Source organism: Etheostoma spectabile, unplaced genomic scaffold, assembly GCF_008692095.1.
Source record: "Etheostoma spectabile isolate EspeVRDwgs_2016 unplaced genomic scaffold, UIUC_Espe_1.0 scaffold00018480, whole genome shotgun sequence".
NCBI classification, from domain to species: Eukaryota; Metazoa; Chordata; class Actinopteri; order Perciformes; family Percidae; genus Etheostoma; species Etheostoma spectabile.
Window position 1 is genome coordinate 109,032 of NW_022604277.1, and position 72,089 is coordinate 181,120.

The 72,089-nt window shown below is 41.5% G+C and overlaps 4 non-coding genes across 4 annotated transcripts; all 4 read left to right on the forward strand.

The window, feature by feature from the left end:
• Positions 1-620: 620 nt before the first annotated feature.
• Positions 621-692, forward strand: trnag-ucc (transfer RNA glycine (anticodon UCC)). Its single transcript has one exon. It is a non-coding gene; the product is annotated as a tRNA-Gly (tRNA).
• A 3,446-nt stretch (positions 693-4,138) lies between these two features.
• Positions 4,139-4,211, forward strand: trnaa-agc (transfer RNA alanine (anticodon AGC)). The gene has a single exon. It is a non-coding gene; the product is annotated as a tRNA-Ala (tRNA).
• Positions 4,212-44,168: 39,957 nt separating this feature from the next.
• Positions 44,169-44,240, forward strand: trnae-uuc (transfer RNA glutamic acid (anticodon UUC)). Its single transcript has one exon. It is a non-coding gene; the product is annotated as a tRNA-Glu (tRNA).
• A 1,829-nt stretch (positions 44,241-46,069) lies between these two features.
• trnam-cau (transfer RNA methionine (anticodon CAU)) lies at positions 46,070-46,142 on the forward strand. The gene has a single exon. It is a non-coding gene; the product is annotated as a tRNA-Met (tRNA).
• Positions 46,143-72,089: the final 25,947 nt, after the last annotated feature.

The following is a 72,089-nucleotide window of genomic DNA, read 5'->3' on the forward strand; positions in this document are numbered from 1 at the left end:
TTGTAGTACAGCACGTTGGCAATTTCATATCTTAATTCAACTGCACGCAATAGAAAAACACTGGAAAAAGATATAAGGAACAAACGAGCAGGACGTGGCTTTCCTTGTTCATTGGTCTAGGTTTATGATTCTCACTTAGGGTGCTTTAGGTCCTGAATGAGACTACTTTGCATATAAGTAGAGGAATGGATTGATTAATCTGGTTTATTTATTGAATATGATGGAAAAGAGTGTCACACGCGAGGCAAATTCATCACAATACTACTATCACTTCTTAGTGGCAAAATAAAGTTGCTTTCCAGTTGCTGCATTTATCAATGTCCGATCATTCTTACGCTCTGATTGGCGTGATACAAACGTTTCATGAATATCACGTAAAGCCTGTCGTAAGAGGATTTCTGCGCTCATATCTAGCCCACCTCTTTTTTTTTGTTTCATGTTATGTCTTGGCAAGAAGTATTATGCTTTTGGGTTGTCCGTCCATCTCTACATCTGAATCAGAAATTCTTTATTGATCCCTGAAGGGAAACTCTGGAAAAGACTGCACCTTCAAGCAGGGTTTGAACCAGTCTCAATGCCCAAATGTATTACAAGATTTGAAGTGAACATCACATTGTCCAGCGATGGTGGTATAGTGGTGAGCATAGCTGCCTTCCAAGCAGTTGACCTGGGTTCGATTCCCAGCCATCGCAGTAACTGTTTTTGGGTTGTTGTACTTTCTTTTTTTACAAGAAGTCAGCAGAAAGGTTACTTGCCCAACCTGGTTTGATAAAATCTCTTTGAGCTGCATGATTATGGCCGAAATGATAACGACAATTACTTTGATCAATATGGAGATCACGATTAATTATCACAATTATTTGTTGATGTTCTAGTCCAAAGTGCTGGAAAGGAAGGTTTCACCTCGTTGAACCTCAGGTTAACAAGGAACAATCTCAGCAAAGTTATTGATGGATGATTCTAGTTACTTCACCAAGTTCAGGCCAAATGCCACAGCTGTAAGACATCACATTGGTTGCCCTCCAGCTATGTAATATATGCAAATGGCAGTGGTGGGATTTGAACCCACGCCTCCAGAGAGACTGAAGCCTTAATCCAGCGCCTTAGACCACTTGGCCACACTAACTGCAACTATCAACTTTTCACATCATGAGAAACACAGGCACCGTAATCAATGTTATGCTTGTTAATGTTATTGGAAAACTTGATGTAATACAAGCAAATACCTAAGGCCCCACGCAACAGTTTTGTGATATGTGGAGATTGTGATTTTGGGATTGTGATATGTACCCCTTTCTGACTCTAGATTTTATATCTCGATTTTATAACTCGCAATGCCCTGTTTTTAACGACCACCCAATTGTAAGTGTTCAATGTGAAATACTCATTCATTAACAAAATTGTTGGTAACTGTGACGGGGCGCATGTCGGCCGTCACGGTAGCGATACGCTACCTATACCATCCAAAGACTGAGACTGTAGGTATATATTATATGCCCGTATATGTTTAACGTGTTCATATGTTTCATACATTTTTTACAATGTTTAAAATCTTAAGTTAACCTAGCCAGTCTCCTTTTCCCCACAGTAACCTCTTATCTTTCTTGTGCGCACATTTAAACATCTAAAACTACGGTGATTTACCTGCTTATTTGAACCTGTGGCCTTGTCCAGCAGAGCAGAGTGGCGCAGCGGAAGCGTGCTGGGCCCATAACCCAGAGGTCGATGGATCAAAACCATCCTCTGATATTTGCTATGCTTTGTCTCCATATAAAGTCCACTCCCAAGCTGTTGAAAATTAAAAATGCATCTGTTTGTGAAATGTTTCGTCCTGCTGAAGGGTACAGTCTTTATGTTATGTTTATTTCATCCATTAAAATGGAAATTAGAGTGCTCATACCCGCTGTAACACCCATTAAAACCGGAGCATTAATATTGTATAGATAAAGTACAATAAAAACTGTAAAATGTGTATGTTTGAAGTGGTTGTTGTGCTGTCTACAATAGCCTGAGGTATAAAAGGGAGAGCATACTGCTTAGTTTGTGTCACAGGAGGTCTTAGTCTAACACTACGCTCCAAAACCCTTCAAGTCAGATTACCACAGGAGGCCTTGGTCTACCACTATGTTCCATAACCCTATCAGTCAGATTAACACAAGAGGTCTTAGGCTGAATCTCATTTCTCTATCTTACCCCTACCCCTTTCCCTACGTCTTGAGCGTTCACGTGAGTGCTGTCCCAATAATGTTTTTGATCGAGGGGTAAGGGGTGTATGGCCCTAGGAACCATAGACAATGAATGAAGAAAATCAAGGGAGAACGCCATCTTATTTGAAACCGATGGGTAGCGATATACAATGTGCAACAGGCAACAATGGCTGCCGCATCGACCAGAGAGACGCATTTCTGGTATTTTCGGCTTAAATAATTGATTTAAAAATTACGACAGTCTTGTTTTGTGGTCTATACAGTCCTGTCCATACATGCTTGCAACCATGTTCCTAACTGAAACTTTTTTTTAAATCGCTAGCTTGCTATGCTAACGCCAATTGCTAACCACTAACGTTAACGTTGATTTTTGAACGAAATCTATTGGATATTTTAAACTTTTTTAGCAAATAAAAAACTGAAAAGTGGTGCGTGCTAAATTATTTGGCCCCCTTGCGTTAATACTTTGTAGAGCCACCTTTTGCTGCGATTACAGCTGCAAGTCGCTTGGGGTATGTCTCTATCAGTTTTGCACATCGAGAGACTGAAGTTCTTGCCCATTCTTCCTTGCAAAACAGCTCGAGCTCAGTGAGGTTGGATGGAGAGCGTTTGTGAACAGCAGTTTTCAGTTCTTTCCACAGATTCTCGATTGGATTCAGGTCTGGACTTTGACTTGGCCATTCTAACACCTGGATACGTTTATTTGGGAACCATTCCTTTGTAGATTTTGCTGTGTGTTTGGTATCATTGTCTTGTTGGAAGATACATCTCCGTCCCAGTTTCAGGTCTTTTGCAGACTCCAACAGGTTTTCATCCAGAATGGTCCTGTATTTGGCTGCATCCATCTTCCCCTCAATTTTAACCATCTTCCCTGTCCCTGCTGAAGAAAAGCAGGCCCAAACCATGGTGCTGCCACCACCATGTTTGACAGTGGGGATGGTGTGTTGAGGGTGATGAGCTGTGTTGCTTTTACGCCAAACATATCGTTTTGCATTGTGGCCAAAAAGTTCAATTTTGGTTTCATCTGACCAGAGCACCTTCTTCCACTTGTTTGGTGTGTCGTAAGAGGATTTCTGCGCTCATATCTAGCCCACCTCTTTTTTTTTGTTTCATGTTATGTCTTGGCAAGAAGTATTATGCTTTTGGGTTTTCCGTCCATCTCTACATCTGAATCAGAAATTCTTGATTGATCCCTGAAGGGAAACTCTGGAAAAAAATCTTCTCCTTCGAGCCAGATTTGAACCAGCGACCTAAGGATTTCAACTTTAAGCCTCTACAGTCCTCCGCTCTAATAAAAGAGCTATCGAAGGGACCTAGAACATATACACACACTTCCTATTCTTGTGAATGTTATAACATAGGACCCCCTGGAGGGACTTTCAGTGATAGAGAGCGTTTTCAGTCTCAATGCCCAGATGTATTACAAGATTTGAAGTAAACATTGTATTGCCAAGTGATGGTGGTATAGTGGTGAGCATAGCTGCCTTCCAAGCAGTTGACCTGGGTTTCATTCCCAGCCATCGCAGTAGCTTTATTTGAGTTGAGTTATTTTTTTTACAAGAAGTCAGCTGAAAGGTTACTTGCCCAACCTGGTTTGATAAAATCTATTTTAGTAGCATGGTTATGGCCAAAATGATAAATTGATCAATATGGAGATCACAATTACTAGTGGATTTTCTTCTCCAAAGTGCTGGAAAGGAAATTTTCACCAATTGTTGAACCTCAGGTTAAAAAGGAATAATCCCAGCAAGGTGATTGATGGATGATTCTATTTACTTCACCAAGTTCAGGCCAAATGACACAGCTGTAATTTTTTGTCATACTAAACTATGATTGTCATGATTTTTTGTCATACAATACTATAACTTGTATGAATTTTTTTACATGCTATACTATGACTTTTTTCAACATACTACGATTTTCTTTGAGAAGGGGAATTAGCTCAAATGGTAGAGCGCTTGCTTAGCATGCGAGAGGTAGCGGGATCAATGCCCGCATTCTCCAGAGGACTTTAGATTCTTCTTGTTTTACAACAACAACTACAAATTTGGACTTTACGACATACTACACTTTACGACATACTACACTACGACTTTTTAGGAATATTTTGACATACTATACAATGACTTTTTATGACTTTCTATGAATTTTTTGACAACTATACTATACATTTAAAAACAATATTTTGACATACTACAGTATGATATTTTATGTTTTTTTCGACATACTAAACAATGACTTTATGAATATTTCAACATACTATGACTTTTTAAGACTTTTTAAGAATTCTTTGACATAGTATGACTTTTTATGAATTTTTGACAAAGTATACTATGACTTTTATGATTTTTTGACATATTATACTATGACTTTTTATGAACTTTCATGAATTTTTGTCATACTATACTATGACTTTTATGAATTTTTGACATACCATACTAAGAATTTTTTTGACATGCTATACCATGACTTTTCAAGAATTTTGACATACTATACCATGACTCTTTCTGAAAAGGGGAATCAGCTCAAATGGTAGAGCGCTTGCTTAGCATGCGAGAGGTAGCATGTATGAGCGAGTACAGCATTATCTGTATCTGTATCTGTATCTGTTTACCACATGAATTATCTGTATCAGTATACGTACTCGGACTGGGCGGGGCCTAACCCGGAAGTGGTCAGATTTAACCCGGAAGTGGGTCGGGTTGGCTTTAACTAGTTATTTTAAGCATGCAATTGATATGGGTTGATCACAAATTGTTATATTTATTGCTGATTAGAAAACTATTTCCATGACAGCATCAGCATTGAGCTTAAGATCAGTGGTGTTGTCATGGTAACAAACAAACTATATAGGCCTACAGTATATAACAAGTTTTGCAACAATAAATACAACAATGTGGTTGCAATTATTAAGTAAAATGTAATGAACAAGAGTTTTCATACTCAAAAATATAACTTTCTTTTTCTAACTTTTAATCTTTTTTTTTTCACACCAGGTTTGTGTGAGTGTGTGTGTGTCTGTGAGTGAGTAAGAGATACAGAGAGAGAGAGAGACAGGGGGACGGGGGGGGGGGGGGGGGTTGGAATGTGTTTGAGTGTGTATCTTAATTTGTAATATTATTTATTTATACCGCAACTGCCTTTTATTTTTTTTATAAAACACAGTAAGAAAGTTTCAGACACTCAAAAACACTGGTTAGAGCCAGCAGGCGGTATAAAAAAATAAATAAAAAAAAGACTGCAGAGATGCAACGCGAGTCCCATTCTACCAAGCACTATGTCTGAACAATCCCCACGGTTACCAGAAATCTCCTGGTTACTAGGTACTAGTTTGAACCGAAGTATAAAACAAACCTGAAGCTAAAGAAACCCTAAATGTTAACAGAAAAAGCCCCGCGGACCAGGAGGGGAGAGACGTTCACTTCTCCGTGTCCTGAGCGTGTGTGAGCAGGGCCGGGGGAACACAACAACAGGAGGAATCTTTGTGTGTAGGGAGGGGTGCTGGGACTAGCCTATCACAGAATAGTGTAGGGGAGGGGCGCTGGGACTAGCCTATCACAGAATAGTGTAGGGGAGGGACGCTGGGACTAGCCTATCACAGAATAGTGTAGGGGAGGGACGCTGGGACTAGCCTATCACAGAATAGTGTAGGGGAGAGGCGCTGTGACTAGCACTTTGACTAGCCTATCACAGAACGGAGACACAGTCAGTGGAGACTTATTCAATCCAAGTACGGATATTGACTCGTATTACTCGTATTATACTTGTACTCGGCAAAAGTGCTTTATCCGTACCGGATACTCGTTTCAGCCGAGTATTCGGCTCATCCCTACCCAACAGTAGCACTTACTGAATTCAACAGTCAAGTCAATACTAAAGTTAGGGTAATAGTACTAACTAGGGATGAGCGAGTACAGCATTATCTGTATCTGTATCTGTTTACCACATGTATTATCTGTATCCGTATACGTACTCGGACTGGGCGGGCCTAACCCGGAAGTGGTCAGATTTAACCCGGAAGTGGGTCGGGTTGTCTTGAAATGGGGGGTTATCAGATATTAAAATAGTTATGGGTTGATCAGAAATTGTTATATTTATTGCTGATTAGAAAACTATTTCCATGACAGCATCAGCATTGAGTGTCATTGGATTTGTCATGGTAACAAACAAACTATATAGGCCTACAATATATAACAAGTTTTGCAACAATAAATACAACAATGTGCTTGCAATTATTATGTAAAATGTAATGAACAAGAGTTTTCATACTCAATAATATAACTTTATTTTTTAACTTTTAATTTTTCTATGATCAGTTTGATCATTTATTTATTTTTGGTTCTTTTTTATTTTCAAACTGTTTTTTTCACACTCACAGACACACACAGTAAAAGATACAGAGAGAGAGAGAGAGAGAGAGAGAGAAACAAAGAGAGAGAGAGAGAGAGACAGAGAAACAAAAAGAGAAGGGGGGGTTTCAGACACTCAAAAAAACTGGTTGGAGCCAGCAGGCGGTATAAAAAAAAAAACTTTGACGGCAGAGATGCAACACGAGTCCCATTCTGCCGAGCACTATGTCTAAACAAACCCCGTTACCAGAAGTCTCCTGGTTGCTAGGTACTAGTTCAAACCGAAGTATAAAACAAACCTGAAGCTTGAAGAAACCCTAAATGTTAACAGAAAAAGCCTGCGGACCTGAGAAGAGACGGAGTGAGCTGTTCACTTCTCCGTGTCCTGAGTGTGTGTGAGCGGAGTTGCACACAGCAACACGAGAAAACTTTGTTAGTAGGGAGGGGCGCTGGGACTAGCCTATCACAGAATAGTGTAGGGGAGGGGTGCTGGGACTAGCCTATCACAGAATAGTGTAGGGGAGGGGTGCTGGGACTAGCCTATCACAGAATAGTGTAAGGCAGAGGCGCTGTGTCTGGCACTGTGACTAGCCTATCACAGAACGGAGACACAGTCAGTGGAGACTTTCACTAAATCCGATTACGGATATTGACTCACATTACTCGGATAATACTTGTACTTGGCAAAAGTGCTTTATCCATAACGGATACTCGTTTCAGCCGAGTATTCGGCTCATCCCTAGTACTAACATTTTAGCATTGTTCAACCAGTAACCAGGAAGAATATCCTTTTAAACATTTCTTCATGAAGGAAATCCTGGACTTCAGAGGTCAGCAAAACTACCCCAACAAGTAGCACTTACTGCATACATAACTCAAGTCAGTGCTTGTGTTTGGGTAGTTCTGGTGGCAGATGAATGCATTTTACTAGTGTTGGGAAGAATTGTGAAATAGCCTGTCTCTGCATTTGTTCAGAGATATGTCTGATGATGAACTCACAACCAAGACAACCCCAAAGAGAAGCACTTATGAACACAATAATCATCAGTGTCTCCATTTGAGGTGATCTGAATGTGATTACAATGACATCCATCTAAAGTTAGTATTTAGCATTGTCATATTCAACTGCCCCAACAAGTAGCACTTACTGAATTCAACAGTCAAGTCAATACTAAATTTAGGGTAATAGTACTAACATTTTAGCATTGTTCAACCAGTAACCAGGAAGAATATCCTTTTACAACTTTCTTCTTGGAGGCAATCCTAGAATTCAGAGGTCAGCAAAACTACCCCAACAAGTAGCACTTAGTGCATACATGACTCAAGTCAGTGCTTGTGTTTGGGTAGTTTTGCTGTCAGATGATTTCATTTTACTAGTGTTTGGAAGAATTGTGAAATAGACTGTCTCTGCATTTGTTCAGTGATATGTCTGATGATGAACTCACAACCAAGACAACCCCAAAGAGTAGCACTTATGAACACAACAATCATCAGTGTCTCCATTTGAGGTGATCTGAATGTAATTACAATGACATCCATCTTCAGTTAGTCTGTAGCATTGTCATGTTCAACTACCCCAACAAGTAGCACTTACTGAATTAAACAGTCAAGTCAATGCTAAAGTTAGAGTAATAGGAATGACTTAGAAAAAATGTCAGCATTGTTTAACCAGTAACCAGGGAGAATATCCCTTTTAAACATTTCTTTGTGGAGGAAATCCTGGACTTTAGAGGTCAGCAAAACTACCCCAACAAGTAGCACTTACTGCATACATAACTCAAGTCAGTGCTTGGGTTTGGGTAGTTCTGGTGCCAGATGAATGCATTTTACTAGTGTTGGGAAGAATTGTGAATTGGCCTGTCCCTGCATTTGTTCAGAGATATGTCTGATGATAAACTCACTACAAAGACAACCCCAAAGAGAAGCACTTATAAACACAATAATCATCAGTGTCTCCATTTGAGGTGATTTGAATGTGATTACAATGACATCCATCTTCATTTACAGTCTGTAGCATTGTCATGTTCAACTGCCCCAACAAGTAGCACTTACTGAATTCAACAGTCAAGTCAATGCTAAAGTTAGGGTAATAGGAATGACTTAGAAAACATTTCAGCATTGTTCAACCAGTAACCAAGGAGAATATCCCTTTTAAACATTTCTTTATGGAGGAAATCCTGGACTTTAGAGGTCAGCAAAACTACCCCAACAAGTAGCACTTACTGCATACACAACTCAAGTCAATGCTTGGGTTTGGGTAGTTCTGGTGCCAGATGAATGCATTTTACTAGTGTTGGGAAGAATTGTGAAATAGCCTGTCTCTGCATTTGTTCACTTCTCCGGGAACCATCAACTTATCGTGGTGGAGAGGTTTGTGTGTCCCTATGAACCTGAGGGCTGTGTTGTCTGGAGCTTTGTGCTCCTGGTAGGGTCTCCCATGGCAAAGAGGTCTCAGGGGAGGGGCCAGACAAAGAATGGTTCAAAGACTTCGATGGTTGAGCACGGAAGGGATAGAGAGACCCCGCCCGGAGGAAGCCCGGGGCCCCCGTCTGGAGCCAGTCCCAGACGGTGGGCTCGTGAGCGAGTGTCTGGTGGCCGGGTTTGCCACGGAGCCCGGTCGGGCACAGCCCGAAAAAGCAACGTGGCACCTCTCCCTCCAGCCCATGGGCCCACCACCTGTGGGAGGATCCAAAGGGGTCGGGTGCGCTGCTATATGGGTGGCAGCGAAGGTCAGGGGCTTCGGCGGACCAGAACCGGGCGGCAGAGGCTGGCTCTGGGGACGTGGAATGTCACCTCTCTGTGGGGGAAGGAGCCGGAACTTGTGCGGGAGGTGGAGCGCTACCGGTTAGATCTGGTGGGGCTTACCTCTATGCACAGTCTCGGTTCTGGAACCGTTCTCCTGGATAGGGGTTGGACTCTGTCCTACTCCGGAGTTGCCCATGGTGTGAGGCGCCGGGCGGGTGTGGGGATACTTACAAGCCCCCGGCTGAGCGCCGCTGCGTTGGAGTTTACCCCGGTGGACGAGAGGGTCGCCTCCCTACGCCTGCGGGTGATGGGGGGTATTATATATCGGAGTATTCGGCCTTCTTGGAGACCTTGAATGGAGTCCTGTATGGGGCTCCAGTAGGGGACTCCATAGTTCTGCTGGGGGACTTCAATGCACACATGGGCAATGATGGAGATACTTGGAGAGGCGTGATTGGGAGGAACGGCCTCCCTGATCTAAACCAGAGTGGTTGTCTGTTGTTGGACTTCTGTGCTAGTCATGGATTGTCCATCACAAACACCATGTTCGAACATAGGGATGCTCATAAGTGTACTTGGTACCAGAGCACCCTAGGCCAAAGGTCAATGATCGATTTTATAATCGTTTCATCTGATCTGAGGCCGTATGTTTTGGACACTCGGGTGAAGAGAGGGGCAGAGCTGTCAACTGATCACCATCTGGTGGTGAGTTGGGTCAGGGGTGGGGAAGACTCTGGACAGACCTGGTAAGCCCAAACGGGTAGTGCGGGTAAACTGGGAACGTCTGGAGGAGGCCCCTGTCCGACGGACTTTCAACTCACACCTCCGGCGGAGCTTTTCGTGCATCCCTGTGGAGGTTGGGGGCATTGAACCTGAGTGGACAATGTTCAAAGCTTCCATTGCTAAAGCTGCGGCGGCGAGCTGTGGTCTTAGGGTTTTAGGTGCCTCAAGGGGCGGTAACCCACGAACACCCTGGTGGACACCGGTGGTCAGGGAAGCCGTCCGACTGAAGAAGGAGTCTTTCCGGGATATGTTGTCTCGGAGGACTCCGGAGGCAGTTGCAGGGTACCGACGGGCCCGAAGGGCTGCAGCCTCTGCTGTGACAGAGGCAAAGCAGCGGGTGTGGGAGAAGTTCGGAGAAGACATGGAGAAGGACTTTCGGTCGGCACCAAGGTGCTTCTGGAAAACCGTTCGCCACCTCAGGAAGGGGAAGCGAGGAATCATCCAAGCTGTATACAGTAAGGGTGGGACCTTGTTGACCTCAACTGAGGAGGTAATAGGGCGGTGGAAGGAGCACTTTGAGGAACTCCTAAATCCAGCTGACACGCCCTCTTTGGTGGAGGCAGAGCTGGAGGATGATGGGGGATTGTCGTCAATTTCCCTGGTGGAAGTCGCTGAGGTAGTCAAACAACTCCACAGCGGCAAAGCCCCAGGGATTGATGAGATCCGTCCAGAAATGCTGAAAGCTCTGGGTGTGGAGGGGCTGTCTTGGTTGACACGCCTCTTCAACATTGCGTGGAAGTCTGGGACGGTGCCTAAGGAGTGGCAGACCGGGGTGGTGGTTCCCCTCTTCAAAAAGGGGGACCAGAGGGTGTGTGCCAATTACAGGGGTATCACACTTCTCAGCCTCCCTGGTAAAGTCTACTCCAAGGTGCTGGAAAGGAGGGTTCGGCCGATAGTCGAACCTCGGATTGAAGAGGAACAATGCGGATTCCGTCCTGGTCGTGGAACAACGGATCAGATCTTTACTCTCGCAAGGATCTTGGAGGGGGCCTGGGAGTATGCCCAACCAGTCTACATGTGTTTTGTGGATCTGGAGAAGGCGTATGACCGGGTCCCCCGGGAGAAATTGTGGGAGGTGCTGCGGGAATATGGGGTGAGGGGGTCCCTTCTTAGGGCCATCCAATCTCTGTATGACCAAAGCGAGAGCTGTGTCCGGGTTCTCGGCAGTAAGTCGGACTCGTTCCAGGTGAGGGTTGGCCTCCGCCAGGGCTGCGCTTTGTCACCAATCCTGTTTGTAATATTTATGGACAGGATATCGAGGCGTAGTCGGGGCGGGGAGGGGTTGCAGTTCGGTGGGCTCGGGATCTCATCGCTGCTTTTTGCAGATGATGTGGTCCTGATGGCATCATCGGTCTGTGACCTTCAGCACTCACTGGATCGGTTCGCAGCCGAGTGTGAAGCGGCTGGGATGAGGATCAGCACCTCTAAATCTGAGGCCATGGTTCTCAGCAGGAAACCGATGGAGTGCTTTCGTCGGGTGGGGAGTGAGTCCTTACCCCAAGTGAAGGAGTTTAAGTACCTTGGGGTCTTGTTCGCGAGTGAGGGGACTATGGAGCGTGAGATTGGTCGGAGAATCGGAGCAGCCGGTGCGGTATTACATTCCATTTATCGCACCGTTGTGACGAAAAGAGAGCTGAGCCAGAAGGCAAAGCTCTCGATCTACCGGGCAATTTTCGTTCCTACCCTCACCTATGGTCATGAAGGCTGGGTCATGACCGAAAGAACGAGATCCAGGGTACAAGCGGCCGAAATGGGTTTCCTCAGGAGGGTGGCTGGCGTCTCCCTTAGAGATAGGGTGAGAAGCTCAGTCATCCGAGAGGAGCTCGGAGTAGAGCCACTGCTCCTTCGCGTCGAAAGGAGCCAGTTGAGGTGGTTCGGGCATCTGGTAAGGATGCCTCCTGGGCGCCTCCCTAGGGAGGTGTTCCAGGCACGTCCAGCTGGGAGGAGGCCTCGGGGAAGACCCAGGACTAGGTGGAGAGATTATATCTCCAACCTGGCCTGGGAACGCCTCGGGATCCCCCAGTCGGAGCTGGTTGATGTGGCTCGGGAAAGGGAAGTTTGGGGTCCCCTACTGGAGCTGCTGCCCCCGCGACCCGATACCGGATAAGCGGATGAAGATGGATGGATGGAGATGGATGCATTTGTTCAGAGATATGTCTGATGATGAACTCACTACCAAGACAACCCCAAAGAGAAGCACTTATGAACACAATAATCATCAGTGTCTCCATTTGAGGTGATCTGAATGTGATTACAATGACATCCATCTAAAATTAGTATTTAGCATTGTCATGTTCAACTGCCCCAACAAGTAGCACTTACTGAATTCAACAGTCAAGTCAATGCTAAAGGTAGAGTAATAAGAATGACTTACCAAAACAATCATTTACCCAGAGACACAATCTAGAATGAATTATATCACATTTTAGCATTGTCCAACTAGTAATACAACGTAAAATAGCTGTTACTGTTAAGTCTTTCGATAAAATACTGGGAATCAGTTGTCAGAAAAACAACCCCATAGATTAGCACTAACTAAAATCAATCCAATGCCAATGCTTGAGTTAGACCAACGTCAAAGTCTTACAGTAAGCAACCTTCTTTGCCCATGATCTTCTCCATAGTCCCAATGTTTCTTCTGGCATCTTCTGTGTTGTGGAAGTGGTTCCTTACACAGATGTGCCATCTTAAATACTGAATGCAGCCATTTTCACTCAACCACACCTTCTTTTTGATCAAGTTTCAGTGGTCTTGTCTATTGTAAGTAAGGAATGGCTTCATGAATAGACAACCATCATCCCAACGTATGCCATTAACAGTCTATGAGTGGTCAATTAGAGTCCAATAACTTTCTTTGGGGCAACTCCTTTTTCCTCCCGATAGAGCTCATTCAGCATTAGAAAGTACCAGTTAGTGCTGAATATCTATTCCAAAACCCCCATTCTTTTATTTATTTAGCTAGCGGTGGGACAACTGGTGAAATGTACTTGTTCTGCATGTGTTAGTGTCTGATGATGAACTCACTACCAAGACAACCCCAAAGAGAAGCACTTATGAACCCATTAATTATCAGTGTCTCCATTTGAGATGATCTGAATATGATTACAATGACATCCATCTTCAGTTAGTCTGTAGCATTGTCATGTTCAACTGCCCCAACAAGTAGCACTTACTGAATTCAACAGTCAAGTCAATACTAAAGTTAGGGTAGTAGTAATAACATTTTAGCATTGTTCAACCAGTAACCAGGAAAAATATCCTTTTACAACTTTCTTCTTGGAGGAAATCCTGGACTTCAGAGGTCAGCAAAACTACCCCAACAAGTAGCACTTACTGCATACATAACTCAAGTCAGTGCTTGTGTTTGGGTAGTTCTGGTGCCAGATGAATGCATTTTACTAGTGTTGGGAAGAATTGTGAAATAGCCTGTCTCTGCATTTGTTCAGAGATATGTCTGATGATGAACTCACAACCAAGACAACCCCAAAGAGAAGCACTTATGAACACAATAATCATCAGTGTCTCCATTTGAGGTGATCTGAATGTAATTACAATGACATCCATCTTCAGTTAGTCTGTAGCATTGTCATGTTCAACTACCCCAACAAGTAGCACTTACTGAATTCAACAGTAAAGTCAATGCTAAAGTTAGAGTAATAGGAATGACTTAGAAAAAATGTCAGCATTGTTTAACCAGTAACCAGGGAGAATATCCCTTTTAAACATTTATTTATGGAGGAAGTCCTGGACTTTAGAGGTCAGCAAAACTACCCCAACAAGTAGCACTTACTGCATACACAACTCAAGTCAGTGCTTGTGTTTGGGTAGTTCTGGTGCCAGATAAATGCATGTTACGAGTGTTGGGAAGAATTGTAAAATAGCCTGTCTTTGCATTTTTTAAGAGATATGTCTGATGATGAGCTCACTACCAAGACAACCCCAAAGAGAAGCACTTCTGAACACAACAATCATCAGTGTCTCCATTTGAGGTGATCTGAATGTGATTATAATGACATCCATCTTCATTTACAGTCTGTAGAATTGTCATGTTCAACTGCCCCAACAAGTAGCACTTACTGAATTCAACAGTCAAGTCATTGCTAAAGTTAGGGTAATAGGAATGACTTAGAAAACATTTCAGCATTGTTCAACCAGTAACCAAGGAGAATATCCCTTTTAAACATTTATTTATGGAGGAAATCCTGGACTTCAGAGGTCAGCAAAACTACCCCAACAAGTAGCACTTACTGCATACATAACTCAAGTCAGTGCTTGTGTTTGGGTAGTTCCGCTGCCAGATAAATGCATGTTACTAGTGTTGGGAAGAATTGTGAAATAGCCTGCATTTGTTCAGAGATATGTCTGATGATGAACTCACTACCAAGACAACCCGAAAGAGAAGTACTTATGAACACATTAATCATCAGTGTCTCCATTTGAGGTGATCTGAATGTGATTACAATGACATCCATCTTCAGTTAGTCTGTAGCATTGTCATGTTCAACTACCCCAACATGTAGCACTTACTGAATTCAACAGTCAAGTCAATGCTAAAGTTAGGGTAATAGGAATGACTTAGAAAACATTTCAGCATTGTTCAACCAGTAACCAAGGAGAATATCCCTTTTAAACATTTATTTATGGAGGAAATCCTGGACTTCAGAGGTCAGCAAAACTACCCCAACAAGTAGCACTTACTGCATACATAACTCAAGTCAGTGCTTGTGTTTGGGTAGTTCTGGTGCCAGATGAATGCATTTTACTAGTGTTGGGAAGAATTGTGAATTGGCCTGTCTCTGCATTTGTTCAGAGATATGTCTGATGATGAACTCACTACAAAGACAACCCCAAAGAGAAGTACTTATAAACACAATAATCATCAGTGTCTCCATTTGAGGTTATTTGAATGTGATTACAATGACATCCATCTTCATTTACAGTCTGTAGCATTGTCATGTTCAACTGCCCCAACAAGTAGCACTTACTGAGTCAACAGTCAAGTCAATGCTAAAGTTAGGGTAATAGGAATGACTTAGAAAACATTTCAGCATTGTTCAACCAGTAACCAAGGAGAATATCCCTTTTAAACATTTATTTATGGAGGAAATCCTGGACTTCAGAGGTCAGCAAAACTACCCCAACAAGTAGCACTTACTGCATACATAACTCAAGTCAGTGCTTGTGTTTGGGTAGTTCCGCTGCCAGATAAATGCATGTTACTAGTGTTGGGAAGAATTGTGAAATAGCCTGCATTTGTTCAGAGATATGTCTGATGATGAACTCACAACCAAGACAACCCCAAAGAGAAGCACTTATGAACACATTAATCATCAGTGTCTCCATTTGAGGTGATCTGAATGTGATTACAATGACATCCATCTTCAGTTAGTCTGTAGCATTGTCATGTTCAACTACCCCATAAGTAGCACTTACTGAATTCAACAGTCAAGTCAATGCTAAAGTTAAGGTAATAGGAATGACTTAGAAAACATTTCAGCATTGTTCAACCAGTAAACAAGGACAATATCCCTTTTAAACATTTCTTTATGGAGGAAATCCTGGACTTTAGAGGTCAGCAAAACTACCCCAACAAGTAGCACTTACTGCATACACAACTCAAGTCAGTGCTTGGGTTTGGGTAGTTCTGGTGCCAGATGAATGCATTTTACTAGTGTTGGGAAGAATTGTGAAATAGCCTGTCTCTGCATTTGTTCAGAGATATGTCTGATGATGAACTCACTACCAAGACAACCCCAAAGAGAAGCACTTATGAACACAATAATCATCAGTGTCTCCATTGAGGTGATCTGAATGTGATTACAATGACATTGATCTTCATTTACAGTCTGTAGCATTGTCATGTTCAACTGCCCCAACAAGTAGCACTTACTGAATTCAACAGTCAAGTCAATACTAAAGTTAGGGTAATAGTAATAACATTTTAGCATTGTCCAACCAGTAACCAGAAGAATATCCTTTTAAACTTTCTTCTTGGAGGAAATCCTGGACTTTAGAGGTCAGCAAAACTACCCCAACAAGTAGCACTATTGCATACATGACTCAAGTCAGTGCTTGTGTTTGGGTAGTTTTGCTGTCAGATGATTCATTTTACTAGTGTTGGAAGAATTGCGAAATAGACCGTCTCTGCATTTGTTCAGTGATATATCTGATGATGAACTCACAACCAAGACAACCCCAAAGAGTAGCACTTATGAACACAACAATCATCAGTGTCTCCATTTGAGGTGATCTGAATGTGATTACAATGACATCCATCTTCAGTTAGTCTGTAGCATTGTCATGTTCAACTGCCCCAACAAGTAGCACTTACTGAATTCAACAGTAAAGTCAATGCTAAAGTTAGGGTTATAGGAATGACTTAGAAAACATTTCAGCATTGTTCAACCAGTAACCAGGGAGAATATCCCTTTTAAACATTTATTTATGGAGGAAATCCTGGACTTTAGAGGTCAGCAAAACTACCCCAACAAGTAGCACTTACTGCATACATAACTCAAGTCAGTGCTTGTGTTTGGGTAGTTCTGGTGCCAGATGAATGCATTTTACTAATGTTGGGAAGAATTGTGAAATAGACTGTCTCTGCATTTGTTCAGTGATATGTCTGATGATGAACTCACTACCAAGACAACCCCAAAGAGAAGCACTTATGAACACAACAATCATCAGTGTCTCCATTTGAGATGATCTGAATATGATTACAATGACATCCATCTTCAGTTAGTCTGTAGCATTGTCATGTTCAACTGCCCCAACAAGTAGCACTTACTGAATTCAACAGTCAAGTCAATACTAAAGTTAGAGTAATAGGAATGACGTAGAAAAAATGTCAGCATTGTTTAACCAGTAACCAGGAGAATATCCCTTTTAAACATTTCTTTGTGGAGGAAATCCTGGACTTAGAGGTCAGCAAAACTACCCCAACAAGTAGCACTTACTGCATACATAACTCAAGTCAGTGCTTGTGTTTGGGTAGTTCTGGTGCCAGATGAATGCATTTTACTAGTGTTGGGAAGAATTGTGAATTGGCCTGTCTCTGCATTTGTTCAGAGATATGTCTGATGATGAACTCACTACAAAGACAACCCCAAAGAGAAGTACTTATAAACACAATAATATCAGTGTCTCCATTTGAGGTTATTTGAATGTGATTACAATGACATCCATCTTCATTTACAGTCTGTAGCATTGTCATGTTCAACTGCCCCAACAAGTAGCACTTACTGAATTCACAGTCAAGTCAATGCTAAAGTTAGGGTAATAGGAATGACTTAGAAACATTTCAGCATTGTTCAACCAGTAATCAAGGAGAATATCCCTTTTAAACATTTATTTATGGAGGAAATCCTGGACTTCAGAGGTCAGCAAAACTACCCCAACAAGTAGCACTTACTGCATACATACTCAAGTCAGTGCTTGTGTTTGGGTAGTTCCGCTGCCAGATAAATGCATGTTACTAGTGTTGGGAAGAATTGTGAAATAGCCTGCATTTGTTCAGAGATATGTCTGATGATGAACTCACTACCAAGACAACCCCAAAGAGAAGCACTTATGAACACATTAATCATCAGTGTCTCCATTTGAGGTGATCTGAATGTGATTACAATGACATCCATCTTCAGTTAGTCTGTAGCATTGTCATGTTCAACTACCCCAACAAGTAGCACTTACTGAATTCAACAGTCAAGTCAATGCTAAAGTTAGGGTAATAGGAATGACTTAGAAAACATTTCAGCATTGTTCAACCAGTAACCAAGGAGAATATCCCTTTTAAACATTTATTTATGGAGGAAATCCTGGACTTCAGAGGTCAGCAAAACTACCCCAACAAGTAGCACTTACTGCATACACAACTCAAGTCAGTGCTTGGGTTTGGGTAGTTCTGGTGCCAGATGAATGCATTTTACTAGTGTTGGGAAGAATTGTGAAATTGCCTGTCTCTGCATTTGTTCAGAGATATGTCTGATGATGAACTCACTACCAAGACAACCCCAAAGAGAAGCACTTATGAACACAATAATCATCAGTGTCTCCATTTGAGGTGATCTGAATGTGATTACAATGACATCCGTCTAAAATTAGTATTTAGCATTGTCATGTTCAACTGCCCCAACAAGTAGCACTTACTGAATTCAACAGTCAAGTCAATGCTAAAGGTAGAGTAATAAGAATGACTTACCAAAACAATCATTTACCCAGAGACACAATCTAGAATGAATTATATCACATTTTAGCATTGTCCAACTAGTAATACAACGTAAAATAGCTGTTACTGTTAAGTCTTTCGATAAAATACTGGGAATCAGTTGTCAGAAAAACAACCCCATAGATTAGCACTAACTAAAATCAATCCAATGCCAATGCTTGAGTTAGACCAACGTCAAAGTCTTACAGTAAGCAACCTTCTTTGCCCATGATCTTCTCCATAGTCCCAATGTTTCTTCTGGCATCTTTCTGTGTTGTGGAAGTGGTTCCTTACACAGATGTGCCATCTTAAATACTGAATGCAGCCATTTTCACTCAACCACACCTTCTTTTTGATCAAGTTTCAGTGGTCTTGTCTATTGTAAGTAAGGAATGGCTTCATGAATAGACAACCATCATCCCACGTATGCCATTAAAAGTCTATGAGTGGTCAATTAGAGTCCAATAACTTCTTTGGGGCAACTCCTTTTCCACCAGATAGAGCTCATTCAGCATTAGAAAGTACCAGTTAGTGCTGAATATCTATTCCAAAACCCCCATTCTTTTATTTATTTAGCTAGCGGTGGACAACTGGTGAAATGTACTTTTCTGCTGTGTTGGTGTCTGATGATGAACTCACTACCAAGACAACCCCAAAGAGAAGCACTTATGAACACAACAATCATCAGTGTCTCCATTTGAGATGATCTGAATATGATTACAATGACATCCATCTTCAGTTAGTCTGTAGCATTGTCATGTTCAACTGCCCCAACAAGTAGCACTTACTGAATTCAACAGTCAAGTCAATACTAAAGTTAGAGTAATAGGAAGACTTAGAAAAAATGTCAGCATTGTTTAACCAGTAACCAGGGAGAATATCCCTTTTAAACATTTCTTTGTGGAGGAAATCCTGGACTTTAGAGGTCAGCAAAACTACCCCAACAAGTAGCACTTACTGCATACATAACTCAAGTCAGTGCTTGTGTTTGGGTAGTTCTGGTGCCAGATGAATGCATTTTACTAGTGTTGGGAAGAATTGTGAATTGGCCTGTCTCTGCATTTGTTCAGATATATGTCTGATGATGAACTCACTACAAGACAACCCCAAAGAGAAGTACTTATAAACACAATAATCATCAGTGTCTCCATTTGAGGTTATTTGAATGTGATTACAATGACATCCATCTTCATTTACAGTCTGTAGCATTGTCATGTTCAACTGCCCCAACAAGTAGCACTTACTGAATTCAACAGTCAAGTCAATGCTAAAGTTAGGGTAATAGGAATGACTTAGAAAACATTTCAGCATTGTTCAACCAGTAACCAAGAGAATATCCTTTTAAACATTTATTTATGGAGGAAATCCTGGACTTCAGAGGTCAGCAAAACTACCCCAACAAGTAGCACTTACTGCATACATAACTCAAGTCAGTGCTTGTGTTTGGGTAGTTCCGCTGCCAGATAAATGCATGTTACTAGTGTTGGGAAGAATGTGAAATAGCCTGCATTGTTCAGAGATATGTCTGATGATGAACTCACTACCAAGACAACCCCAAAGAGAAGTACTTATGAACACATTAATCATCAGTGTCTCCATTTGAGGTGATCTGAATGTGATTACAATGACATCCATCTTCAGTTAGTCTGTAGCATTGTCATGTTCAACTACCCCAACAAGTAGCACTTACTGAATTCAACAGTCAAGTCAATGCTAAAGTTAGGGTAATAGGAATGACTTAGAAAACATTTCAGCATTGTTCAACCAGTAAACAAGGACAATATCCCTTTTAAACATTTCTTTATGGAGGAAATCCTGGACTTTAGAGGTCAGCAAAACTACCCCAACAAGTAGCACTTACTGCATACACAACTCAAGTCAGTGCTTGGGTTTGGGTAGTTCTGGTGCCAGATGAATGCATTTTACTAGTGTTGGGAAGAATTGTGAAATAGCCTGTCTCTGCATTTGTTCAGAGATATGTCTGATGATGAACTCACTACCAAGACAACCCCAAAGAGAAGCACTTATGAACACAATAATCATCAGTGTCTCCATTTGAGGTGATCTGAATGTGATTACAATGACATTGATCTTCATTTACAGTCTGTAGCATTGTCATGTTCAACTGCCCCAACAAGTAGCACTTACTGAATTCAACAGTCAAGTCAATACTAAAGTTAGGGTAATAGTAATAACATTTTAGCATTGTCCAACCAGTAACCAGGAAGAATATCCTTTTAAAACTTTCTTCTTGGAGGAAATCCTGGACTTTAGAGGTCAGCAAAACTACCCCAACAAGTAGCACTTACTGCATACATAACTCAAGTCAGTGCTTGTGTTTGGGTAGTTCTGGTGCCAGATGAATGCATTTTACTAATGTTGGGAAGAATTGTGAAATAGACTGTCTCTGCATTTGTTCAGTGATATGTCTGATGATGAACTCACTACCAAGACAACCCCAAAGAGAAGCACTTATGAACACAACAATCATCAGTGTCTCCATTTGAGATGATCTGAATATGATTACAATGACATCCATCTTCAGTTAGTCTGTAGCATTGTCATGTTCAACTGCCCCAACAAGTAGCACTTACTGAATTCAACAGTCAAGTCAATACTAAAGTTAGAGTAATAGGAATGACGTAGAAAAAATGTCAGCATTGTTTAACCAGTAACCAGGGAGAATATCCCTTTTAAACATTTCTTTGTGGAGGAAATCCTGGACTTTAGAGGTCAGCAAAACTACCCCAACAAGTAGCACTTACTGCATACATAACTCAAGTCAGTGCTTGTGTTAGGGTAGTTCTGGTGCCAGATGAATGCATTTTACTAGTGTTGGGAAGAATTGTGAATTGGCCTGTCTCTGCATTTGTTCAGAGATATGTCTGATGATGAACTCACTACAAAGACAACCCCAAAGAGAAGTACTTATAAACACAATAATCATCAGTGTCTCCATTTGAGGTTATTTGAATGTGATTACAATGACATCCATCTTCATTTACAGTCTGTAGCATTGTCATGTTCAACTGCCCCAACAAGTAGCACTTACTGAATTCAACAGTCAAGTCAATGCTAAAGTTAGGGTAATAGGAATGACTTAGAAAACATTTCAGCATTGTTCAACCAGTAACCAAGGAGAATATCCCTTTTAAACATTTATTTATGGAGGAAATCCTGGACTTCAGAGGTCAGCAAAACTACCCCAACAAGTAGCACTTACTGCATACACAACTCAAGTCAGTGCTTGGGTTTGGGTAGTTCTGGTGCCAGATGAATGCATTTTACTAGTGTTGGGAAGAATTGTGAAATAGCCTGTCTCTGCATTTGTTCAGAGATATGTCTGATGATGAACTCACTACCAAGACAACCCCAAAGAGAAGCACTTATGAACACAATAATCATCAGTGTCTCCATTTGAGGTGATCTGAATGTGATTACAATGACATCCGTCTAAAATTAGTATTTAGCATTGTCATGTTCAACTGCCCCAACAAGTAGCACTTACTGAATTCAACAGTCAAGTCAATGCTAAAGGTAGAGTAATAAGAATGACTTACCAAAACAATCATTTACCCAGAGACACAATCTAGAATGAATTATATCACATTTTAGCATTGTCCAACTAGTAATACAACGTAAAATAGCTGTTACTGTTAAGTCTTTCGATAAAATACTGGGAATCAGTTGTCAGAAAAACAACCCCATAGATTAGCACTAACTAAAATCAATCCAATGCCAATGCTTGAGTTAGACCAACGTCAAAGTCTTACAGTAAGCAACCTTCTTTGCCCATGATCTTCTCCATAGTCCCAATGTTTCTTCTGGCATCTTCTGTGTTGTGGAAGTGGTTCCTTACACAGATGTGCCATCTTAAATACTGAATGCAGCCATTTTCACTCAACCCCACCTTCTTTTTGATCAAGTTTCAGTGGTCTTGTCTATTGTAAGTAAGGAATGGCTTCATGAATAGACAACCATCATCCCAACGTATGCCATTAAAAGTCTATGAGTGGTCAATTGGAGTCCAATAACTTTCTTTGGGGCAACTCCTTTTTCCACCAGATAGAGCTCATTCAGCATTAGAAAGTACCAGTTAGTGCTGAATATCTATTCCAAAACCCCCATTCTTTTATTTATTTAGCTAGCGGTGGGACAACTGGTGAAATGTACTTGTTCTGCATGTGTTGGTGTCTGATGATGAACTCACTACCAAGACAACCCCAAAGAGAAGCACTTATGAACCCATTAATCATCAGTGTCTCCATTTGAGATGATCTGAATGTGATTACAATGACATCCATCTTCATTTACAGTCTGTAGCATTGTCATGTTCAACTGCCCCAACAAGTAGCACTTACTGAATTCAACAGTCAAGTCAATACTAAAGTTAGGGTAATAGTAATAACATTTTAACATTGTTCAACCATTAACCAGGAAGAATATCCTTTTAAACATTTCTTCATGGAGGAAATCCTGGACTTCAGAGGTCAGCAAAACTACCCCAACAAGTAGCACTTACTGCATACATGACTTAAGTCAGTGCTTGTGTTTGGGTAGTTTTGCTGTCAGATGATTTCAGTTTACTAGTGTTGGGAAGAATTGTGAAATAGACTGTCTCTGCATTTGTTCAGTGATATGTCTGATGATGAACTCACTACCAAGACAACCCCAAAGAGAAGCACTTATGAACACAATAATCATCAGTGTCTCCATTTGAGGTGATCTGAATGTAATTACAATGACATCCATCTTCAGTTAGTCTGTAGCATTGTCATGTTCAACTACCCCAACAAGTAGCACTTACTGAATTAAACAGTCAAGTCAATGCTAAAGTTAGAGTAATAGGAATGACTTAGAAAACATTTCAGCATTGTTCAACCAGTAAACAAGGAGAATATCCCTTTTAAACATTTCATTGTGGAGGAAATCCTGGACTTTAGAGGTCAGCAAAAACTACCCCAACAAGTAGCACTTACTGCATACATAACTCAAGTCAGTGCTTGTGTTTGGGTAGTTCTGGTGCCAGATGAATGCATTTTACTAGTGTTGGGAAGAATTGTGAATTGGCCTGTCTCTGCATTTGTTCAGAGATGTGTCTGATGATGAACTCACTACAAAGACAACCCCAAAGAGAAGTACTTATAAACACAATAATCATCAGTGTCTCCATTTGAGGTTATTTGAATGTGATTACAATGACATCCATCTTCATTTACAGTCTGTAGCATTGTCATGTTCAACTGCCCCAACAAGTAGCACTTACTGAAGTCAACAGTCAAGTCAATGCTAAAGTTAGGGTAATAGGAATGACTTAGAAAACATTTCAGCATTGTTCAACCAGTAACCAAGGAGAATATCCCTTTTAAACATTTATTTATGGAGGAAATCCTGGACTTCAGAGGTCAGCAAAACTACCCCAACAAGTAGCACTTACTGCATACATAACTCAAGTCAGTGCTTGTGTTTGGGTAGTTCCGCTGCCAGATAAATGCATGTTACTAGTGTTGGGAAGAATTGTGAAATAGCCTGCATTTGTTCAGAGATATGTCTGATGATGAACTCACTACCAAGACAACCCCAAAGAGAAGCACTTATGAACACATTAATCATCAGTGTCTCCATTTGAGGTGATCTGAATGTGATTACAATGACATCCATCTTCAGTTAGTCTGTAGCATTGTCATGTTCAACTACCCCAACAAGTAGCACTTACTGAATTCAACAGTCAAGTCAATGCTAAAGTTAGGGTAATAGGAATGACTTAGAAAACATTTCAGCATTGTTCAACCAGTAAACAAGGACAATATCCCTTTTAAACATTTCTTTATGGAGGAAATCCTGGACTTTAGAGGTCAGCAAAACTACCCCAACAAGTAGCACTTACTGCATACACAACTCAAGTCAGTGCTTGGGTTTGGGTAGTTCTGGTGCCAGATGAATGCATTTTACTAGTGTTGGGAAGAATTGTGAAATAGCCTGTCTCTGCATTTGTTCAGAGATATGTCTGATGATGAACTCACTACCAAGACAACCCCAAAGAGAAGCACTTATGAACACAATAATCATCAGTGTCTCCATTTGAGGTGATCTGAATGTGATTACAATGACATTGATCTTCATTTACAGTCTGTAGCATTGTCATGTTCAACTGCCCCAACAAGTAGCACTTACTGAATTCAACAGTCAAGTCAATACTAAAGTTAGGGTAATAGTAATAACATTTTAGCATTGTCCAACCAGTAACCAGGAAGAATATCCTTTTAAAACTTTCTTCTTGGAGGAAATCCTGGACTTTAGAGGTCAGCAAAACTACCCCAACAAGTAGCACTTATTGCATACATGACTCAAGTCAGTGCTTGTGTTTGGGTAGTTTTGCTGTCAGATGATTTCATTTTACTAGTGTTGGGAAGAATTGCAAAATAGACCGTCTCTGCATTTGTTCAGTGATATATCTGATGATGAACTCACAACCAAGACAACCCCAAAGAGTAGCATTATGAACACAACAATCATCAGTGTCTCCATTGAGGTGATCTGAATGTGATTACAATGACATCCATCTTCAGTTAGTCTGTAGCATTGTCATGTTCAACTGCCCCAACAAGTAGCACTTACTGAATTCAACAGTAAAGTCAATGCTAAAGTTAGGGTTATAGGAATGACTTAGAAAACATTTCAGCATTGTTCAACCAGTAACCAGGGAGAATATCCCTTTTAAACATTTATTATGGAGGAAATCCTGGACTTTAGAGGTCAGCAAAACTACCCCAACAAGTAGCACTTACTGCATACATAACTCAAGTCAGTGCTTGTGTTTGGGTAGTTCTGGTGCCAGATGAATGCATTTTACTAATGTTGGGAAGAATTGTGAAATAGACTGTCTCTGCATTTGTTCAGTGATACGTCTGATGATGAACTCACTACCAAGACAACCCCAAAGAGAAGCACTTATGAACACAACAATCATCAGTGTCTCCATTTGAGATGATCTGAATATGATTACAATGACATCCATCTTCAGTTAGTCTGTAGCATTGTCATGTTCAACTGCCCCAACAAGTAGCACTTACTGAATTCAACAGTCAAGTCAATACTAAAGTTAGGGTAATAGTAATAACATTTTAGCATTGTCCAACCAGTAACCAGGAAGAATATCCTTTTAAAACTTTCTTCTTGGAGGAAATCCTGGACTTTAGAGGTCAGCAAAACTACCCCAACAAGTAGCACTTACTGCATACATAACTCAAGTCAGTGCTTGTGTTTGGGTAGTTCTGGTGCCAGATGAATGCATTTTACTAATGTTGGGAAGAATTGTGAAATAGACTGTCTCTGCATTTGTTCAGTGATATGTCTGATGATGAACTCACTACCAAGACAACCCCAAAGAGAAGCACTTATGAACACAACAATCATCAGTGTCTCCATTTGAGATGATCTGAATATGATTACAATGACATCCATCTTCAGTTAGTCTGTAGCATTGTCATGTTCAACTGCCCCAACAAGTAGCACTTACTGAATTCAACAGTCAAGTCAATACTAAAGTTAGAGTAATAGGAATGACGTAGAAAAAATGTCAGCATTGTTTAACCAGTAACCAGGGAGAATATCCCTTTTAAACATTTCTTTGTGGAGGAAATCCTGGACTTTAGAGGTCAGCAAAAACTACCCCAACAAGTAGCACTTACTGCATACATAACTCAAGTCAGTGCTTGTGTTTGGGTAGTTCTGGTGCCAGATGAATGCATTTTACTAGTGTTGGGAAGAATTGTGAATTGGCCTGTCTCTGCATTTGTTCAGAGATATGTCTGATGATGAACTCACTACAAAGACAACCCCAAAGAGAAGTACTTATAAACACAATAATCATCAGTGTCTCCATTTGAGGTATTTGAATGTGATTACAATGACATCCATCTTCATTTAGTCTGTAGCATTGTCATGTTCAACTGCCCCAACAAGTAGCACTTACTGAATTCAACAGTCAAGTCAATGCTAAAGTTAGGGTAATAGGAATGACTTAGAAAACATTCAGCATTGTTCAACCAGTAACCAGGGAGAATATCCCTTTAAAACATTTATTTATGGAGGAAATCCTGGACTTAGAGGTCAGCAAAACTACCCCAACAAGTAGCACTTACTGCATACATAACTCAAGTCAGTGCTGTGTTTGGGTAGTTCCGCTGCCAGATAAATGCATGTTACTAGTGTTGGAAGAATTGTGAAATAGCCTGCATTTGTTCAGAGATATGTCTGATGATGAACTCACAACCAAGACAACACCCAAAGAGAAGCACTTATGAACACATTAATCATCAGTGTCTCCATTTGAGGTGATCTGAATGTGATTACAATGACATCCATCTTCAGTTAGTCTGTAGCATTGTCATGTTCAACTACCCCAACAAGTAGCACTTACTGAATTCAACAGTCAAGTCAATGCTAAAGTTAGGGTAATAGGAATGACTTAGAAAACATTTCAGCATTGTTCAACCAGTAAACAAGGACAATATCCCTTTTAAACATTTCTTTATGGAGGAAATCCTGGACTTTAGAGGTCAGCAAAACTACCCCAACAAGTAGCACTTACTGCATACACAACTCAAGTCAGTGCTTGGGTTTGGGTAGTTCTGGTGCCAGATGAATGCATTTTACTAGTGTTGGGAAGAATTGTGAAATTGCCTGTCTCTGCATTTGTTCAGAGATATGTCTGATGATGAACTCACTACCAAGACAACCCCAAAGAGAAGCACTTATGAACACAATAATCATCAGTGTCTCTATTTGAGGTGATCTGAATGTGATTACAATGACATTGATCTTCATTTACAGTCTGTAGCATTGTCATGTTCAACTGCCCCAACAAGTAGCACTTACTGAATTCAACAGTCAAGTCAATACTAAAGTTAGGGTAATAGTAATAACATTTTAGCATTGTCCAACCAGTAACCAGGAAGAATATCCTTTTAAAATTTCTTCTTGGAGGAAATCCTGGACTTTAGAGGTCAGCAAAACTACCCCAACAAGTAGCACTTATTGCATACATGACTCAAGTCAGTGCTTGTGTTGGGTAGTTTTGCTGTAGATGATTCATTTTACTAGTGTTGGGAAGAATTGCAAAATAGACCGTCTCTGCATTTGTTCAGTGATATATCTGATGATGAACTCACAACCAAGACACCCCAAAGAGTAGCACTTATGAACACAACAATCATCAGTGTCTCCATTTGAGGTGATCTGAATGTGATTACAATGACATCCATCTTCAGTTAGTCTGTAGCATTGTCATGTTCAACTGCCCCAACAAGTAGCACTTACTGAATTCAACAGTAAAGTCAATGCTAAAGTTAGGGTTATAGGAATGACTTAGAAAACATTTCAGCATTGTTCAACCAGTAACCAGGGAGAATATCCCTTTTAAACATTTATTTATGGAGGAAATCCTGGACTTTAGAGGTCAGCAAAACTACCCCAACAAGTAGCACTTACTGCATACATAACTCAAGTCAGTGCTTGTGTTGGGTAGTTCTGGTGCCAGATGAATGCATTTTACTAATGTTGGGAAGAATTGTGAAATAGACTGTCTCTGCATTTGTTCAGTGATATGTTGATGATGAACTCACTACCAAGACAACCCCAAAGAGAAGCACTTATGAACACAACAATCATCAGTGTCTCCATTTGAGATGATCTGAATATGATTACAATGACATCCATCTTCAGTTAGTCTGTAGCATTGTCATGTTCAACTGCCCCAACAAGTAGCACTTACTGAATTCAACAGTCAAGTCAATACTAAAGTTAGAGTAATAGGAATGACGTAGAAAAATGTCAGCATTGTTTAACCCAGTAACCCGGGAGAAATCCTTTTAAACATTTCTTTGTGGAGGAAATCCTGGACTTTAGAGGTCAGCAAAACTACCCCAACAAGTAGCACTTACTGCATACATAACTCAAGTCAGTGCTTGTTTTGGGTAGTTCTGGTGCCAGATGAATGCATTTTACTAGGTGGGAAGAATTGTGAATTGGCCGTCTCTGCATTTGTTCAGAGATATGTCTGATGATGAACTCACTACAAAGACAACCCCAAAGAGAAGTACTTATAAACACAATAATCATCAGTGTCTCCATTTGAGGTTATTTGAATGTGATTACAATGACATCCATCTTCATTTAGTCTGTAGCATTGTCATGTTCAACTGCCCCAACAAGTAGCACTTACTGAATCAACAGTCAAGTCAATGCTAAAGTTAGGGTAATAGGAATGACTTAGAAAACATTTCAGCATTGTTCAACCAGTAACCAAGGAGAATATCCCTTTTAAAACATTTATTTATGGAGGAAATCCTGGACTTCAGAGGTCAGCAAAATACCCCAACAAGTAGCACTTACTGCATACAACTCAAGTCAGTGCTTGTGTTTGGGTAGTTCCGCTGCCAGATAAATGCATGTTACTAGTGTTGGGAAGAATTGTGAAATCCTGCATTTGTTCAGAGATATGTCTGATGATGAACTCACTACCAAGACAACCCCAAAGAAAGCACTTATGAACACATTAATCATCAGTGTCTCCATTTGAGGTGATCTGAATGTGATTACAATGACATCCATCTTCAGTTAGTCTGTAGCATGTCATGTTCAACTACCCCAACAAGTAGCACTTACTGAATTCAACAGTCAAGTCAATGCTAAAGTTAGGGTAATAGGAATGACTTAGAAACATTTCAGCATTGTTCAACCAGTAAACAAGGACAATATCTTTTAACATTCTTTATGGAGGAAATCCTGGACTTTAGAGGTCAGCAAAACTACCCCAACAAGTAGCACTTACTGCATACACAACTCAAGTCAGTGCTTGGGTGTTGGGTAGTTCTGGTGCCAGATGAATGCATTTTACTAGTGTTGGGAAGAATTGTGAAATTGCCTGTCTCTGCATTTGTTCAGAGATATGTCTGATGATGAACTCACAACAAGACAACCCCAAGAGAAGCACTTATGAAAACATTATCATCAGTGTCTCCATTTGAGGTGATCTGAATGATTACAATGACATCCATCTTCAGTTAGTCTGTAGCATTGTCATGTTCAACTACCCCAACAAGTAGCACTTACTGAATTCAACAGTCAAGTCAATGCTAAAGTTAGGGTAATAGGAATGACTTAGAAAACATTTCAGCATTGTTCAACCAGTAAACAAGGACAATATCCCTTTTAAACATTTCTTATGGAGGAAATCCTGGACTTTAGAGGTCAGCAAAACTACCCCAACAAGTAGCACTTACTGCATACACAACTCAAGTCAGTGCTTGGGTTTGGGTAGTTCTGGTGCCAGATGAATGCATTTTACTAGTGTTGGGAAGAATTGTGAAATAGCCTGTCTCTGCATTTGTTCAGAGATATGTCTGATGATGAACTCACTACCAAGAAAACCCCAAAGAGAAGCACTTATGAACACAATAATCATCAGTGTCTCCATTTGAGGTGATCTGAATGTGATTACAATGACATTGATCTTCATTTACAGTCTGTAGCATTGTCATGTTCAACTGCCCCAACAAGTAGCACTTACTGAATTCAACAGTCAAGTCAATACTAAAGTTAGGGTAATAGTAATAACATTTTAGCATTGTCCAACCAGTAACCAGGAAGATATCCTTTTAAAACTTTCTTCTTGGAGGAAATCCTGGACTTTAGAGTTCAGCAAAACTACCCCAACAAGTAGCACTTACTGCATACATAAAGTCAGTGCTTGTGTTTGGGTAGTTCTGGTGCCAGATGAATGCATTTTACTAAGTGTGGGAAGAATGTGAAATAGACTGTCTCTGCATTTGTTCAGTGATATGTCTGATGATGAACTCACTACCAAGACAACCCAAAGAGAAGCACTTATGAACAAACAATCATCAGTGTCTCCGTTTGAGATGATCTGAATATGATTACAATGACATCCATCTTCAGTTAGTCTGTAGCATGTCATGTTCAACTGCCCCAACAAGTAGCACTTACTGAATTCAACAGTCAAGTCAATACTAAAGTTAGAGTAATAGGAATGACGTAGAAAAAAGTCAGCATTGTGTTAACCAGTAACCAGGGAGAATATCCCTTTTAAACATTTCTTTGTGGAGGAAATCCTGGACTTTAGAGGTCAGCAAAAACTACCCCAACAAGTAGCACTACTGCATACATAACTCAAGTCAGTGCTTGTGTTTGGGTAGTTCTGGTGCCAGATGAATGCATTTTACTAGTGTTGGGAAGAATTGTGAATTGCCTGTCTCTGCATTTGTTCAGAGATATGTCTGATGATGAACTCACTACAAAGACAACCCCAAAGAGAATACTTATAAACACAATAATCATCAGTGTCTCCATTTGAGGTTATTTGAATGTGATTACAATGACATCCATCTTCATTTACAGTCTGTAGCATTGTCATGTTCAACTGCCCCAACAAGTAGCACTTACTGAATTCAACAGTCAAGTCAATGCTAAAGTTAGGGTAATAGGAATGACTTAGAAACATTTCAGCATTGTTCAACCAGTAACCAGGGAGAATATCCCTTTTAAACATTTATTTATGGAGGAAATCCTGGACTTTAGAGGTCAGCAAAACTACCCACAAGTAGCACTTACTGCATACATACTCAAGTCAGTGCTTGTGTTGGGTAGTTCTGGTGCCAGATGAATGCATTTTACTAATGTTGGGAAGAATTGTGAAATAGACTGTCTCTGCATTTGTTCAGTGATATGTTGATGATGAACTCACTACCAAGACAACCCAAAGAGAAGCACTTATGAACACAACAATCATCAGTGTCTCCATTTGAGATGATCTGAATATGATTACAATGACATCATCTTCAGTTAGTCTGTAGCATTGTCATGTTCAACTGCCCCAACAAGTAGCACTTACTGAATTCAACAGTCAAGTCAATACTAAAGTTAGAGTAATAGGAATGACGTAGAAAAAATGTCAGCATTGTTTAACCAGTAACCAGGGAGAATATCTTTTAAACATTTCTTTGTGGAGGAAACTGGACTTTAGAGGTCAGCAAAACTACCCAACAAGTAGCACTTACTGCATACATAACTCAAGTCAGTGCTTGTGTTGGGTAGTTCTGGTGCCAGATGATGCATTTACTAGTGTTGGGAAGAATTGTGAATTGGCCTGTCTCTGCATTTGTTCAGAGATATGTCTGATGATGAACTCACTACAAAGACAACCCAAAAGAGAGTACTTATAAACACAATAATCATCAGTGTCTCCATTGAGGTTATTTGAATGTGATTACATGACATCCATCTTCATTTACAGTCTGTAGCATTGTCATGTTCAACTGCCCCAACAAGTAGCACTTTACTGAATTCAACAGTCAAGTCAATGCTAAAGTTAGGGTAATAGGAATGACTTAGAAAAACATTTCAGCATTGTTCAACCAGTAACCAAGGAGAATATCCCTTTTAAACATTATTTATGGAGGAAATCCTGGACTTCAGAGGTCAGCAAAACTACCCCAACAGTAGCACTTACTGCATACATAACTCAAGTCAGTGCTTGTGTTTGGGTAGTTCCGCTGCAGATAAATGCATGTTACTAGTGTTGGGAAGAATTGTGAAATAGCCTGCATTGTTTCAGAGATATGTCTGATGATGAACTCACTACCAAGACAACCCCAAAGAGAAGCACTTATGAACACATTAATCATCAGTGTCTCCATTTGAGGTGATCTGAATGTGATTACAATGACATCCATCTTCAGTTAGTCTGTAGCATTGTCATGTTCAACTACCCAACAAGTAGCACTTACTGAATCAACAGTCAAGTCAATGCTAAAGTTAGGGTAATAGGAATGACTTAGAAAACATTTCAGCATTGTTCAACCAGTAAACAAGGAGAATATCCCTTTTAAACATTTCTTTATGGAGGGAAATCCTGGACTTTAGAGGTCAGCAAAAACTACCCCAACAAGTAGCACTTACTGCATACACAACTCAAGTCAGTGCTTGGGTTTGGGTAGTTCTGGTGCCAGATGATGCATTTTACTAGTGTTGGGAAGAATTGTGAAATTGCCTGTCTCTGCATTTGTTCAGAGATATGTCTGATGATGAACTCACAACCAAGACAACCCAAAGAGAAGCACTTATGAAAACATTAATCATCAGTGTCTCCATTTGAGGTGATCTGAATGTGATTACAATGACATCATCTTCAGTTAGTCTGTAGCATTGTCATGTTCAACTACCCCAACAAGTAGCACTTACTGAATTCAACAGTCAAGTCAATGCTAAAGTTAGGGTAATAGGAATGACTTAGAAAACATTTCAGCATTGTTCAACCAGTAAACAGGACAAATCCCTTTTAAACATTTCTTTATGGAGGAAATCCTGGACTTTAGAGGTCAGCAAAACTACCCCAACAAGTAGCACTTACTGCATACACAACTCAAGTCAGGCTTGGGTTTGGGTAGTTCTGGTGCCAGATGAATGCATTTTACTAGTGTTGGGAAGATTGTGAAATAGCCTGTCTCTGCATTTGTTCAGAGATATGTCTGATGATGAACTCACTACCAAGACAACCCCAAAGAGAAGCACTTATGAACACAATAATCATCAGTGTCTCCATTTGAGGTGATCTGATGTGATTACAATGACATTGATCTTCATTTACAGTCTGTAGCATTGTCATGTTCAACTGCCCCAACAAGTAGCACTTACTGAATCAACAGTCAAGTCAATACTAAAGTTAGGGTAATAGTAATAAATTTTGCATTGTCCAACCAGTAACAGGAGAATATCCTTTTAAACTTCTTCTTGGAGAAATCCTGGACTTTAGAGTTCAGCAAAACTACCCCAACAAGTAGCACTTACTGCTACATAACTCAAGTCAGTGCTTGTGTGTTGGGTAGTTCGGTGCCAGATGAATGCATTTTACTAATGTGGGAAGAATGTGAAATAGACTGTCTCTGCATTTGTTCAGTGATATGTCTGATGATGAACTCACTACCAAGACAACCCCAAAGAGAAGCACTTATGAACACAACAATCATCAGTGTCTCCGTTGAGATGATCTGAATATGATTACAATGACATCCATCTTCAGTAGTCTGTAGCATTGTCATGTTCAACTGCCCCAACAAGTAGCACTTACTGAATTCAACGTCAAGTCAATACTAAGTTAGAGTAATAGGAATGACGTAGAAAAAGTCAGCATTGTTAACCAGTAAAGGGAGAATATCCCTTTTAAACATTTCTTGTGGAGGAAATCCTGGACTTTAGAGGTCAGCAAAAACTACCCAACAAGTAGCATTACTGCATACATAACTCAAGTCAGTGCTTGTGTTGGGTAGTTCTGGTGCCAGATGAATGCATTTTACTAGTGTTGGGAAGAATTGTGAATTGGCCTGTCTCTGCATTTGTTCAGAGATATGTCTGATGATGAACTCACTACAAAGACACCCCAAGAGAAGTACTTATAAACACAATAATCATCAGTGTTCCATTTGAGGTTATTTGAATGTGATTACAATGACATCCATCTTCATTTACAGTCTGTAGCATTGTCATGTTCAACTGCCCCAACAAGTAGCACTTACTGATTTCAACAGTCAAGTCAATGCTAAAGTTAGGGTAATAGGAATGACTTAGAAAACATTTCAGCATTGTTCAACCAGTAACCAAGGAGAATATCCCTTTTAAACATTTATTTATGGAGAAATCCTGGACTTCAGAGGTCAGCAAAACTACCCCAACAAGTAGCACTTACTGCATACTAACTCAAGTCAGTGCTTGGTTTGGGTAGTTCCGCTGCCAGATAATGCATGTTACTAGTGTTGGGAAGAATTGTGAAATAGCCTGCATTTGTTCAGAGATATGTCTGATGATGAACTCACAACCAAGACAACCCAAAGAGAAGCACTTATGAACACATAATCATCAGTGTCTCCATTTGAGGTGATCTGAATGTGATTACAATGACATCCATCTTCAGTTAGTCTGTAGCATTGTCATGTTCAACTACCCCAACAAGTAGCACTTACTGAATTCAACAGTCAAGTCATGCTAAAGTTAGGGTAATAGGAATGACTTAGAAAACATTTCAGCATTGTTCAACCAGTAAACAAGGAAATACCCTTTTAAACATTTCTTTATGGAGGAAATCCTGGACTTTAGAGGTCAGCAAAACTACCCAACAAGTAGCACTTACTGCATAACACACTCAAGTCAGGCTTGGGTTTGGGTAGTTCTGGTGCCAGATGAATGCAATTTTACTAGTGTTGGGAAGAATTGTGAAATAGCCTGTCTCTGCATTTGTTCAGAGATATGTCTGATGATGAACTCACAACAAGAAACCCAAAGAGAAGCACTATGAACACATTAATCATCAGTGTCTCCATTTGAGGTGATCTGAATGTGATTACAATGACATCCATCTTCAGTTAGTCTGTAGCATTGTCATGTTCACTACCCCCACAAGTACGACTTACTGAATTCAACAGTCAAGTCAATGCTAAAGTTAGGGTAATAGGAATGACTTAGAAAACATTTCAGCATTGTTCAACCAGTAAACAAGGGACAATACCCTTTTAACATTTCTTTATGGAGGAAATCCTGGACTTTAGAGGTCAGCAAAACTACCCCAACAAGTAGCACTTACTGCATACACAACTCAAGTCAGTGCTGGGTTTTTGGGGTAGTTCTGGTGCCAGATGAATGCATTTTCTAGTGTTGGGAAGAATTGTGAAATGCCTGTCTCTGCATTTGTTCAGAATATGTCTGATGATGAACTCACTACCAAGACAACCCAAAGAGAAGCACTTATTAACACAATAATCATCAGTGTCTCCATTTGAGGTGATCTGAATGTGATTACAATGAACATTGATCTCATTTACAGTCTGTAGCATTGTCATGTTCAACTGCCCCAACAAGTAGCACTTACTGAATTCAACAGTCAAGTCAATACTAAAGTTAGGGTAATAGTAATAAACATTTTAGCATTGTCCAACCAGTAACCAGGAAGAATATCCTTTTAAAACTTTCTTCTTGGAGAAATCCTGGACTTTAGAGGTCAGCAAAACACCCCACAAGTAGCACTTACTGCATACAAACTCAAGTCAGTGCTTGTGTTTGGGTAGTTCTGGTGCCAGATGAATGCATTTTACTAGTGTTGGGAAGAATTGTTGAAATTGCCTGTCTCTGCATTTGTTCAGAGATATGTCTGATGATGAACTCACTACCAAGACAACCCCAAAGAGAAGCACTTTATGAACACAACAATCGCAGTGTTCCATTTGAGATGATCTGAATATGATTACAAGACATCCATCTTCAGTTAGTCTGTAGCATTGTCATGTTCAACGCCCCAACAAGTAGCACTTACTGAATTCAACAGTAAGTCAATACTAAAGTTTTTAGAGTAATGGGAATGACGTAAAAAAATGTCAGCATTGTTTAACCAGAACAGGAGGAAATATCCCTTTTAAACATTTCTTGTGGAGGAAATCCTGGACTTTAGAGGTCAGCAAAACTACCCCAACAAGTAGCACTTACTGTACAATAAATCAAGTCAGTGCTTGTGTTTGGGTAGTTCTGGTGCCAGATGAAGCATTTTACTAGTGTTGGGGAATTAAGAGATTGTGAATTGGCCTGTCTCTGCATTTGTTCAGAGATATGTCTGATGATGAACTCACTACAAAGACAACCCCAAAGAGAAGTACTTATAAACACAATAATCATCAGTGTCTCCATTGAGGTTATTTGAATGTGATTACAATGACATCCATCTTCATTACAGTCTGTAGCATTGTCATGTTCAACTGCCCCAACAAGTAGCACTTACTGAATTCAACAGTCAAGTCAATGCTAAAGTTAGGGTAATAGGAATGACTAGAAAACATTTCAGCAGGGTTAACCAGTAAACAAGGAGGAATCCCTTTTAAACAATTTATTTATGGAGGAAATCCTGGACTTCAGAGGTCAGCAAAACTACCCAACAAGTAGCACTTACTGCATTACATAACTCAAGTCAGTGCTTGTGTTTGGGTAGTTCCGGCTGCCGATAAAGCATGTTACTAGTGTGGGGAAGAATTGTGAAATAGACTGTCTCTGCATTTGTTCAGAGATATGTTTGATGATGAACTCACTACCAAGACAACCCCAAAGAGAAGCACTTATGAACACAATAATCATCAGGTCTCCATTTGAGGTGATGTGAATGTGATTACAATGACATCCGTCTAAAATTAGTATTTAGCATTGTCATGTTCAACTGCCCCAACAAGTAGCACTTACTGAATTCACAGTCAAGTCAAGCTAAAGGTAGAGTAATAAGAATGACTTACCAAAACAATCATTACCCAGAGACACAATCTAGAATGAATTATATCACATTTAGCATTGTCCAACTAGTAATACAACGTAAAATAGCTGTTACTGTTAAGTCTTTCGATAAAATACTGGGAATCATTGTCACGAAAAACAACCCCATAGATTAGCACTAACTAAAATCATCAATGCCAATGCTTGAGTTAGCCCAACGTCAAAGTCTTACAGTAAAGCAACCTCTTTGCCCATGATCTTCTCCATATCCCAATGTTTCTTCTGGCATCTTCTGTGTTGTGGAAGTGGTTCCTTAAACAGATGTGCCATCTTAAATACTGAATGCAGCCATTTGCAACTCAACACACTTCTTTTTGATCAAGTTTCAGTGGTCTTGTCTATGTAAGTAAGGAATGGCTTCATGAAATAGACAACCATCATCCCAAAGTGTATGCCATTAAAAAGTCTATGAGTGGTGCAATTAGAGTCCAATAACTTCTTTGGGGCAACTCTTTTCCACCAGATAGAGCTCATTCAGCATTAGAAAGTACCAGTTAGTGCTGAATATCTATTCCAAAAACCCCCATTCTTTTATTTATTTAGCTAGCGGGTGGGACAACTGGTGAAATGTACTTGTTCTGCATGTGTTGGTGTCTGATGATGGAACTCACTACCAAGACAACCCAAAGAGAAGCACTTATGAACCCATAATCATCAGTGTCTCCATTTGAGATGATCTGAATGTGATTACAATGACATCCATCTTCATTTACAGTCTGTAGCATTGTCATGTTCAACTGCCCCAACAAGTAGCACTTACTGAATTCAACAGTCAAGTCAAATACTAAAGTTGGGTAATAGTAATAACATTTAACATTGTTCAACCATTAACCAGGAAGAATATCCTTTAAACATCTTCATGGAGGAAATCCTGGACTCAGAGTCAGCAAAACTACCCCAACAAGTAGCACTTACTGCATACATGACTTAAGTCAGTGCTTGTGTTTGGGTAGTTTGCTGGTCAGATGATTTCAGTTTACTAGTGTTTGGGAAGAATTGTGAAATAGACTGTCTCTGCATTTGTTCAGTGATATGTCTGGTGATGAAGCTCACTACCAAGACAACCCAAAGAGAAGCACTTATGAACCCATTAATCATCAGTGTTCCATTTGAGATGATCTGAATGTGATTACAATGACATCCATCTTCATTACAGTAGTAGCATTGTCATGTTCAACTGCCCAACAGTAGCACTTACTGAATTAAACAGTCAAGTCAATGCTAAAGTTAGGGTAATAGGAATGACTTAGAAAACATTTCAGCATGTTCAACCAGTAACCAAGGAGAATATCTTTTAAACTTGTATGGAGGAAATCCTGGACTTTAGAGGTCAGCAAAATACCCCACAAGTAGCACTTACTGCATACTCAAGTCAATGCTTGGGTTTGGGTAGTTCTGGTGCCAGATGATGCATTTACTAGTGTTGAAGAATTGTGAAATAGCCTGTCTCTGCATTTGTTCAGAGATATGTCTGATGATGACTCCCAATACCAAGACAACCCCAAAGAGAAGCACTTATGAACACAATAATCATCAGTGTCTCCATTTGAGGTGATCTGAATGTGATTACAATGACATCCATCTAAAATTAGTACTTAGCATTGTCATGTTCAACTGCCCCAACAAGTAGCACTTACTGAATTCAACAGTCTTGTCAATGCTAAAGGTAGAGTAATAGAATGACTTACCAAAACAATCATTTACCCAGAGACACAATCTAGAATGAATTATATCACATTTTAGCATTGTCCAACTAGTAATACAAGTAAAATAGCTGTTACTGTTAGTCTTTCGATAAAATAACTGGGAATCAGTTGTCAGAAAAACAACCCCATAGATTAGCACTAACTAAATCAATCCATGCCAATGCTTGAGTTAGACCACGTCAAAGTCTTACAGTAAGCAACCTTCTTTGCCCATGATCTTCTCAAGTCCCAATGTTTCTTCTGGCATCTTCTGTGTTGTGGAAGTGGTTCCTTACACAGATGTGCCATCTTAAATACTGAATGCAGCCATTTTCACTCAACCACACCTTCTTTTTGATCAAGTTTCAGTGGTCTTGTCTATTGTAAGTAAGGAATGGCTTCATGAATAGACAACCATCATCCCAACGTATGCCATTAACAGTCTATGAGTGGTCAATTAGAGTCCAATAACTTTCTTTGGGGCTACTCCTTTTTCCTCCAGATAGAGCTCATTGAGCAATAAAAAGTACCAGTTAGTGCTGAATATCTATTCCAAAGCCCCCATTGCTTTATTTATTTAGCGAGCGGTGCACAACTGTTGAAATGTACTTGCTCTGCATTTGTTAGTGTCTGATGATGAACTCACAACCAAGACAACCCCAAAGAGAAGCACTTCTGAACCAAATGATCATCAGTGTCTCCATTTGAGATGATCTGAATGTGATTACAATGACATCCATCTTCATTTATAGTCTGTAGCATTGTCATGTTCAACTGCCCCAACAAGTAGCACTTACTGAATTCAACAGTCAAGTCAATGCTAAAGTTAGGGTAATAGAAATGATTTATAAAACATTTCAGCATTGTTCAACCAGTAACCAAGGAGAATATCCTTTTAAACATTTCTTCTTGGAGGAAATCCTGGACTTCAGAGGTCAGCAAAACTACCCCAACAAGTAGCACTTACTGCATACACAACTCAAGTCAGTGCTTGTGTTTGGGTAGTTTTGCTGTCAGATGATTTCATTTTACTAGTGTTGGGAAGAATTGTGAAATAGACTGTCTCTGCATTTGTTCAGAGATATGTTTGATGATGAACTCACTACAAAGACAACCCCAAAGAGAAGACGTTGTGAACACAATAATCATCAGTGTCTCCATTTGAAACGATCTGAAAGTGATTACAATGACGTCCATCTTCATTTACAGTCTGTAGCATTGTCATGTTGAACTGCCCCAACAAGTAGCACTTACTGAATTCAACAGTCAAGTCAATACTAAAGTTAGGGTAATAGTAATAACATTTTAGCATTGTTCAACCAGTAACCAGGAAGAATATCCTTTTAAACATTTCTTCATGGAGGAAATCCTGGACTTCAGAGGTCAGCAAAACTACCCCAACAAGTCTGTCTCCGACCCCCCGGTGTCTTAGACTAGACTAAGAGAATAGAAAGTTTATTAACTGTATTTTTGTCAGAACGTCTCACTTACTTGATAACCTTTGATCTCTGTCTGATAACGTTCCAAAGGGGCGGAGTTAGAGCATGTCCTTCCTCATTGGACAGCGAAGAAACCAACAAGTAATAATTTGGCTGATAATTTGGGATGATTCTACAATTATAATGTCCAATCCTCCTTATTTATAGTCTTAGTTCACTGGACCAGTTACTATATAATGGAGACTACTGTACACTCATGAAACAACAGGACGAGGACACCTCAAGGGTTTTTGTTTATATTTTTATATCACAGTGGCGGCTGCTGAAAAATTTTCGGTGGGGCTCTTTGTGCTGGGGGGGGGGGGGTTCCGGGGTTTGTTTTGAATTTTGTAGACGCGATTTCCAGCATTCTGGTTCCTTTTAGGGTGACCAGCTGGAAGTCCCACATCTTTCACAATGATCAATTCATGTGTTGGTAAATGTAATGTTTCACACATATCAACTCATATTTGTTATTTGTTATTTCATGTAGGCCAATAAAGTAAAAACGAGACATTGTGAGCTGTTGATGCAGTTTTAAAACGCGTAGTTAGTTCTACACTTCGACTAGGCGACGCAGGCTCTGATTTCTTCATTTAATGATCATAAATGCATATTGTGTTGAGATTTTTCTTTTGTTGTAGACATGATTATAGAATATCATCAGTTAAAGTTATATTTGGCCACAATGCAAAAGAAGCTGTGTGCAGTCAATTGAGGAAGTGGTTTAATGGGAGGCCACTGATGCATAGAAGGTTATGCTTGCTAGAAGTCCCCCCCTGTAAGGTTATGGTAAAGGTGTTCATCATATTCTAGCATTGTAGATAAGATTATTTATTTTATCTTAATGGTAATTTCCTGAGTAGCATTATCTTCTGCTAACTTTTAAAGTGCTCAAATTATATTTGTAGACTGCTTACGCATTCAGGTGGTCCACCATCATCTGCCACACTTTCTTGTTTCATAACAGCGTTGCAGTTGTTTCATTAAAGTTTGTCTGAAAGATTTAGAATATATCAAGAAATAAAAAGTGCATTTGCTTTCATTAAAACATGTCAGCAATACATGTCAGCAATATTTTCCTTAATTTTGTCATAATTTGTATGAAGAGTTAAAATTGTGAGTAAGAGAAAATCCAGGGTTTAAAGAAGGTTGTTCACTAACTTTCTCTGTTTGTCGGTTGCTTTAGAAACGGGGAGGAGAGGGACCCAAACGTCACCACTGTCAGCACTGTGAGAAATCCTTCACAACATCAGGATATTTAAAGATTCATCAGAGAGTTCACACTGGAGAGAATCTACACAGCTGTGAGCAATGTGGGGCAGCTTTCACACGCAGGGACACCTAAAAACACATCAACGCATTCACACTGGAGAAAGCCATAGAGCTGTGATCAATGTGGGAAAAGGTTTTCTCAGTATTAGCCTTAAAAATCACCAGCTCATTCACTCTGCCTCGTTGTGAACATGTTTCAGAGCCAAGCTGTTTCCTCCTCCTCCTCCTCATGCCTGATAGCTGTGTTCTTATATTCTGATCTTCTCTCCTCATTGAAGGCTGACACCAAGTAACGATCATTAAGATTAGGAAATATAACGTGTTTGCATTAAAACACTACCAAGGAAACACATTCTTCTGCTTTGAATTAGGCAGACTAGTTGCTGCATAGGGTATTGCTGCCCTCTACTGTTTGTTACCAACATTCACATAAATTATTAGTTTTTTACCATAAAGTCCACAGCTAAAAAAGCACACCAGCCTAATGAGAGTAATAAACATAGTTTATAAATTGAACACACATCCTACTTAAATGTTCCTTTTAAAGCTTGGATCCCACTCTTACTTACAGTGCCCTCAAGTCAACCTAGCAGTGTTTCAGACTCCACTAATCCACACCTGCTGAAGCGCCTGCATGGATGTCCCTTCATCATCTTTATCCAGCTCCCGACAGAACATGTCCACATTCTTGGCTGTAGTGAATTCTCCCTCCACCAGTTACTTTCAGGGTGGCTGGATAAATAAGAAAGTTTGAGACGTCTTTAGCATGTACTTTACGCTGTACTCCTATACATTCCTGACACTGCTGGGCAGTGAAAGCACTGTAGCCAGGCTTAAAATGCAGCGTTGCATTGGAGTCCTGAATCGGGCCGTCCTGCTGCCGCCTGAAGGACTGCCTGGCGGCCCTGGTATCTCAGACACCTTCAAATCAGCGTATGTGTCATTGTACCCTTGCCGTTGATTCTGTGTGCTCTGTCCATGTTGATGGTGGCCCTGTTCTGTAAGGAGGGAATCCAAACCAGTAGCTGTTTCTGCAGGAATCCACTGGATTGTCTTTTTCAGTCCAATAATGCGCACATTGTTGTATCTCAATCTGTCCTCCATTTTGGCTAGCTTAAACTCAAATTTCTTCTTGTCATCAATGCAGGTTTCTTATCTGCCTGTTGTCTCCCTGCCTCTCAAGCTCTTTCCTGATGTGTTGCAGCAATGCTTACTTTACTGCGTTGTGGACCGCTTATTGAAGCAAATTTGTTGCTTTTCCAGGACCTTTTTGTGCCTGCAGACATTTCACTAAGTCACAGTGGTAACAAATAAAATGACTGACGTCGAATGAGAAAGAATGACCTGGTTTTTATTGTAAAATGCAGAGGAGGATGCAGAGCCTCAGCTCTGAGCGACCCTTGCAAACACGGTCACGTGATCTTTTCTATAATTTAGAAAATACATGTTTAAGGACTTTAGGATGAACAGAAAAAGGAATGTTCAGTATAGTACGTCTCCGGGCTGCTTTCTTATTTGGGCCTTGACGTGGCATGGCTGCTCAAGGGCTATTACTTTTAACCTTTGAACACACTTTGAACCCTTTAAATATCAAAAACTTCCAACAGTTGGAACACAAAACGTTTTAGCATTGTGAGACTACACAGCGATTTGGCCCATGGTTTAAAAACCAATGTGTGGAAGGCCTGAATTTGGACTTTAGGTCAAATTCAGTTTAAAACCTTTTAAAGTCAACTCTGCCTGAACAGTGTAATTTCTTTTAACAAGGTGCCCTTTAAGTAGCATGTCTGCATTAGCTTAAGTTAAGTGTAATGTCTTGTTTGTGTTGTAGTATCTATAGAGATTGTGTGGTGTGGTATGGAACCATTGTCCTGTCTTTTATGTATTATGAAACTTATTGCCGTCTGTCTTGGCAGGACTCCCTGGAAGAAGAGTTACTGTAGCTCAATGGGATTGTTCCTGGTTAAATAAAGGTTAAATAAAAATAAAATTAATCTGTAATAAGTCCAAACATTCCTCTCTTCATTGCCGACATACTGGAAGTCGGCCATGTTTAATTGGATGCTCTCCAGTTCTTGTTGTTTGGTAGATTAACATTATATTTTCCTACTTTGGGGACTTTTCATTTCATATTCTTTGTCTGACATTTTCTATTCCCTGTTTGTATTTTCTGTGACTGCATGTGGTTTTAAATCTGTTGGAGTTTCTTCAGACTAAAGCAAAGACACTGATGATGTCATCCAAAGGAATCATAAAGGACAGCAACCTGTTTCCAGAGGACACTAAAGAATGACGGAGCAGCAGGAAACAGAGCAGCTCAAATAGCAAACAGCTGATTTCTTCATCTGACTCGTAGAATAACGCCAATGATTGACTTGTTTTAAATGTCTGGGAATGTGGAACAGCTCCATGCTGACTACCTGAAATAAAACAAGGCCACATGCTGATTACTGGGGACTTGATTTGATGGATTTATTCTTCCTGTTGTGTCTCTGTTTAAACTCCTAATTTAAAGGTAAAGTCAGCGTCCACTAAAGGTTGTGTTGTTGCTGCTGACAGACTCAGATTATTATTCTAAGTGTGTGACAACATTATGGGATGGATCCCTACAGAGATAGACCTTTTAGTTAAAGAGGAACATCCTTTTAGTTTAGATCCTTTAGTTTCCAACCAGACCAGAGTGGTGATTGTAGGAACAGTGGAAAGATGAACCAAGATGGCTTGTCATATTTTGTTTTTTTCTATTGACTATAGTTGTGTTTGTTATTAACAGAAATCAACCTGTCAACATTTCTATTTGTCATAAAGTTCCAACGTTAAGTTTTTTACCGCCAGTTCAAAATGGAACTGAACACGGAGGAGGATTCCTCCCTAACGGCCGCTCTGCTCTGCTCCGTGCCCCCGCTGTCCGGTAATAGTTAAAGCAGATAAAAACCTAAACAACACTCAAAAGCTTCAAGATAAAACTTACTTAAGAAGCTTCTTCATTCACGTTCAAGAGAAGGCCTGTTTCCAGCCAGATTACGACTTGATTCATGAAATCCCTGTTATTGATATGTAGTCAGTCCCATATGGTCTAGCGGTTAGGATTCCTGGTTTTCACCCAGGTGGCCCGGGTTCAACTCCCGGTATGGGAATTGGTATTTAGCTGGTTAAGGTCTTTAGAAAGATCTGTATGATCTCTGACATTGGCCTGTATTGAATCAGAGCTGTAGTTATGTACATTCCCAACACGGTCAGACTTTGCTGTAATTTCTACAGTTACTTACCGTGAAATACGATAACTTTCTTTTCTGGTTCACTACTGTAATATGCATTGCATTATGGGTAGTAACATTTAATTTACATTTATTTACTGTATTTTTTGAATTTGCTGTAGTCTGCTGTAAAACAGCAGTAGTGCTACTGTAGGTGAATAAAATTGTTTGTTCATGTTATAGAAGCATAGAATGAAATGGAAAAATAAAATATCTCTAAAAAATTAAACTATTTCATTTTATAGAAATATTTTACATTTTCTTTATTATGCTTTTAGCAGTGGAGGTAATTTAAAAATGTGAAATGCTTTTCAGCAGTGTAAATAACTTATTGAGAGTTGTAGAGACAAACAACCTGTAATTTTCTAATGTTAAACTCAGATAAAACTGAAGTTATTGCTCTGGGGCCCAAGCACCTCCGTGACGCACTATCCAAAGAGATAGTTACTCTGGATGGCATCACCCTGGCCTCAAACACCACTGTGAGGAATCGTTTCACCTACGTAAATGTGCAAAATAAATATTTGTATAAATTTTAAATGTATTATGTTCCAGTTTAATGGGTGTTACGACAGGTATCAGCAATGCAGTTTCCATTTTAAACTTGACATGCCATAAAGTTTACTCTTCAGCAGCTAGAGACAATTAACTCAAGACACTTGCAGCAACAGATGCTTTGCCAGACATCAACAAACTGGAAATAGACTTGATGCTGAAACAAAGCATAGGAATTAGCAGAAGATAGTTTTGATCCATCGACCTCTGGGTTATGGGCCCGGCACGGTTCCGCTGCACCACTCTGCTGTTTATGTTCAGGGGAAGGAAAATTCTGAGATTCACATTTTGAGGGACAGTTTTCGGGTTGCAAAGTTAAACATTGGTAGACCTTGCAACTATCATTTATGTGAGCTTCCTGCTTACCTCGAAGAATCTTGAAGGAGACTACTGAAGCAATAATCAGCCAATACCTTGTTAAAAAATGTTATCAACACCCTTCACTCTTTGCAATTTTTCTCTGACATTGTTTATTTTAGAAAATTGTAACCAGCATTAAATGAGTAGTTTTAGGTCTGTGTGAATGTGGGCCGAGTATTTACCTCGGCTGAACTTGTGAACATCTCTTTGGCATATTCCCAGTCTGATCAAGTCCAGGTGCTGGAAAATCTGTGATTCACGTTTTGAGGGAATGGGATCTGCATGTGCTTTCTTACCAGGAAGTTTCTGGAGGTCCAAATGGCATCTTTAATGGCGGCCAGGGTGAGCCACTGATTTGCAAAGTTACATGCTAGTATCTGTTTCTTTGGCCTGACGGATGGACAGACGACCCAAAAGCATAATACTTCTTGCCAAGACATAACAAGAAACAAAAAAAGAGGCGGGGGAGACAGAGTTAAGCCCTGACACAATAGAGAACTACAGACAAAAGATGTGAAATAGTACCAAGTGTGACCAGAAGAATTGGAATAAAACTAGAACTTTAAAGTACAAACCTTTCTTCAAGAAATCTTTATTGTGCTCACATTGAACCTCATTTCTGAAACGTGTATACGACCTAAAACCGGCGTAGGACGGGCGTACGCCGATTCCTACGCAAAGTTCGGCAATGTATGTGAAGTGCATAGGTCTCCACATACATTGCTTTTATTAAGATTGAAGACCAAATTGTTAGTTTTTACGAAATTTTCCCAACCATCGAAAGTGTTTTCATAGCCTCGTTGGCACAGTAGGCAGCGCGTCAGTCTCATAATCTGAAGGTCGTGAGTTCAATCCTCACACGGGGCAGGTGTTTTAAAAACACAACTGATGCTGGAAATACAGTGACTTTCAGGTGGTTGAATACTGGCAATACACATGAATGGAAGTTGTGATTCTGTGGTTATTTCTGCGATTGAGACAACAAAAGGCAATCTTTTTTTTTTTTAAACGATATTTTTATTCAAGAAAGGTAACACTGTATAGGATGCATATAAATAGAATATCTTGAATTGGTTTAACATTACTTTGTCAATCAAATCCCATCCACCCACCCACAACAACCACTTACTGCCATTAAAATAATTAAGGATAATAATAATAACGATAATGAAAATAAGTACATAATAATGAGAAGAAAAAAAAGAAAAAAAGGAGAAAGAAAAGGGGGGGGGGGCACTCAACACTCTTACATTATACATGCCTGTAGCTACACATGGTTGAAAAAAGAAAAAAACACATCAGGGCCCTGTTGTCTTACGGGAGAGTATTGAGCTTATCAAAATACAAAATCAACGGGTCCCATATTTTGTGAAATTTACTAATTGAACCTCTGGAGAAGTACTTAATTTTTTCTAATTTCAAGAAAAACATTAGTTCACTGAGCCAGACAGACCCTTTAGGTGGATCAGGAGATTTCCACTGTAAAGCTATTCTTCTACGGGCTAACAAAGACGCAAAAGCATTCTTCTTATCAGTGGGCAACAAGATCTCATTAATCAAGACTCCAAAGATGGCCATGTCTGCAGAGGGTTTCACTTTGGTATCAAAAGCATCATTCAAAATGTTGCAGACATATGACCAAAAATCTCTTAGTTTAGAACAGGTCCAAAACATATGCGACATCTGCTGGTATAGAATTGCAGCGCTCACACCTATCTTGAATGTCAGAATAAATTCTTGATAGTTTGGATTTTGTGTAGTAAATTCTGTGAAAAACCTTGAACTGTATCAAGTTAAGACGGGCACAGGATGAAGTGCCATTTACTCTAGTCTGAGCGCAGTCCCAGACTGCATCAGTGATGTCCCTCCCTAACAAAAGGCAATCTTTAAGGGTGCTAGCACACCAATGACTCATTACAGTATAAAAAAACGCAGATGTGCCTTCATTAACAATGTTGTGTTATCTCATAGGTACAGGAAGCCACACGTTTCCATGAATGTATTTCTTAACATTTATTTTCAGTCTGAGTTACAAGATTTGCAGTGAACGTTGTATTGTCCAGCAGAAAGGCAACAGGTGTGTTACATTTTGACTATGATTTATATTGTAGCAGTGCAATCATTTTGCCCAGGTTTGACTTCCAGCCACCACAGTTGCATTTACAGGTTTTGAAGCCATATACAACATTAACATTACATGTTTTACCCAGGTTTCTTCTTTTATTCAGTGATATTTCAATTTCCTTGCGGGAGTCATCCCAAAAGGATTAATAAAGATAAGTCTATGTCTATCTCGAAAAAAGTAATACAAATCTGAAAATCTTCAGGGGATGTAGCTCAGTGGTAGAGCTCATGCTTTACATGTATGAGGATCTGGCATCTCCAGCAGGTATTATGGTAGAGTCTTTAAAAGAGCTGCAACAGATATTACCTCCTGTTGTAATCTGACTGGTAGGGTTATAGAACGTAGTCGTAGACTAAGACGTCCTGTGACACAAACTAAGCGGTCAGCTCTGTCTTTTATACCTCAGACTATCAGACAGCAAAACAAGCACTTTAAAAGTACATTTTTTACAGTTTCTATTTTACCGTATTTATGTACTTGCACTGTAGTATATTTGTTGTATTATACTCTGGTTTTTATGGGTGTTACGGCGGGTATGAGCACTGTAGTTTCCATTTTTATGGACGAAATAAACTTAACATGTCATTAGGTTTACTCTACAGCAGGTGGAGACATTTCACGTCAGACACTTGCAGCAACTGACACTTTGTTAGACATCAACAGACTGGAAATAGACTTAAGTTGGCCAGTGATTGTTGCTTTTTCATCTTTGTTGTTATTTTTGTGTGCCTTTAATGTCACACATGTGGATATTATGAAATAAACTGCATAGAAAACCTTTTTAGGAAGTGTAAAGGTTCCGTGGTGTAATGGTTAGCACTCTGGACTCTGAATCCAGCAATCTGAGTTCAAGTATCAGTGGAACCTAGTTTTTAAGCCACAGCACCGGTGAAAAAGATCAACCTTTCAACTTTCCACATCTAGTTTAAAGTAAGCTAACAGGTTTAATGTCCTTGGTCATTTAGACTGTAAACAGTACGTTAGTGGGGGCATGTTGAGGAGTCACCTGCTTGTTAATGTAATTGAAGGAGCTCCAAATTTGACAGTATTGACTGGAAGTGATAGGCTTTGAGTTACATGGGGGATACACACTTTGCATTCAGTCTCGTAATCACCATAAAAATTAGGGATCACTGAAATTTGAACTTGTGTTGCTGCAGTCAGAGTATACAGTGTTCATCCTGAATGGACCAGTATAGTTCATCAGAACTGCTTGTTGATGGTCTTTTAGCTTTGGAACCCCCCTTTCCCCACAGCTTTCAATTGTCAGATATGGGTGGGGGAGTGGGCACTGTGTCCAACCCTTTCTGTGTAAAAAAAAACAACTAAAGTAGTCTCTTGGATTAAAGACAAAACCTCTGCGGAGAACCTTTTACCAAATCCAGGTGCCCTTGGCATAGTTCTGATCTTTTGGGGTAATAGCATGGATCAGGAACCAACACATCTGGACTCAATGTGGGCATTGTACGACAATATTTGACACATTTAGACCATGAAGACAGTTATTTGAAGATAATTGCACAATATTGACCCAATTGTCAGTCTATTTCCCATCTGGCAGGGACATTTCTGGATTCAGGTGGACATTGTGGACAGAAACATTGGTGGATCTTGATTCCCACCAAAGGATTTGGCCTGTGTTACACATTGTCTTCACATCCCGTGCAATGTATTGCCATTGTCAAACACATTGCCACCCTGGGGACTTTCTTCCATGTCCTCATGAACGCCCATATATTTGGGCTGACTGTTAAGAAACCTTCCCTTGTTAACTATGACATGGATGACCGAGAACCTACAATAGAGTGACATGTTTAATTTAGTATATCATAATTTTTTATACAGGTCTTACTGAATCTTTGTTGGATCAGTCAGGATGGCCGAGCGGTCCAAGGCGCTGCGTTCAGGTCGCAGTCTCCACTGGAGGCGTGGGTTCAAATCCCTCTTCTGACGACAATTGTTTTCATTTGGAACTAATGTCTCAGATCAGATTAAAAAATCAAAAATGTAAATGTATAATGTAAATTGTTAGATTTTACTATGCATACAATACTATGATGTATTGTGATTTATATGTTATGTGTGTTTTAATCTTTGTACATAATTAGTTTTTTGATTCTCTTATTTTCCTCCCTGGCGTAAAAACATTTGTATAGTCAGTCATTTCTTGTGCTAAACAATATTATTCGTTACCTAAAGACATATTGTTTTGTTGAGATCAATAATGTAATAAAGTTGGCATGTATTATATTAATTGGCTTCATTTCAATATTATTCCAAATTATAGTGTCCACACTGCTGAGCATATGACTTGCCTTTATCCACCCTACTTCCCTGCAATGATTACTGTAAGACATACTAGCTTTTAGAGAAAAGAGAACGAAAAATGCTTGGTTTTACCTGTCATACATTGTTTAAAGAAAAAGAAAATTATTTATTACTAAACAATACTTATTATAAAGACTAACTTTTAATATTGACCAAATATAGCATGATTACTAAATGTATGCAGTACTAAAAACAGATATATTGTTCAAAAGTCAATCTAAATGTTATAAATTATTTGTTTAAATTGTTTCCCAACCTTACTAATATCTTATTCCTCCAAAACTTTGTTTAGTAGAACATTAAAGTTGTGGACAGTGTAATTGGATCTTCTGGCACTAGGTGGGGATCGAACCTAAGATCTGGTGCTAGGTGGTGATCCAACCTAAGATTTGGTGCTAGGTGGGGATCGAACCTAAGATCTGGTGCTAGGTGGGGATCGAACCTAAGATCTGGTGCTAGGTGGGGATCGAACCTATGACCTTTGAATCTACGTTAAACTTCCCTTATTTCCCAGAAACATTCCAATTTCAGCAGTTAAATTAAAATCTGACTTAATAGAAACTATAAAACTCTTACACTATGTGTGTAATTTAGCATCTTTCTCATCTTTTCTCTCATTTCTTCTTTTTTCCTCCATTTTCCTCTTCCTTTTCCTCTTTTTCCTTCTTCCCTCCCTCTTCCCCTTTTTCCTCTTCTTCCCCCCCCCCCTTACAGACTATTGTTCCCCAGCTTTGGCGCAGTTGGTAGAGCGGAGGACTGTAGAGACATAAAATTGAAATCCTTAGGTCGCTGGTTTAAATCTGGCTCGAAGGAGAATTTTTTTCCAGATTTTATGTTTGGGGATCAATAAAGAATTTCTGATTCTGATGTAGAGATGGACGGATGACCCAAAAGCATATTGCTTCTTGCCAAGACATAACAAGAATAAAAAAGAGGTGGGGGAGATAGAGTTAAGCCCTGACAGAATAGAGAACTACAGACAAAAGATGTGAAATAGTGCAACCAGAGAGAGTAAGTGTGACCAGAAGAATTGGAAAAAAAACTAGAACTATAAAAGACAAACCTTTCGTCAAGAAATCTTTATTGTGTTGACATGGGCCCTCATTTTTGAAATGTGCTAAAACAGGTGTAGGACGGGCGTACGCCGATTCCCACCCAAAGTTCGGCATTTATCAATTTGAACGTGAGCGTAGGCTGCAAAAATTCTCACGTCTGGTCTGACCTTGTGTACTTAAGTTTACGCAGACACCGTCATCACATTTAAGAGTAAACATAATACATTATAAAACTAGAGGAAGGCGGTGCAGTACAGCTCAATCCAGCAGTGGAGAGTTCTAGCCCAACCAGGCTCCTCTCTTTACCCTGTCTTAATTAATTACACTGTAGTAGTTTTAGACTGCCGGGGGACTTCCTTTGACACACTGAGCTCCTCTCTCCTTTATCTTTCCATTTGTGTGCATCCATGTCCCAGAATTGCTTCAGTCTGTGTTACCACGTTTGCAGAGAGCGTTGTATTGTCCAGCAGAAAGGCAACAGATGTGTTACTTTTCGACTATGATTTATACCATAGCAGTGCAATCATTTTTCCCAGGTTTGATTTCCAGCCATCGCAGTTGCATTTACAGGTTTTGAAGCCATATACAACATTAACATTACATGTTTTACCCAGATTTCTTCTTTTATTCAGTGATATTTCAATTTCCTTGCGGGAGTCATCCCAAAAGGATTAATAAAGATAAGTCTATGTCTATCTCGAAAAAAGTAATACAAATCTGAAAATCTTCAGGGGATGTAGCTCAGTGGTAGAGCTCATGCTTTACATGTATGAGGACCTGGCATCTCCAGCAGGTATTATGGTAGAGTCTTTAAGAGAGCTGCAACAGATATGGTTGATTACCTGTGGTAATCTGACTGGTAGGATTATAGAACGTAGTGGTAGACTAGATAGCAATTAGCAGAGGATGGTTTCGATCCATCGACCTCTGGGTTATGGGCCCAGCACGCTTCCGCTGCGCCACTCTGCGCTGCTTTACATGTCCTGGGACTGGAATATCTTCAATTCACATTTTGAAGGAAGGACCAAGGTTCCAACAGTTTACGGGTTGTAAAGTTAAACATTTAGTAGACCTTGCAACTATCTTTTATGTGAGCTTCCTGATTAATCACACAATGATTATTCACATGTAACACTTGTTATTGGCTGTTAAAAAAAGGGCATTGTGAGTACAGATATAAACATCAGTAAGGAGTCTACCAAGTTGCCTCTTTTCATTTTAGTTTGGACACCCAGTGAGGCTTACCGCGATGGTTTGGACTGGTAATTTCTTGTTGCATCACCCTTTCTGATTGTCAGATGGGAAATAGACTGACAATTGGGTCAATATTGTGCAATTATCTTCAAAATGTCCAACTGTGTCCACAATTACACCTGCCAGATGGGAAATAAACTGATAACTGTCTTATGTGACAAATATTGTCGTACAATGCCCACATTGAGTCCAGATGTGTTGGTTCCTGATCCATGCTAAACCCCAAAAGATCAGAACTATGCCAAGGGCACCTGGATTTGGTAAAAGGTTCTCCGCAGAGGTTTTGTCTTTAATCCAAGAGACTTCTTTAGTGTTTTTTTTTTTACACAGAAAAGGTTGGACAGTGCCCACTCCCCCACCCATATCTGACAATTGAAAGCTGTGGGGAAAGGGGGGTTCCAAAGCTAATAGACCATCAACAAGCAGTTCTGATGAACTATACTGGCCCATTCAGGATGAGCACTGTTTACTCTGACTGCAGCAACACAAGTTCAAATTTCAGTGATACCTAATTTTTATGGTGATTACGAGACTGAATGCAAAGTGTGTATCCCCCATGTAACTCAAAGCCTATCACTTCCAGTCAATACTGTCAAATTTGGAGCTCCTCCAATTACATTAACGACCAGGTGACTCCTCAACATGACCCCACCAACGTACTGTTTACAGTCTAAATTACCAAGGACAATAACCCTGTTAGCTTACTTTAAACTAGATGTGAAAAGTTGATCTTTTTCACCGGTGCTGTGGCTTAAAAACCAGGTTCTACTGAGATTTGAACTCAGATCACTGGATTCAGAGTCCAGAGTGCTAACCATTACACCACGGAACCTTTACACTTCCTAAAAGGTTTTCTATGCAGTTTATTTCATAATATCCACATGTGTGACATTAAAGGCACACAAAAATAACAACAAAGATGAAAAAGCAACAATCACTGGCCAACTTAAGTCTATTTCCAGTCTGTTGATGTCTAACAAAGTGTCTGTTGCTGCAAGTGTCTGACGTGAAATGTCTCCACCTGCTGTAGAGTAAACTTAATGGCATGTCAAGTTTATTTCGTCCATAAAAATGGAAACTACAGTGCTCATACCCGCCGTAACACCCATAAAAACCAGAGTATAATACAACAAATATACTACAGTGCAAGTACATAAATATGGTAAAATAGAAACTGTAAAAAATGTACTTTTAAAGTGCTTGTTTTGCTGTCTGATAGTCTGAGGTATAAAAGACAGAGCTGACCGCTTAGTTTGTGTCACAGGACGTCTTAGTCTAGCACTACGTTCTATAACCCTACCAGTCAGATTACAACAGGAGGTAATATCTGTTGCAGCTCTTTTAAAGACTCTACCATAATACCTGCTGGAGATGCCAGATCCTCATACATGTAAAGCATGAGCTCTACCACTGAGCTACATCCCCTGAAGATTTTCAGATTTGTATTACTTTTTTCGAGATAGACATAGACTTATCTTTATTAATCCTTTTGGGATGACTCCCGCAAGGAAATTGAAATATCACTGAATAAAAGAAGAAACCTGGGTAAAACTTGTAATGTCAATGTTGTATATGGCTTCAAAACCTGTAAATGCAACTGTGGTGGCTGGAAGTCAAACCTGGGAAAAATGCTTGCACTGCTACGATATAAATCATAGTCAAAAAGTAACACACCTGTTGCTGTTCTGCTGGACAATACAACGTTCACTGCAAATTTTGTAACTCAGACTGAAAATAAATGCTAAGAAATACATTAATGTAGACAGGTGGCTTCCTGTACCTATGATTATCTCATAGGTACAGGAAGCCACCTGTCTAAAATATTGTTCATGAAGGCACATCTGCGGTTGTTTATACTGTAATGAGTCATTGGTTTGCTTCCACCCTTAAAGATTGCCTTTCGTTGTCTCAATCTGAGAAATAACCACAGAATCACAACTTCCATTCATGTGTATTGCCAGTATTCAACCACCTGAAAGTCGCTTTATTTCCAGCATCAGTTGTGTTTTTAAAACACCTGCCCCGTGTGAGGGTTGAACTCACGACCTTCAGATTATGAGACTGACGCGCTGCCTACTGCGCTAAAGCTGGGGAACAATAGTCTGTAAGGGGGGGGGGAAGAAGAGGAAAAAGGGGAAGAGGGAGGGAAGAAGGAAAAAGAGGAAAAGGAAGAGGAAAAAGGAGGAAAAAAGAAGATTTGAGAGAAAAGATGAGAAAGATGCTAAATTACACACATAGTGTAAGAGTTTTATAGTTTCTATTAAGTCAGATTTTAATTTAATTGCTGAAATTTGAATGTTTCTGGGAAATAAGGGAAGTTTAACGTAGATTCAAAGGTCACAGGTTCGATCCCCACCTAGCACCAGATCTTAGGTTCCATCCCCACCTAGTGCCAGAAAATCCAATTACACTGTCCACAACTTTATTGTTCTACTAAACAAAGTTTTGGAGGAATAAGATATTAGTAAGGTTGGGAAACAATTTAAACAAATAATTTATAACGTTTAGATTGACTTTTGAACAATATATCTGTTTTTAGTACTGCATACATTTAGTAATCGTGCTATATTTGGTCAATATTAAAAGTTAGTCTTTATAATAAGTATTGTTTAGTAATAAATAATTTTCTTTTTCTTTGAACAATGTATGACAGGTAAAACCAAGCATTTTTACTTCTCTTTCTCTAAAAGCAAGTAGATCAAAGTCCTTTGCAGGGAAGTAGGGTGTATAAAGGCAAGTCATATGCTCAGCAGTGTGTACACTATAATTTGGAATAATATTGAAATGAAGCCAATTAATTTAATATATGCCAACTTTATTACATTGATCTCAACAAAACAATATGTCTTTAGGTAACGAATAATATTGTTTAGCACAAGAAATTACTGACTATACAAAGGTTTTTACGCCAGGTAGGAAAATAAGAGAATCAACAAACTAATTCTGTACAAAGAGTAAAACACACATAACATATAAATCACAATACATCATAGTATTGTATGCATAGTGAAATCTAACTATTTACATTTTCTATTTACATTATACATTTACATTTTTGATTTTTTAATCTGATCTAACCACAACTCTTTTGACAGTGTTTCTGTATTTGGGCAGTAGATAGTGCCTTGATATTGGCTGTGCCCAGTTTCTGCGGTTCTGAATTGTCCACACTTCCTGCAAGTGTTGTACTCCACCTTCCTCTTATTAAACCTTGCCTTAGAGGCAGGGCGACCACTGGCAGGTGGAGGTGCGGATGGAGCAAGAGGGGCAATCGGTATATGGGGGGCACGGTATGCTAGTGTTGGAACAGCAAACAAAGTTCCTGGGGCTTGAGGATAGACAGAGGTTGCTTGAGGGAAGAACGACAGAGGACCAGAAGCAGGAGGCTGTGGAAAAATCTGATTCTGGGCTGATGGCTTTGGCATAATAGCTTGTGGGGCAGCGGTGACAGGGGCAGGAGGCTGTAGAAAAAGTGGATTCTGGGCTGATGGCTTTGGCATGATAGCCTGTGGGGCAGTGGTGACAGGGGCTACTCCCTGCCACCACTTTGTCTTTGCCAACCCCACAGTGCTTGGGGGCAGGTTGTAAACATGTTCAGTGCAGTGTGTTTGAGGAGGAGCAGCAGCGTGGATGTTGGCAGGTGGAAGGGCCTCCGAGGCCACAGCAATTCGGGCAGGTAGATTTATTCCCTGCAGGATCAGTGTAACATCCTGGCGCTTCACCCGTTTATTATGCCACTGCATGAGGGTTGTTTGATTGATCTCAACCAGCTGCAGTGTAGTGCTCTGCATGATGGCTCCATTACCCAGAATAAGCTGCCGGATTTTGCGGTAATCCTGCAGGACACAAGTCCATCTTGTAGCATAGTCCTGTACTTTACCCTTTACTTTCCTTTTTGGATTCTTGTGTAAATCACAGAGTCTGATACAAATGGCTTCCACCAAGCGGCAGCAGTCTGGCCACTGGGCAGGGGAGGCAATGGATCCCAGCACACACCGCTTCAGGCTCTCCACACCAGGAGTAAACTCTGCCCGTAGTTTTGGAGACCTGAACTTTCCTACTATGAGCCTGTCTTGGTGTCTGGCAGCAAACACCACCCGTTGCTGGTCATATGGCAGCAGGCTCTGCCAGAGGTCAATGATGGTGCTGGCCTGTTGGTTGCTCAAGGTCAAACCAGTATGGTTCTTCAGACCCACCAGATACTCTGCTAGACTGCCCACAAGATCCATTCCCGGCATGTTGTGTTCATCCACAGCCTGAAAAACAACATCAGACCAACGATTAAAAGTTATCACTAATATTACGCACACAATACTATGGAATAATTACACATTTAGGTATTCTTTTTCTTAGCTATTCTTTAATCCCTCTTACTAGTTGTTCTTCAGGCATGGAGACTGCTGCAGGCTGGGTAGCTGGGGTAGAAACAGAGGTAGCAGCAGGCTGGGTAGCTGGGGTAGAAACAGAGGCAGCAGCAGGCTGGGTAGCTGGGGTAGAAACAGAGGCGGCAGCAGGCTGGGTAGCTGGGGTAGAAACAGAGGCGGCAGCAGGCTGGGTAGCTGGGGTAGAAACAGAGGCGGCTGCAGGCTGGGTAGCTGGGGTAGAAACAGAGGCGGCTGCAGGCTGGGTAGCTGGGGTAGAAACAGAGGCGGCTGCAGGCTGGGTAGCTGGGGTAGAAACAGAGGCGGCTGCAGGCTGGGTAGCTGGGGTAGACACAAAGGCAGCAGCAGGCTGGGTAGCTGGGGTAGACACAAAGGCAGCAGCAGGCTGGCTGGATGAAGCAACACACTGGCCTGGAACAGATGCTGATGTTATCAGGTTCACAACTGTTGGGTCTAGATCCTGGTCCTCAAAGCCTTCATCTTCCTGCTCCTCCTCAATGTTGATATCTTCCAACAGCTCATCTGTCTTCTCAGAGTCTGGGTTCATGTCCTGAATGGGCTGCCCTGTCTGATTATGCAAGTAGTCAACACCAATGAGCTCTCCTGGGAGGTGGACAACATAATAAAGAGAGATCTTATTAGCATGAATGAGCACAAATACATAAATAAACAATAATATGTAAATGCAGAGTTGATGAATGTTGAATAACATGCCTGCTGCTTAACATACCGGTGTATTTGGGTGGAGGCTGGAAAAACGGAACATACTTCCGACCAAGCACCTTCAGACTATTGGTGTTGACCGACTGGACAAGGTCTCCAGAGTAGCTGAGGAGATGCGAGGGTTTGGTGGCAAGAGACTGTGCAGCCCGGTCCTGGTTCCACCTGCTAAGGCCTTCTAGCAGAAACAGCTGAAAGTTTAGGCTGTTGGCCTTTGTTCCTGAAATTAAATTTGAATTCCCTCATTACTGAGAAGAATAGTCAACACTATATTATAATATAATGTAATATAAATTATAACATATATATACACATAAATAAATATACATAAAACAATCACCTGGAATAAACCTGTTCAGGTGCAAATGAAAGGATTCCAGTGATGTTGAGCCTCTTGCACACCTGTAGTTCTTCAGAACAATGCCCTCCTTGGTGGTGATGGAGCCGGTCTCTGTGTAGAGAGCCACGCCTGGCAAATCCTGAATGCACTTAACGTGTCTCTTTTGCACACGCCAGATATGCTCCATTCTGACCCGATCCAGGAGTGGAACACCCAGCAGATCTCTCCCCTTTTCCCCCATTAGTTCCTGCAGCAGGTGGTTTGTAAGATTGATGGTGGTCTCCTGTCCTCTGGTCTTTCTTCTGCAGTGGAGAGCAAGCTCGTATTTAGTGATGCTCTTATCCACCATTGCATCAGTAATACCAGGAACACCATCTTGCTGCATTTGCACTCTCTTGGAATGGCGTAAAACAGCAACATCCTCTGGATCCCACTCAAAAATACACGTTGATAGACGTGCCATGAAAATGGGGTACAGAGGATGGGCGTCTGTGGTACAACCAGCTGCTAGCCGTCGCATGAAGTGGTAGATGTCCAGACGTATGTTGAGGTCTGGCCATCCACCAAATCTTCTCTGGAGTTTGGTCTGTCCATCTGTCTCCATGCAGCAGCCAGTGTCCACATAAAGCAGCTTTGGGGGAGGCACACCTGCCTGGCTGTACCTTGTTATGATGCCATCCACCATGGCATCCAGGCCGGGTCCTTCCTGTGCAGTCAGCACACTGACAAGAATCTGACCCAGCTCATTACTTACAGAAGTCATCCACAGTGCCGTCCCCTTTGCTGCCCCTGACAGCTTCTTGGTGATCTGTCATTACACATACAAAACAAAAGTGATTCATATCTTAAGTAAACCTGCTGTGGCAACTATGATAACACTGCATTTTTTATGTCATGTTTGTAATCTAAAAATGTTTTACCTTCTTGGTAGAGTCCATTTTTATAATAGACCCAAAGACAGAAGTGATTCTGGCCTTTATGTGGTCTATTCTACTCATGATGTCCTTTCCGTAGACTGTCATAAGCCACCTGTGGGTTGGTACAGCTACGGGCTCTGGGGGCTCCTGACAGACTACAGGAAGAAGGCTAGGACGTTCCATGAAGGCTGAACACTCGCCAAGGTACCTGGCCAGGCGCTGCAGCCACTCCTCACTGTGGTTCTCCTTTAATTGCTTGGCCAGGCGGGCCGAGCTGTTCCCCAGTGTCCTTTCCCTCAGTAGGCGTATGACACGAATGTCACATGCATACCTACAGTACATAATGCAAAATGAAAATCAAACAGAAATCAAGGGACTGTGACAAGATAAAGTCAAGAGAAGAAGAAAATCACTGAGGCTGGAGAGGAGGAAACGACTGTGATAATTATAAAACAATGTGTGTGGACAGACAGCAGCTCACTTGTGTGTCAAGATGATACGGAACTCTGACCGGTGAGGAAGGTCCAGCTGGTCTAAAATACTGACACCCGAAGACAGGTAGGATGCTTTGCATCCTGAGTTGCTGCACCTGAGGGTCTCCGTGATCATCAAATAGTTCCTGTCGATATCTAGTACCTGTCGTGCCCTTTTGTGACTACCTCCTCCTGTGAGGTGCCCCCCACATTTGGGACAGATCACTCTGATCCTCCACAGGTGGTATGGCATCCACACAAGAAGGCGGTGGCAGAAAAAGCGTTCTGGAGTGGGGACCTGGTGGTAGATCAGGGATGGGGTAGGTGGATCATACCAGAGTTTCAGGTCATCCCTTAGACGCTGGTTTCGCCACAGTGTAGATGAGATCCACTGCTGGTCTTGAACAGGGAGGCTATTTCTCAGTTTGACAGGCAACCAGGATTGACAGGATCCAGATGATGCAGGCAGAGGCACTAGTGGGGCAGATAAAGTAGATCCATCCTAATTGACAGAAAGAAAAAGAGATTGGTGTATAAAAAGATAGCTATTGTAAATTTGAAATGTTGAATAAAAAGAATAACTTTTGTAAATGTGAAACAAAACATTAAAAAAAGAATTACAGAGCCAGCTGAATCTGAGGGGATATCAATGGCAGGGCGCTTGTTGGTCCTCACAGAGACTGTAGAAGAGGAAGGGGGAAGAGAGAAAGGGGAGATTGTCCTTATGGTTTTAGGATTGGACGCAGAATGGGAGACAGTGGGACTGACAGAGGCCGCAGCAAGGTTTGATTGAGGTGCAGCAAGAGGGATGGTGGTTTTTATTGCAGAGGTGTCAATCAAACTGCCAGATGACGTAGTGGCAATGCTGGAAACAACCTGGAAGATAAGAGAAATTGCATGCAGAGTAGCACGCAAACTATTCTCCCAAAGAGATACAATTTTAAAGTTTCAAGTTTAACACAAGGTCTTTTTAATTCAGTTTATTTAAGAAAAAGGGAGTGCAAACTAATAAAAGGCATTATTAACTAAATGCATTATAATTAAACAATATGTGGCATCCTACCTGAGAAGGTTTCCTGGCCATACTGAGGTTGGGCTTCAGTGTTGCAGTGTGTGAGCCACCGAACCGTGGTTTGAATAACTGGGGAAGGATGAAATGTCACAAGTTACAGGAAATGATCATAGAGTTGTACAGGTCAAAGCAATATACATGTAATTAAAGCTACTGTTTGCATTGATTCTGTTTATATGTTTTATTAAATAGTAATGCTGGTGTGGGAAAATAATACAATGACTGAGGTGGTGATGAACAGGGCACTCAGGAACGGCCACGTAAAAGCTGGCTTAAAGTATATACTGAATTAACCAAAGACTAAATAAGAGTGTGTGTATGTGTGACATATTATACATTATGCTTTGCAGCTGGGGTACAGCTAGGAGGGAGAGAACAGGAGGGCTATCTTAGTCAGATAAGCTACAGTGAGCACGAGAAGAGGAGATGGTGAGGCCAAGGACACTGAAGTTCGAGGACGGTCTGATAACTCAGAGAACAGGACGTACAAACTAAGAAGGGAGTGAACATAGCTGTCTTGTGAAGTAAATGATAACTGAAAATAATAGACAGGCAAGAAGGAAGAGGGAAGAGGCAGAGCAGGGAGTGTGCCCCAGCAACAGTATAGCTGACCAATCAGGCCCCACAAGGGGAACCAATATAACCCTGAGCACGCTATTGTTAAAGTGCCTTTTTGGGGAACCTCTGTACTAGACAAGTTTCCATCAGGTCCGTGCACGTAAAACTGCCCGGAAACGCATTTCATCTGTTGACCACAAGAATAAACGCTGTGTTAATTCATCATGGAGTCAGTTGTCAGTTTATAGAAGGATTTCTCCAACAAATTTGGTGACCCTGACGTGATAACGTAATTGGACAGGAGAATCCAACTGGACCTTGGCATTGTGTCCACGGTCCGGTTCAGCTCAGCCACCGGACTGACATCCCGCAGCCCGTGAAGGGGACTGAGCGGCGATACTGCGATTCGTTGGTGTGATCACTGAGAGCTCTCAACAAAAAAGGTAAGCAGAAGCCTGTTTAAAATCAAAATTCTGTTATTGGCTGAAAACTAAATTGATGTGATCACATTTCAACTGTCGTAAGTGTTGTTTTAAGCGAAAAGTATTGATTGAATGTGCTGTAATTAAAGGGATATAAACAGATGAAATGTTGGGGCATGTGATGTGATTAAACAGAGAAAAACAACTAGAGAGTTGTGAGAGAATTGTTGAATAATACGGGTGGCGGTAGGAGAGGAAAAGGGACAAATAGTCAGAGGAAAATACGTCCAGATGGTTGACGAGGTAGGAGACTGCTAAGGACAGATAGTTCAGATGAGTGATTGTGAATTGCCACCCTTGGTTCTGTGTGAACAACCTGAAAAAGAATTGCAGTTAACAGATTGTCATTGTAATATTACGAGTCCACCGCGAGTGTATTTGTGCAAAGGAGTGAGAGGTCACTTTTTAAGTTGTAAAGATTATAGAGATGTACATAAAAAGGCTCTAGATGGAGTCTTAATGAAAAAGTTGTTTGTTGTTGCATGTGTGATTTTTGTTGTGGTTTGGCTTGTTGGATTTTTTCTCACTGCTTATTTGTTGTAAAATGACGACCCCTTATGGTAAAGTGTTAGTAGGGGCAGTGAAAAAGTATGGCAATAAAGGAGAGGAGAAAGTAGCAAAAGAGATTGTGAAAGAATGGGAGAGAGGAGGATGGATTGAGGGAGAAGGGGCGCCGTCCCCGGAGAAAGTGAATGAAATAGTGAAGTATGAAAAAAGTAAGTTGGAGTATGCGGAAAGGCAGGCAGAGGAGGAAAAGAAAAGAAAATGGTTTAAATTGACTAAACCAAAGCAGAAGGAGTATGAAGCGCAGAAAGAGAAATATGGTGTGGGGTTGAAAATGACAAATGCAATACAGAAACAATTGGGATTGACAAAACAAGATGACAAAAGTTCACCAAAAACTGAGACAGAAGCTGAACAGAATAAAACCGCTAGTGCAGAGAAAACCCCGCTGCCCGCTGAGGCGCCCCCGCCAACAAACCCTTTTTATCCAGACATAAGAAACCTAAGAATTTCCACTCCACCGCCGCCGTATACAGGTCCAACGGCATCAAAACCCACAGTCCAAGCCCCAGTGGTAACTGCCCATTTACAGCCAAATGCATTACAAATAGACGTACCACAGGACCCATTGATACCGGCATTAGAGGGCCGCGTACAGGATTTAGAATGTTATCTAAATTTAATGGTACAGTCAGCGTCAGGGGGAGCAGCAGCGGCTCCACCACAACCAGCGGCCACAGTCCCAGCCGGCCCAAGCAAAGCTAGTACCCCATATTCAGCGTCTTTTTGCCAACAAAATCCAGAGCATTTTCACATGTCAGTAAAAGGACCCAGTCCACCTCACCATAGTACCCCACAAGACTCAGGAAGTAAGGAAGATAGCGAACAGTCAGACAGCAGCAGGGAAAGTGAGCAAACAGACAGAAGCTCTAGCTCTAGGGAAAGGACTAAAAAACGACATAAACGCAGGCCCAGATCTAGATCACAAAGTCCTCAAGACGTTTTTGTAGCAGGCACATTTAAAGGTAAATTTACCAACGAGGACCCTGACGAAGTTATGCTGCGAAGATCAACTAGAATAAGGGAAAGACTTAACAAAGAGTTCAGAGAGATAAAAGAGCAGCAAGAGCAGCTGCGTCGAACAGTGAATGAGCTCAGTGAGGAAGAGCAGACGCGCCACACACCAGAGGCGGGGCTACAATGCCCACTCCGCCCAGTAGGAGGAGGAGGAGGACTGTTGATGTACACCCCTTACAGTTTTGGTGACTTAGATGCTCTGTGTGCAAAACTCCCCTCCCTGACAGGAGGGGCTGAGCATTTCCTCACAGCTTTCAATAGTCTTACAGCAGGAGTGCAGCTGTGTTTGGGAGATTTCAGAGCAGTATTGGGTAGAGTAATGGGAGCAGATGAAGCTAGTGCTGCCCTCACCAGAGGGGGAGCTGGACCCACTGTTCCCGCATCAGTGCCTGCATCAGCAGTAACCCCTGGCATTTGGGCTGAGCTGCACCGCATGTATCCCACAGTTGGGGATCATGCAGCATGGCATGATTTAAAAAGACTAAGTGATGAAAATTTTGATGCCTATGCATATAGAGCAAAAAAGATTTGGCAGCGTGCTATGAGGGAACCGTGGGACCAGTCCGCCGCCACAGTGGCGCTGTTCCGCCATGGGGTACTAGGGGGATTACCCACAGCAGTTCAGACACAGTTAGGAGGAGTAGTAGGCCTGCAAACAATGACCGATGCAACATGGGGCGAGAATGTGCGTCATTTCCTGTCAAAACACCAAAAAGGAGCAGAGCAACAAGAAGATGAATTAAAAAGACTACAAACTCAATTGTTGAAGAAACAACTGGAAGAATTAAACAAGCCCAAGCCCAGCAAAGCTAAACAAATGACAGTCTCACAGAACCCCCAACAGTCAGAAGCCCCAGTGTTGGAAGCAGTCACTCAACTCTTACAGAGAGCACAAGCTTCCTGGCCACCACCCCCACAACCACCATGGCCAGCGAACACGAGCCAGCAAAATTGGCCCACAAGAGGAAGAGGGCGAGGTTTTCAGAGAGGAGGAGGAATGACTAGGTCCAGGCCTGGAGGAAGGACCTCTCAGCCCTACTTCCTTTGCTACAACTGTGGTCAGCAAGGCCACTATGCAAGAGAATGCCAAGAGCCCCCAGCACAGCCCCCTAGAGGGCCAGGGAGAAATCCCTCACCCCAACCATACCCCGGTGAGCCATGGCCACTGTCCCCCGCTAATCAGGCCCTACAACAGCAATGGTATGACCAACAGGGTCCACAATGAAGGTGTCCTCCCACTGATTTTCATTTTGGTCTGACCACAGAACCCCTCATTACCCTCACTATTCAAGGTAAACCACATGTAATGCTGGCAGACACAGGAGCAACGTTCTCCTGTCTAAATTCCACCTACTTCCCTCCTTCAGCTCAAACTCAGTCAGTTATGGGAGTCAGTGGGACCCCTATCTTACAGCACTTCACACAGCCATTGTTAACCGAATTTAACTCACAAACACACACACATTCTTTTTTGCTTTCCCCTGCATGCCCAGTAAATTTATTAGGAAGAGATCTTATGTGTAAATTGAATCTGTGCATATGGATGAATGTGGATGGCATTCATGTCACTCCTGTTCCTCCAGTATCCACTCCTGATTCCCCAGTCACCATTCTCTCCCTCACACCAACCCCAGTGTCAGAACTACACCAATATGTATATTGGTTACGCCTGCTTCCCACAGGCCCTGACACACCCTCCATTCAACATGCATTCAACATCCTGAAACCAGCCATATACAGACTGCACCCCTACATGTCCCCACTCCCACAAGTACACTGTACTCTACATGTAGCTGACGACCTGGACACCCCATATCAAGATGACTGGGAGACAAACATGCAAGGACAGCACCCACTTCTCTTATGCAGAGGCATATATTGTGGTAAAGAAGGGTGGCTGCTTCTGTGGTCTTAACGCACTCCTCTGAAGACTGGTACACACTCTGGGACTCTTCTTCCCCGCATGTCACACTCGCAGTAGGATTTGGCCAGCAGGCCAGATCCCTGGGCCCTATGATAAAACGTGCACTAACATTTAAATGGCTCCCCACCTCCACACCTGGCCTTCTAAAAGCTGACACTGACGCTGAAGACATGTGGTGCTTTAAAGGGCCTCACACAACAGAGAAAACATTGCCTGAAGTTCTCCCACTCCCCAGAGAACATGGACTCCCCTGCACTGACCATCCCAGCGCAGCTACCGCCCTACTAACTCTTCCCCAGCATCTGTTCACCACCGGCCCATATGACACTGGACTCTTAGAAACACATCCTGTGACTGTTACAATCAGACCGCAGCACCACACAGTCATTCACAGACCACAGTATAGACTCACCCCTGACCAGGTCCAAGGCATAGCTCCAACCATTCAGGGACTCTTAGAAGCTGGTGTCATATATCCCACTCGTTCTCCCTGGAACACTCCCATTTTACCTGTCCCCAAAGCTGGAGGAAAAGGATGGCGCATGGTGCAGGACTTCAGACCCATTAATGACATTACTGTCCCAGCTGTGCATCCTGTCCCAGACCCACATGTCTCTTTGACATCACTTAACCCCTCCTTCACCCACTTCACAGTGGTTGACCTGGCCAATGCTTTCTTCTCTGTGCCCCTACACCAAGACTCACAGGAGTACTTTGCATTCACTTTCAATGGTCAACAATACACGTATTCCAGATTGCCACAGGGATACAGAGACTCACCTGGACTGTTCAACAGGATCCTCAAATCTCATCTTCTGCAGCTGCAACTCCCCACAACTGTGGTCCTCATACAGTATGTGGACGACCTTCTGCTGGCTGCTACAGATCCCCTCACCTGTGTGGAACAGACAATGGCACTGCTGACATTCCTAGCCTCAAAAGGCTACAAGGTCAAAAGGGACAAAGTACAAGTTGCTAGGAGACAAGTCCTCTTTCTGGGCAGACAAATTTCATCAGCAGGCCTTGGGGTGTCTCCCAGCCATAGACAGGCTATTCTGCATCACCCGCTTCCCCTCACAGTTGCAGACATGCTGTCTTTTCTGGGCCTCACAGGATACAGCCGCTCACATATCCCTGACTATACCAACAGAACTACATCGCTCAGGGAACTGGTGGCTGCTGCTGGTCATCGCTGTCTCACCGCCCCCCTCCTATGGACAACAGAGGCCGAGGCCGCCTTCTCTGACCTCAAAAGTGCCCTAGCAAGGGCAGAGACACTCACCTCCCCAGACTACTCACTCCCATTTCATATGGATGTTTCTGAAAACAATGGCTTTCTCAATGCCATTTTATTTCAGAAAAAAGGGGGAGACAGACATGTACTGATGTACCACTCATCAAGGCTGGATACAGTGGAAAAAGGACAGACAACCTGTGCCCGCTATGTAGCGGCGCTGGCAAAATCCATTGACAAAACAGCACATATTGTAATGTGCCATCCAATAACAATCCACACCACACATGGTGTCACAGCTTTTTTGGCCAGCAAGGAATTTGCATACAGTGCCACAAGGAGAACAAAACTGCAGACTGCCTGTACCCAACCGCACATCACCTACTCATCAGAAGGAATAAACATGGCCAACAGTATGAGTAGACAGGGAGTGCCACATGTTTGCGAGGAAGAAGCAGCCCAAGAAAGCAGAATAAGGTCAGATCTGGAAAACGTACCAGACATGTCGGCTGACATGTGGCTCTACACAGACGGATGTTGCTACAAAACAAAGGATGGGACTAACAAAGCATCATATGCAGTAGTCCAACAACACCCAGATGGAACACATCAGACATTGGAAGCAGGAATAATAAACCAACCAGCGTCAGCACAGAAAGCAGAAATAAAAGCTCTGATCGCAGCCCTTCTGCTAGCCAAAGGAAGAACAGTGAACATTTTTACAGACTCTGCTTATGCTCATGGAACAGCACACTTGGACGCGATCATGTGGAAAAGGCGAGGATACGTCACCTCTGCAGGAATGCCCATAAAACATCAGAAGGAGATAATGGAGCTAGTGGAGGCTATTGCCGCTCCACTAAAGGTGTCCATAATGAAATGCAAAGGACATGACGCAGGGCAAGGAAGAGTAAGTGCAGGAAACGAGGCAGCAGATTCTGCAGCCAAAGAGCGGGAGGATACTCCCCAAAACAGATGGTACTATCGAAAGAGATAGAATCACAACCAATGGCACTGGAGCCTAAAGACATTCTAGAAATGCAGAAAAGGCAGGAGCCTATGAATGGAATCAGTGGCAGCGGAGCGGCGCCACAAAAGACAAAGATGGGATATGGAGGTCTCATCAAGGAAAGATAGCAGCATCAGCCGAGATGTGCAGAATGTTGCTACCTGAGGCACACAGACCAACACATGAAGGAAGAAAACAGACTCTCCTGAATCTGTCTGAGCTGTGGTGGCACCCCAATTTGAGGGACATGGTGACACATTTTTGTCAGGAATGCAGGGTGTGTGGAGAGCATAATGTTCAGAAACCATACACCACACTAAAAGGAGCGTACCCAGTCCCCACAGCTTGTTTTCAAGATATCAGTATAGATTATACTGATATGGGCGCAGAAAATGTGGTAGGGGGAAAAAGGTATCTTCTGGTGATGGTAGACAGGTTCTCTAGGTGGGTAGAAGCCATTCCCACCAGAAAAGAGGACGCAAAAACAGTGGTGAAATGGCTCAAAACTGAACTCATCCCGAGGTATGGGGTCCCCAGGCAAATAAGGTCAGATAATGGCACACATTTTAACAACAAACTACTAAGAGAAGTAGAACAGGCCCTGGGAATCACTCATGCCTTCGGATCAGTTATCATCCACAGTCACAGGGAATGGTGGAAAGAGCAAACCAGACATTGAAGGCTAAGATAGCCAAGGCATGTGCAGGAAGCAAGTTAACATGGGTAGAAGCGCTCCCATTGGCCCTCATGGCTATGAGGTCCTCAGAAGGACGAGAAACACATTTGACCCCACACGAAATAATGACAGGGAGAAAAATGCCAGGACCTCCACTAGATGGAGGCCACATGCCAATGTTAGATGTTGCGCAAATAGAAATGACAGACTATATGAAAAAGCTAACATCTCTGGTTTCAGCCCTTTCTACGCAGGTCCAGTTGGCGAACAGGAAACCGCAGGAGGAAGCAACACTACCTGTCAAGGTAGGCGACTGGGTCAGGGTCAAAGTTCACAAGAGGAAGTGGACTGACCCCAGGTGGTCCGGGCCGTACGAAGTGAGGGAGGTTACTTCACACTCAGTCCAGGTTAAAGGTAAAAAAGGAGCACCTTGGCACCACCTGACACATTGTGCCCCAGCCGCACCTCCTAGCCGCCCATTGGCAGAAATTAGAAAAGCAATCCAAAATGTATAGATGGAAGAGATGTTTTGGCGGGGAACAGCCCCGCGTAGTACACCCATAACTTGGAAGGCAATGGGGTTTGGGAAAAAGACAACAGTTGTCCTAGCAGTAGTAGTAGTAGTGGGAGTTGCAGCATTAATTCTGGGGTTGGAACATGCGTATGGGGACCGAGACCACAAAGAACAATCACCCGGTAGTGTCCAACCACCTCTCAGTAACAAAGGAAATGAAACTAGACGAGAGAAAAGAAGAGCAGTTTGGGCAGTAGTGAAGCAACACACTAAGGGCCCATCCCCAAGGTGCGGTGCCAGATTGACTCTCCCCTATGTGAGAGACTCAACCACGTCATTTACCTTTGATTTGTGTCAGGCTATAGACTGCGGGGGGTATAATAGTTTCTACAAAAACACAGATGTGTACATCTGTGACGACTATCAAAAGGTAGAGGACTGTGAAAGGAGCGCTTCCGGACAGGTGAAAGGTAGTCTCTGTAACGGCTGGTATGACGCGGGTTGGACAACAGGAGGGTGGAAACCATGGGCGAGGTTGACAGACAAAAGAGATTGGTGGGTACAACAAGATGAATGGGAGATATTATCTATACAGCGGGACTATAGTTCAGACCCCACGAAAAATCCCATAACCCTGTCAGTAAATAGAGCAATTGGGAGCAGGAACGGTCAGGATGTGTGGATGTTAGCCATAGGTGTATGGATAGCAGGAAGTGACCAGATAACCCCCCTGCAGATAAATATTTTGGATCCCCTCACGCACACACAGAATGACACTGACATGGCAGAGACTACAGTAAAACCCCCCCTGAAGGAGGAAGACGTAATAGTGCAGGACTTCTCTAAAATGAGGGTGGAAGATGTGTTAGAGTTATCAGCAGGTGCAGGCCAGGACAATTTATGGATCAGGTGGCTAATACAGAATGCCAAAGAACAACACATGGAAGGGTGCGTGGCCTGTGCCACAGCTAGACCAGTCATGTTCACTAACCCGGCCCGTTGTTTCCTAATGAGGACCCAGCAGGATATGCATGCATGTTGAACTTCACACACTCTAAGACAGCTTCCCGCAATTGTACTACCCTAGCATCCCTCTTTCCCCCAGGCTTTGAAAAACCAGGGTATTTTACCGCCATAAAGGGGGGGTGCAAGATATCACTGTTTCAATCTCACCGGATCAAGCAAGCCCACAATCAAACTAGGTGATATACCCCCAGACTGGTGTAATACAACTGTACAAAACAAAACAGCCCTAGGCCCAGTGGCTAGAATAGGACTATTCTACTATTGTGGTGGTCTTAGGTTGTACTCCCAGATAAAGTTCCCAAATCAAACGTCAGGAGTTTGTGCTATGGTTAGATTAGCTATGCCCATATCTTTGGTGGGGAGTAGAGTCCACTATACCCACCATAAGGCTGTGCAACTGACCGTAAAGAGAAGGCGCAGGGCCCGTAGTATGCAAGGCCCGGCTTTTGATCCATGGGCGGGAACCCCAACCTATATAGACAGCATAGGAGTTCCTAGGGGTGTCCCGAATGAATACAAATTGGCAGATCAAATAGCCGCAGGATTTGAGAGTATACCACTGCTTTCAGCCATCTTCCCCGTCACTCCCAGCAAAAATGTAGATAGGATAAATTTTGTGCATTATGTTTTACGCTTGAGCAATGCAACTAGGGATGCCATCGAAGGCCTGGCCGAGCAGATGGCCCCAACGTCCCTCATGGCGCTCCAGAATAGGATGGCGCTGGACATGCTGTTGGCTGAAAAAGGAGGAGTCTGTTCCATGTTCGGAGAGATGTGCTGTACGGTCATCCCTAACAACACTGCCCCGGATGGGAAGGTCACCAGGGCTTTGAACCAACTTCGAGCCCTTTCCCAGGAGATGCATGACGCCTCAGGTGTATCAAATCCATTGGAGGGGTGGATGACAACCTTTTTTGGCAAATGGAAGAATCTTATCACTGCTTGTTTGACATCTATTGCTGTTTTTCTCGCTATTCTAGTTAACTGTGGGTGTTGCTGTGTGCCCTGCCTGCGGACCATGATATCCCGGCTCATCACCACTGCCTTGTCCAAAGAAAAAGCGCCGCCTCCCTATTCCGCTGGGATGCTGCCATTACTCACCATGCCTGAGGACGGGGAGGATGTTGAGGCACTGCAGTTAGTGTAAAAAGTGTTCGCACCTAGTAGGTGCGAAAAGGGGGAATTTGTGGGAAAATAATACAATGACTGAGGTGGTGATGAACAGGGCACTCAGGAACGGCCACGTAAAAGCTGGCTTAAAGTATATGCTGAATTAACCAAAGACTAAATAAGAGTGTGTGTGTGTGTGTGACATATTATACATTATGCTTTGCAGCTGGGGTACGGCTAGGAGGGAGAGAACAGGAAGGGCTATCTTAGTCAGATAAGCTACAGTGAGCACGAGAAGAGGAGATGGTGAGGCCAAGGACACTGAAGTTCGAGGACGGTCTGATAACTCAGAGAACAGGACGTACAAACTAAGAAGGGAGTGAACATAGCTGTCTTGTGAAGTAAATGATAACTGAAAATAATAGACAGGCAAGAAGGAAGAGGCAGAGCAGGGATTGTACCCCAGCAACAGTATAGCTGACCAATCAGGCCCCACAAGGGGAACCAATATAACCCTGAGCACGCTATTGTTTAAGTGCCTTTTTGGGAACCTCTGTACTAGACAAGTTTCCATCAGGTCCGTGCACGTTTAACTGCCCGGAAACGCATTTCATCTGTTGACCACAAGAATAAACGCTGTGTTAATTCATCATGGAGTCAGTTGTCAGTTTATAGAAGGATTTCTCCAACATAACCGAATCTCTGCAGACACCAGTTATGTTTGAAATTAGTGAATCAGTAAAAGAGCATTTGATGTTGATGTGATAATACCAGGCCATATTCACCTGTGGATCTTCATTATTCAGAGTGAAAGTCAGAAGGTTTATTCTCACAGATGCTATTTTATTGAGGTCAGGTGAAGAGCCCTCACATAATAAAAGTGAGATACACGTCACTCTCCCGACTCCTGATTGCTGCCAAGCTGATTCACCTGCTCCCAGCTGCACAGCTGCAACCCATCCACTAATAGCTGCTGTGTGCTGTGCGTAATACTAGTGTGGGAAAATAATACAATGACTGAGGTGGTGATGAACAGGGCACTCAGGAACGGCCACGTAAAAGCTGGCTTAAAGTATATACTGAATTAACCAAAGACTAAATAAGAGTGTGTGTATGTGTGACATATTATACATTATGCTTTGCAGCTGGGGTACAGCTAGGAGGGAGAGAACAGGAGGGCTATCTTAGTCAGATAAGCTACAGTGAGCACGAGAAGAGGAGATGGTGAGGCCAAGGACACTGAAGTTCGAGGACGGTCTGATAACTCAGAGAACAGGACAAGAAGGGAGTGAACATAGCTGTCTTGTGAAGTAAATGATAACTGAAAATAATAGACAGGCAAGAAGGAAGAGGCAGAGCAGGGATTGTACCCCAGCAACAGTATAGCTGACCAATCAGGCCCCACAAGGGGAACCAATATAACCCTGAGCACGCTATTGTTTAAGTGCCTTTTTGGGAACCTCTGTACTAGACAAGTTCCCATCAGGTCCGTGCACGTTTAACTGCCCGGAAACGCATTTCATCTGTTGACCACAAGAATAAACGCTGTGTTAATTCATCATGGAGTCAGTTGTCAGTTTATAGAAGGATTTCTCCAACACTAGTCATGCAATGTTGAGAAAGCTCACTAAGCCAAGGAATAACAACATCTTAGAAATATTTTATTTTGCATATGGGTAAAATAAGTTTTTTTTTTTTTTGCAAAGTACTCCTACACAAGGAATTACGTGAACATTTAGATTTGGACTGAAAGATGATTCCTTCATGTGCCTCTATGTCTGGGGCCATGTCTGACCTGTTGGAGGAGCATAAAGAATTTGATGTGTCAGACATTTTGATTTACAAATTACATCCTGAGGGGGAAGAAAACGTGTATGTTTAAAAATCAAAAATGGAATTCCACCTTGCCAAACGTGGCCTGGCTTTTTTAAATTAAATTTCCAGTTTTCCTTAGGAGGGTAACGGGTAGCAGTGATGGTTTGATACAAAACATTTACTTCTTACCTTGGCCCCTGCTGACTTGGGTCTCCAGTA